General features: G+C 42.8%; 4 protein-coding genes, 1 long non-coding RNA gene and 1 other non-coding gene across 6 annotated transcripts; 1 reads left to right on the top strand and 5 right to left on the bottom strand.

Annotated features, from left to right (window-relative positions):
- Positions 1-15795: 15795 nt before the first annotated feature.
- LOC124659109 (cysteine-rich receptor-like protein kinase 44) lies at positions 15796-20163 on the bottom strand. Its single transcript, XM_047197050.1, has 6 exons — positions 20022-20163; positions 19649-19910; positions 19261-19480; positions 19033-19162; positions 16552-16764; positions 15796-16179 (listed from the first exon to the last, which is right to left on the bottom strand). The coding sequence occupies exons 1-6, from the start codon at positions 20160-20162 to the stop codon at positions 15796-15798; spliced, it is 1350 nt and encodes a 449-aa protein (XP_047053006.1). The 5' UTR covers position 20163.
- Positions 20164-20549: 386 nt separating this feature from the next.
- Positions 20550-20687, bottom strand: LOC124659113. Its single transcript, XR_006989451.1, has 2 exons — positions 20654-20687; positions 20550-20614 (listed from the first exon to the last, which is right to left on the bottom strand). It is a non-coding gene; the product is annotated as an uncharacterized LOC124659113 (long non-coding RNA).
- Positions 20688-29223: 8536 nt separating this feature from the next.
- Positions 29224-35390, bottom strand: LOC124664148. The gene is made up of 17 exons (XM_047201732.1): positions 35247-35390; positions 34843-34905; positions 34599-34700; positions 34426-34544; positions 34235-34328; positions 34078-34155; positions 33930-33989; positions 33745-33849; positions 32941-33054; positions 32651-32692; positions 32397-32504; positions 32132-32321; positions 31404-31688; positions 31195-31316; positions 31048-31090; positions 29772-29863; positions 29224-29283 (listed from the first exon to the last, which is right to left on the bottom strand). The coding sequence occupies exons 1-17, from the start codon at positions 35388-35390 to the stop codon at positions 29224-29226; spliced, it is 1821 nt and encodes a 606-aa protein (XP_047057688.1).
- A 10992-nt stretch (positions 35391-46382) lies between these two features.
- LOC124665337 (protein EXECUTER 2, chloroplastic-like) lies at positions 46383-51268 on the top strand. The gene is made up of 10 exons (XM_047202750.1): positions 46383-46745; positions 46934-46999; positions 47607-47713; positions 47803-47884; positions 47977-48696; positions 49375-49495; positions 49569-49720; positions 49797-49871; positions 50090-50182; positions 50749-51268. The coding sequence occupies exons 1-10, from the start codon at positions 46398-46400 to the stop codon at positions 50848-50850; spliced, it is 1866 nt and encodes a 621-aa protein (XP_047058706.1). The 5' UTR covers positions 46383-46397; the 3' UTR covers positions 50851-51268.
- Positions 51269-51405: 137 nt separating this feature from the next.
- TRNAE-CUC lies at positions 51406-51478 on the bottom strand. The gene has a single exon. It is a non-coding gene; the product is annotated as a tRNA-Glu (tRNA).
- A 1160-nt stretch (positions 51479-52638) lies between these two features.
- LOC124661986 (protein BREAST CANCER SUSCEPTIBILITY 1 homolog) lies at positions 52639-59002 on the bottom strand. The gene is made up of 11 exons (XM_047199877.1): positions 58964-59002; positions 56388-56536; positions 55944-56114; positions 55744-55844; positions 55384-55573; positions 55200-55303; positions 54826-54924; positions 54500-54623; positions 54120-54288; positions 53862-53998; positions 52639-53314 (listed from the first exon to the last, which is right to left on the bottom strand). Exons 2-11 carry the CDS (start codon positions 56505-56507, stop codon positions 52991-52993), a joined length of 1539 nt encoding a protein of 512 aa, XP_047055833.1. The 5' UTR covers positions 56508-56536; positions 58964-59002; the 3' UTR covers positions 52639-52990.
- Positions 59003-71238: the final 12236 nt, after the last annotated feature.

Here is a 71238-nt window from a genome sequence, read left to right as displayed (position 1 = left end):
TTCACCGCTCACCTGCTGGAAGGACCTGCTGCGATGTGGTGGGAGACTTATCAACTCACCCATCCCATAGATGACTTGGACTAGGAAACCTTCAAGGAGGGATTCCGTACTGCCCACATCTCCTCGGGCATTATGAATCTCAAGAGAGATGAATTCCGCAGTCTGAGACAGGGAGGGAGGACTCTGAAGGAATACATGGATGACTTCTGTACCTTGGTGAGGTATGCCCCTGAGGACATTGACACAGATGCTAAGAGGAAGGAGAAGTTCCTCAATGGACTTAAGGGAGAACTGAAGATTCCATTGACTGTAGCTTACGCACTGCTGCTTGTGACGGTAAAGCACACGTCCGTTGGGAACCCCAAGAGGAAGGTATGATGCGTACAGCGGCAAGTTTTTCCCTCCGCAAGAAACCAAGGTTATCGAACCAGTAGGAGTCAAGAAGCACGTTGAAGGTTGATAGCGGCGGAGTGTAGTGCGGCGCAACACCAGGGATTCCGGCGCCAACGTGGAACCTGCACAACACAACCAAGATACTTTGCCCCAACTTAACAGTGAGGTTGTCAATCTCATCGGCTTGCTGTAACAAAGGATTAGATGTATAGAGCGGATGATGATGTTTGCAGAGAACAGTAGAACGAGTATTACGATAGGTTGTATTCGATGTAAAAGAATGGACCGGGGTCCACGAGTTCACTAGTGGTGTCTCTCCCATAAGAAATAGCATGTTGGGTGAACAAATTACGGTTGGGCAATTGACAAATAAAGATAGCATGACAATGCACATACATGTTATGATGAGTAGTGTGAAATTCAATTGGGCATTACGACAAAGTACATAGACCGCTATCCAGCATGCATCTATGCCTAAAAAGTCCACCTTCAGGTTATCATCCGAACCCCCTCCGGTATTAAGTTGCAAACAACAGACAATTGCATTAAGTATGGTGCGTAATATAATCAACAAATACATCCTTAGACATAGCATTGATGTTTTATCCCTAGTGGCAACAACACATCCACAACCTTAGAACTTTATGTCACTGTCCCAGATTTAATGGAGGCATGAACTCGCTATCGAGCATAAATACTCCCTCTTGGAGTTACAAGTAACGACTTGGCCAGAGCCTCTACTAATAACGGAGAGCATGCAAGATCATAAACAACACATAGATGATAGATTGATAATCAACATAACATAGCATTCAATATTCATCGGATCCCAACAAACGCAATATGTAGAATTACAAATAGATGATCTTGATCATGTTAGGCAGCTCACAAGATCCGACAATGATAGCACAATTAGGAGAAGACGACCATCTAGCTACTGCTATGGACCCATAGTCCAGGGGGTGAACTACTCACACATCACTCCGGAGGCGACCATGGCGGTGAAGAGTCCTCCGGGAGATGATTCCCCTCTCCGGCGGGGTGCCGGAGGCGATCTCTGAATCCCCGAGATGGGATTGGCGGCGGCGGCGTCTCTGGAAGGTTTTCCGTATCGTGGCTCTCGGTACTGAAGTTATTATCGACGAAGGCTTAAGTAGGCGGAAGGGTAGGTCAGGGGGCGCCACGAGGGCCCCACACGCCAGGGCCGCGTGGCCCAAGCCCTGGCCGTGCCGCCCTGTTGTGTGGGCACCTCGTCGCCCCACTTCGTTTCCCTTTCGGACTTCTGGAAGCTTCGTGGAAAAATAAGATCCTGGGCGTTGATTTCGTCCAATTCCGAGAATATTTCCTTACTAGGATTTCTGAAACCAAAAACGACGAGAAAACAGCAATCGGCTCTTCGGCATCTCGTTAATAGGTTAGTGCCGGAAAATGCATAAATATGACATAAAGTATGTATAAAACATGTAGGTATCATCAATAAAGTAGCATGGAACGATAAGAAATTATAGATACGTTTGAGACGTATCAAGCATCCCCAAGCTTAGTTCCTACTCGTCCCGAGTAGGTAAACGATAACAAAGATAATTTCTGAAGTGACATGCTATCATAATCTTGATCAATACTATTGTAAGCACATGTAATGAATGCAACGATCCGAAGCAATGGTAAAGAAAATGAGTAAACAACTGAATCATATAGCAAAGACTTTTCATGAATAGTACTTTCAAGACAAGCATCAATAAGTCTTGCATAAGAGTTAACTCATAAAGCAATAAATTCAAAGTAAAGGCATTGAAGCAACACAAAGGAAGATTAAGTTTCAGCGGTTGCTTTCAACTTCAACATGTATATCTCATGGATATTGTCAACATAAAGTAATATAATAAGTGCAATAAGCAAGTATGTGAGAATCAATGCACAGTTAACACAAGTGTTTGCTTCTAAGACAGAAAGAAGCAGGTGAACTGACTCAACATAAAAGTAGAAGAAAGGCCCTTCGACGAGGGAAGCATGGATTGCTATATTTGCTCTAGAGCTTTTATTTTGAAAACATAGAGACAATTTTGTCAACGGTAGTAATAAAGCATATGCATTATGTATAAGATATCCTACAAGTTGCAAGCCTCATGCATAGTATACCAATAGTTCCCGCACCTTGTCCTAATTAGCTTGGATTTAAATGGATTATCATCGCAATACATATGTTTTAACCAAGTATCACAAAGGGGTACCTCTATGCCGCCTGTACAAAGGTCTAAGGAGAAAGCTCGCATTGGATTTCTCGCTTTTGATTATTCTCAACTTAGACATCCATACCAGGACAACATAGACAACAGATAATGGACTCCTCTTAATGCATAAGCATTCAACAACAAATAATATTCTCATAAGAGATTGAGGATTGTTGTCCAAAACTGAAACTTCCACCATGGATCATGGCTTTAGTTAGCGGCCCAATGTTCTTCTTTAACAATATGCATGCTCAAACCATTCAACTCATGATAAATCACCCTTACTTCAGACAAGACGAACATGCATAGAAACTCACATGATATTCAACAAAGGATAGTTGATGGCGTCCCCAGGAACATGGTTATCGCACAACAAGCAACTTAATAAGAAATAAGATACATAAGTACATATTCAATACCACAATAGTTTTTAAGCTATTTGTCCCATGAGCTATATATTGCAAAGACAAAGGATAGAAATTTAAAGGTAGCACTCAAGCAATTTACTTTGGAATGGCAGAGAAATACCATGTAGTAGGTAGGTATGGTGGACACAAATGGCGTAGTTTTTGGCTCAAGGATTTGGATGCACGAGAAGTAATCCCTCTCAATACAAGGCTTAGGCTAGCAAGGTTATTTGAAGCAAACACAAGTATGAACCGGTACAGCAAAACTTACATAAAAACATGTTGCAAGCATTATAAGACTCTACACTGTCTTCCTTGTTGTTCAAACCCTTACTAGAAAATATCTAGACCTTAGAGAGACCAATCATGCAAACCAAATTTTAGCAAGCTCTATGTATTTCTTCACCAATAGGTGCAAAGTATATGATGCAAGAGCTTAAACATGATCCTTATGAGCACAACAATTGCCAAGTATCAAATTGTTCAAGACATTCTACCAATTACAACATGTAGCATTTCCCGTTTCCAACCATATAACGATTAACGAAGCAGTTTCAACCTTCGCCATGAACATTATGAGTAAAGCTAAGGACATATTTGTCCATATGCAACAGCGGAGCGTGTCTCTCTCCCACACAATGAATGTTAGGATCCAACTTTATTCAAACAAAACAAAAACAAAAGCAAACAGACGCTCCAAGTAAAGCACATAAGATGTGATGGAATAAAAATATAGTTTCACTAGAGGAACCTGATAATGTTGTCGATGAAGAAGGGGATGCCTTGGGCATCCCCAAGCTTAGATGCTTGAGTCTTCTTGAAATATGAAGGGATGAACCACCGGGGGCATCCCCAAGCTTAGAGCTTTCAATCTCCTTGATCATATTGTATCATCCTCCTCTCTTGATCCTTGAAAACTTCCTCCACACCAAACTCAAAACAACTCATTAGAGGGTTAGTGCATAATCAAAATTCACATGTTCAGAGGTGACATAATCATTCTTAACACTTCTGGACATTGCACAAAGCTATTGAAAATTAATGGAATAAAGAAATCCATCAAACATAGCAAAACAGGCAATGCGAAATAAAAGGCAGAATTTTTTAGGTGCACCAGACTTGCTCAAATGAAAATGCTCAAATTGAATGAAAGTTGCGTACATATCTGAGGATTACTAACGTAAATTGGCAGCTTTTTCTGAGTTACCTACAGAGACTACTGCTCAAATTTGTGACAGCAAGAAATCTGTTTCTGTGCAGTAATCCAAATCTAGTATGAACCTTACTATCAAAGACTTTACTTGGCACAACAATGCAACAAAATTAAGATAAGGAGAGGTTGCTACAGTAGTAACAACTTCCAAGACTCAAATATAAAACAAAAGTACTGTAGTAAAATCATGGGTTGTCTCCCATAAGCGCTTTTTGATACGTCTCCGACGTATCGATAATTTCTTATGTTCTATGCCACATTATTGATGTTATCTACATGTTTTATGCACACTTTATGTCATATTCGTGCATTTTCTGGAACTAACCTATTAACAAGATGCCGAAGTGCCAGTTCCTGTTTTCTGCTGTTTTTGGTTTCAGAAATCCTAGTAACGAAATATTCTCGGAATCGGGCGAAATCAACGCCCAGGTTCCTATTTTACCCGGAAGCATCCAGAACACCCGAGAGCCACCAGGGAGGGGGCACAGGCCCACCAAACCACATGGCGGCGCGGCCAGGGGGGCCCGCGCCACCCTATGGTGTGGGCACCCCTTAGACCCTCCTGCGCCGCCTCTTCGCCTATATAAAGCCCCTGGATTGAAAACCCTGATACGATTGGCGAAAACCACAGAAACCTTCCAGAGCCGCCGCCATCGCGACGCCAAGATCTGGGGGACAGGAGTCTCTGTTCCGGCACGCCGCCGGAGCGGGGAAGTGCCCCGGAAGGCTCCTCCATCGACACCGCTGCCATCTCCACCGCCATCTTCATCACCGCTGCTGCTCCCATGAGGAGGGAGTAGTTCTCCATCGAGGCTCGGGGCTGTACCGGTAGCTATGTGGTTAATCTCTCTCCTATGTACCTCAATACAATGATCTCATGAGCTGCTTTACATGATTGAGATTCATATGAGTTTTGTATCACTACTATCTATGTGCTACTCTAGCAAAGTTATTAAAGTAGTTCTATTCCTCCTGCACGTGTGTAAAGGTGACAGAGTGTGCACCGTGTTAGTACTTGGTTTATGCTATGATCATGATCTCTTGTAGATTGCGAAGTTAACTATTGCTATGATAATATTGATGTGATCTATTCCTCCTACATATGCATGAATGTGACAGTGTGCATGCTATGTTAGTACTTGGTTTAGTCTTTTGATCTATCTTACACTAAAGGTTACTAAAATATGAGCATTATTGTGGAGCTTGTTAACTCCGGCATTGAGGGTTCGTGTAATCCTACGCAATGTGTTCATCATCCAACAAAAGTGTAGAGTATGCATTTATCTATTCTATTATGTGATCAATATTGAGAGTGTCCACTAGTGAAAGTGAAATCCCTAGGCCTTGTTCCTAAATACTGCTGAGTTACTACTGCTTGTTTACTGTTTTACTGTGTTACTACTGCTGCAATACTACCACCATCAACTACACGCCAGCAAGCTATTTTCTGGCACCGTTGCTACTGCTCATATATATTCATACCACCTGTATTTCACTATCTCTTCGCCGAACTAGTGCACCTATTAGGTGTGTTGGGGACACAAGAGACTTCTTGCTTTGTGGTTGCAGGGGTTGCATGAGAGGGATATCTTTGACCTCTTCCTCCCCGAGTTCGATAAACCTTGGGTGATCCACTTAAGGGAAAACTTGCTGCTGTTCTACAAACCTCCTGCTCTTGGAGGCCCAACACTCGTCTACGAGAAAGGAGGGGAACGTAGACATCAAGCACTTTTCTGGCGCCGTTGCCGGGGAGGAAAGGTAAAAGGTACTCACACTCCGGATCTCGGCTACTAAGCTATTTCCCGGCGCCGTAAGTACTCAAAGCTATTTCCTTTAGATCCCGCAATTGCATCTTTTTGTTTCTTGTTTACACTAGTAAGGCATAATGGAAAACATCTGTGAGCTTTTTATTCTATTTCATGAGTCAAGACATGAATGGTTTAATGCGAAAATTAAAAAACCCATGGAATCTTATTTGCATGCTAGTAGCAATGATATTAGTATGAACGCTTTGAACACCATTGTTGCTAATGATATGGAAAATTCTAAGCTTGGGGAAGCTGGCTTTGATGAGCATGATATTTTTAGTCCCCCAAGCATTGAGGAGAAAATTTTCTTTGATGATACTTTGCCTCCTATTTATGATGATTATAATGATAGTGGTCTTTTGGTGCCACCTACTATGGAGAGTAAATTTTGTTGTGATTATACTATGCCTCCAACACTTGATGAGAATAATAATGATAGCTACTTTGTTGAATTTGCTCCCACTACAACTAATAAAATTGATTATGCCTATGTGGAGAGTAATAATTTTATGCATGAGACTCATGATAAGAATGCTTTATGTGATAGTTATATTGTTGAGTTTGCTCATGATGCTACTGAAAGTTATTATGAGAGAGGAAAATATGGTTGTAGAAATTTTCATGTTACTAAAGTGCCTCTCTATGTGCTGAAATTTTTGAAGCTACACTTGTTTTATCTTCCTATGCTTGTTACTTTGCTCTTCATGAACTTGTTTGTGTACAAGATTCCTTTGCATAGGAAGCATGTTAGACTTAAATGTGTTTTGTATTTGCCTCTTGATGCTCTCTTTTGCTTCAAATACTATTTCTTGCGAGTGCATCATTAAAACTGCTGAGCCCATCTTAATGGCTATAAAGAAAGAACTTCTTGGGAGATAACCCATGTGTTATTTTGCTACAGTACTTTGTTTTATATTTGTGTCTTGAAAGTTGTTTACTACTGTAGAAACCTCTCCTTATCTTAGTTTTGTGTTTTGTTGTGCCAAGTAAAGTCGTTGATAGAAAAGTCAATACTAGATTTGGATTACTGCGCAGAAACTGTTTTCTTGCTGTCACGAATCTGGGCAAAATTCTCTGTAGGTAACTCATAAAATTATGCCAATTTACGTGAGTGATCCTCAGATATGTACGCAACTTTCATTCAATTTGGGCATTTTCATCTGAGCAAGTCTGGTGCCCTTTTAAAATTCGTCTTTACGGACTGTTCTGTTTTGACAGATTCTGCCTTTTATTTCGCATTGCCTCTTTTGCTATGTGGGATGGATTCCTTTGTTCCATTAAACTCCAGTAGCTTTATGCAATGTCCAGAAGTGTTAAGAATGATTGTGTCACCTCTGAACATGTGAATTTTTATTATGCACTACCCCTCTAATGAGTTTCTTTCGAGTTTGGTGTGGAGGAAGTTTTCAAGGGTCAAGAGAGGAGGATGATATACTATGATCAAGAAGAGTGAAAAGTCTAAGCTTGGGGATGCCCCGGTGGTTCACCCCTGCATATATCAAGAAGACTCAAGCGTCTAAGCTTGGGGATGCCCAAGGCATCCCCTTCTTCATCGACAACATTATCGGGTTCCTCCCCGAAACTATATTTTTATTCGGTCACATCTTATGTACTTTACTTGGAGCGTCTGTTTGTTTTTGTTTTTGTTTGTGTTTGAATAAATTGGATTACATCATGCTTGTGTGGGAGAGAGACACGCTCCGCTGGTTCGTATGAACACATGTGTTCTTAGCTCATAATATTCATGGCGAAGTTTCCTCTTCGTTAAATTGTTATATGGTTGGAATTGGAAAATGATACATGTAGTAATTGCTATAAATGTCTTGGGTAATGTGATACTTGGCAATTGTTGTGCTCATGTTTAAGCTCTTGCATCATATGCTTTGCACCCATTAATGAAGAAATACATAGAGCATGCTAAATTTGGTTTGCATATTTGGTTTCTCTAAGGTCTAGATAATTTCTAGTATTGAGTTTGAACAACAAGGAAGACGGTGTAGAGTCTTATAATGTTTTCAATATGTCTTTTATGTGAGTTTTGCTGCACCGGTTCGTCCTTGTGTTTGTTTCAAATAAGCCTTGCTAGCCTAAACCTTGTATCGAGAGGGAATACTTCTCATGCATCCAAAATACTTGAGCCAACCACTACGCCATTTGTGTCCACCATACCTACCTACTACATGGTATTTCTCCGCCATTCCAAAGTAAATTGCTTGAGTGCTACCTTTAAAATTCCATCATTCACCTTTGCAATATATAGCTCATGGGACAAAATAGCCTTAAAAACTATTGTGGTATTGAATATGTACTTATGCACTTTATCTCTTATTAAGTTGCTTGTTGTGCGATAACCATGTTTCTGGGGACGCCATCAACTACTCATTGTTGAATTTCATGTGAGTTGCTATGCATGTCCGTCTTGTCTGAAGTAAGAGAGATCTACCACCTTATGGTTAAGCATGCATATTGTTAGAGAAGAACATTGGGCCGCTAACTAAAGCCATGATCCATGGTGGAAGTTTCAGTATTGGACATATATCCTCAATCTCAAATGAGAAAATTATTAATTGTTGTTACATGCTTATGCATAAAAGAGGAGTCCATTATCTGTTGTCTATGTTGTCCCGGTATGGATGTCTAAGTTGAAGAATAATCAATAGCGAGAAATCCAATGCGAGCTTTCTCCTTAGACCTTTGTACGAAGCGGCATAGAGGTACCCCTTTGTGACACTTGGTCAAAACATGTGCATTGTGATGATCCGGTAGTCCAAGCTAATTAGGACAAGGTGCGGGCACTATTAGTACACTATGCATGAGGCTTGCAACTTGTAAGATATAATTTACATGATACATATGCTTTATTACTACCGTTGACAAAATTGTTTCATGTTTTCAAAATCAAAGCTCTAGCACAAATATAGCAATCGATGCTTTTCCTCTATGAGGACCATTCTTTTACTTTCAATGTTGAGTCAGTTCATCTATTTCTCTCCACCTCAAGAAGCAAACACTTGTGTGAACTGTGCATTGATTCCTACATACTTGCTTATTGCACTTATTATATTACTCTATGTTGACAATATCCATGAGATATACATGTTACAAGTTGAAAGCAACCGCTGAAACTTAATCTTCTTTTGTGTTGCTTCAATGCCTTTACTTTGAATTATTGCTTTATGAGTTAACTCTTATGCAAGACTTATTGATGCTTGTCTTGAAGTACTATTCATGAAAAGTCTTTGCTTTATGATTCACTTGTTTACTCATGTCATATACATTGTTTTGATCGCTGCATTCACTACATATGCTTTACAAATAGTATGATCAAGATTATGATGGCATGTCACTCCGGAAATTATCCGTGTTATCGTTTTACTCGCTCGGGACGAGCGGAACTAAGCTTGGGGATGCCGATACGTCTCCGACGTATCGATAATTTCTTATGTTCTATGCCACATTATTGATGTTATCTACATGTTTTATGCACACTTTATGTCATATTCGTGCATTTTCCGGAACTAACCTATTAACAAGATGCCAAAGTGCCAGTTCTCGTTTTCTACGCTGTTTTTGGTTTCAGAAATCCTAGTAACGAAATATTCTCGGAATCGGACGAAATCAACGCCCGGGTTCCTATTTTACCCGGAAGCATCCGGAACACTCGAGAGCCACCGGGGAGGGGCACGGGCCCACCAAACCACATGGCGGCGCGGCCGGGGGGCCCGCGCCACCCTATGGTGTGGGCACCCCTTCGACCCTCCTGCGCCGCCTCTTCGCCTATATAAAGCCCCTGGATTGAAAACCCTGATACGATTGGCGAAAACCACAGAAACCTTCCAGAGCCGCCGCCATCGCGACGCCAAGATCTGGGGGACAGGAGTCTCTGTTCCGGCACGCCGCCGGAGCGGGGAAGTGCCCCCGGAAGGCTCCTCCATCGACACCGCTGCCATCTCCACCGCCATCTTCATCACCGCTGCTGCTCCCATGAGGAGGGAGTAGTTCTCCATCGAGGCTCGGGGCCGTACCGGTAGCTATGTGGTTAATCTCTCTCCTATGTACCTCAATACAATGATCTCATGAGCTGCTTTACATGATTGAGATTCATATGAGTTTTGTATCACTACTATCTATGTGCTACTCTAGCAAAGTTATTAAAGTAGTTCTATTCCTCCCGCACGTGTGTAAAGGTGACGAGTGTGTGCACCGTGTTAGTACTTGGTTTATGCTATGATCATGATCTCTTGTAGATTGCGAAGTTAACTATTGCTATGATAATATTGATGTGATCTATTCCTCCTACATATGCATGAAGGTGACAAGTGTGCATGCTATGTTAGTACTTGGTTTAGTCTTTTGATCTATCTTACACTAAAGGTTACTAAAATATGAGCATTATTGTGGAGCTTGTTAACTCCGGCATTGAGGGTTCGTGTAATCCTACGCAATGTGTTCATCATCCAACAAAAGTGTAGAGTATGCATTTATCTATTCTATTATGTGATCAATATTGAGAGTGTCCACTAGTGAAAGTGAAATCCCTAGGCCTTGTTCCTAAATACCGTCTGCGTTACTACCGCTTGTTTACTGTTTCTATCGTGTTACTACTCGCTGCAATACTACCACCATCAACTACACGCCAAGCAAGCTATTTTCCGGCACCGTTGCTACTCGCTCATATATATTCATACCACCTGTATTTCACTATCTCTTCGCTCGAACTAGTGCACCTATTAGGTGTGTTGGGGACACAAGAGACTTCTTGCTTTGTGGTTGCAGGGTTGCATGAGAGGGATATCTTTGACCTCTTCCTCCCTGAGTTCGATAAACCTTGGGTGATCCACTTAAGGGAAAACTTGTTGCTGTTCTACAAACCTCTGCTCTTGGAGGCCCAACACTGTCTACAGGAAAGGAGGGGGAACGTAGACATCACTTTTCTTTAACGCCTTTCAGCTAGGCGCAAGAACTGTGAATCAATTATTATCAAGAGATGAAGCATCAACATCATAATTTGTTCTAATGATAGAATCAAAAGGTAACATCATTCTCTTTCTAGGGAAGTGTTCCATACCTTTCTTGAGAGGAAATTGATATTTAATATTACCTTTCTTCATATCAATAATAGCACCAACAGTTCGAAGAAAAGGTCTTCCCAATATAATGGGACAAGATGCATTGCATTCAATATCCAAGACAACAAAATCAATGGGGACAAGGTTATTGTTAACCGTAATGCGAACATTATCAATCATCCCCAAAGGTTTCTTTGCAGAATTATCAGCAAGATTAACATCCAAATAACAATTTTTCAATGGTGGCAAGTCAAGCATATTATAGATTTTCCTAGGCATAACGGAAATAATTGCACCAAGATCACATAAGGCATTACAATCAAAATCATTGACCTTCATCTTAATGATGGGCTCCCAACCATCCTCTAACTTCCTAGGAATAGAAGTTTCAAGTTTTAGTTTCTCTTTTCTAGCTTTTATGAGAGCATTTGTAATATGTTTTGTAAAGGCCAAATTTATAGCACTAGCATTAGGACTTTTAGCAAGTTTTTGTAAGAACTTTATAACTTCAGAGATGTGGCAATCATCAAAATCTAAACCATTATGATGTAAAGCAATGGGATCATTGTTCCCAACATTAGAAAAAAATTCAGCAGTTTTATCACAGGCAGTTTCAGCAGTTTTAGCAGTTTCAGGCAGTTTTGCAGGCTTTGCACTAGAAGTGGAAACATTGCCAACACCAATTATTTTACCATTGATAGTAGGAGGTGCAGCAACATGTGAAGCATTAGCATTACTAGTGGTGGTAATAGTCCAAACTTAGCTACATTATCTTTAGCATCTTCTTCTTTTTCCCACCTAGCACGCAATTCGGCCATCAATCTTATATTCTCATTAATTTGAACTTTGATGGAGTTTGCTGTAGCAAATGACTTAATATCTTCATTTTCATTAGGCATAACTTTCGATTTCAAAAGATCAACATCAGCAGCAAGACTATCAACTTTAGAAGCAAGTATATCAATTTTACCAAGCTTTTCTTCAACAGATTTGTTAAAAGCAGTTTGTGTACTAATAAATTCTTTAAGCATGGCTTCAAGACCAGAGGGTACACTCCTATTATTGTATTAAGAATTCCCATAAGAATTACCATAGCCGTTACCATTATTACAAGGATATGGCCTATAGTTGTCACTAGAATTATTCCGATAAGCATTGTTGTTGAAATTATTATTTTTAATGAAGTTCACATCAACATGTTCTTCTTGAGCAACCAATGAAGCTAACGGAAAATTATTAGGATCAACATTTGTCCTACCATTCACAAGCATAGACATAATAGCATCAATCTTATGACTCAAGGAAGAGGTTTCTTCAACAGAATTTACCTTCTTACCTTGTGGAGCTCTTTCCGTGTGCCATTTAGAGTAATTAATCATCATATTATTGCTTGCACGTAGTTGACGTGTGTCTCTCCGTTCAGCACGCGACCGTTGGGAACCCCAAGAGGAAGGTGTGATGCGTACAACAGTAAGTTTCCCTCAGTAAGAAACCAAGGTTTATCGAACCAGTAGGAGCCAAGAAGCACGTTGAAGGTTGATGGCGGCGGAGTGTAGTGCGGCGCAACACCAGGGATTCCGGCGCCAACGTGGAACCTGCACAACACAACCAGATTACTTTGCCCCAACGTGACAGTGAGGTTGTCAATCTCACCGGCTTGCTGTAACAAAGGATTAGATGTATAGTGTGGATGATGATGTTTGCAGAGAACAGTAGAACGAGTATTGCAGTAGATTGTATTCGATGTAAAAGAATGGACCGGGGTCCACAGTTCACTAGAGGTGTCTCTCCCATAAGATAAATAGCATGTTGGGTGAACAAATTACAGTTGGGCAATTGACAAATAAAGATAGCATGACGTCAAAATTCTCTGTTGAATATTGGCTTGGAAAATAAAGTTGTCTCAGCGTGTACTGTTCCAGAGGTGAAGTTCTTAGGGTCGGAAAAAATGATGTCACGGCGGAGAACTGCTGCGTGTCAGCCAGATCAAAGGATGTGCATAAAGATTAGTAGATTATACTATATATAAAAGCTGACCACATTTGCTTCACCCTCATTCACTTGGTTACTGTTGATGCACATGAACAGTATCACTTGAAAATTGCTACATGAACACTACTTGAAAAAAACTACACCACCTCTTAACTTTTTAAACACAACAAAATACTACTAGCTTCTTCTACGTTATCTTTGGAAATATATAGTAACTCCAAAATACTAGTAGCTTCTTCTACGTTATCTTTGGAAATATATAGTAACTCCACATATACATTTGTCACCTATACTACTGCCATCTTTTATCTAGGAAATATATAGTAACTCCACATATACATTTGTCACCTATACTACTGCCATCTTTTATCTAGAGAAATACTACAACCCTTTTACATTGTATCTTTGGAAAAAATATTAGCTCCACCCTCCACCGTCTCTTTCAGCCGGGAAAAATACTATCCGCGGACAAAAATAATTCGCCCATCCGCTGCCTCTTTTAGCTGAGAAAATAACATGGTATTCCCTCAGAACAATGATTTGCCGCGCTAACAATATTTAAAGACTGTGATGGTAATTTCTCGGAGGAGATCGTCGGTCGAAATAGTTAGCTTTCATAATAATTTGTCGCGTTAACAATATAGCGGTTATTTTCTACAAAGCGGTAACTACCTATAATTTCCCATAATAATTTCTCTGGGCAATCCTTGAACGTCAACAGTAATTTTTGAGGGCGCATATTACAACGACAATAATTTCTCAACGGTACATTAACTACCTACTATTAATTATTTAAGGCCGCATATTTGTCCGCCGTTCATTTTGCAACAACACACAAGGGTAGTAATTTTTACATGAATTTTCAACCTCAATCGTGGTTCTGGACAGTAATTATCCGCAGATATTTCTTTAGTAGTGCATAATTCTTGAACAGTGATTTAAAAAAAAATCCAACATCCGCCCCCTCTTTCACTCGGGGAAAATCATGTTGTTTTCTTCTACGGTAACATCGAAAAAATATACTTACTTCACTATCTACCACATTTTCACCTGGGATGACCTTCTTCTACTGCATCACCCGCTTCGGTCGGAGAAATACTACCATTTCCTTTTGTAGCAACACCGAAAACAAAAGCACTCCACCATTTGCCGCCTATTTCATCGGCACTTCTATGGTACTTCAGCAGCCAAGATATTATTTTATTTCTACAATATTTTAACCAACGATCTAGAAACAAAAGCACCAAACCATTCGCCACCTATTTCACAGGCACTTCCGCGGTAGTTTAGCAACCCAAACATTGTATTATTTCTACAAAATTGTAACCAACGATCTTGATACCAAATGCGTGATCGAGTTTTAAATGTTTCTTCAGCTGTTTTTGAAAAGGAATCCCGCACTCTTAAACCTAAAAAACACCTTTTTAAAAAGAATGCCGCGCCATAGGCAGCACGGGCGCGGCGTGCGCCGCGCCGCAAACTTCCTAGTTACCATTAAGCTCTGAGCTAGGTCCTTTTCTGGAAAAAATCTGGACATGTTAAACACGATAACGGTGGAGATCTTCCCATACCTATTCATAAGCGGGGTAGGATCGTAATTTCAGTGTAGGTTCACCGTCCGTACAACCCTGTACAGGCCCGTATGGCCTGCGTTTTGTTGTACCGCATTTTTATAAATATCTACGGTCACGTGCGTGTACTGTAAAAGGTCGTTGGCGTCATCAATAGCAGAGACGGCCGGCGGCGTAGCGATTCTATCTTCCGGCGGCAGATGCCAGCCGAGGAAGAACCCTACCACCCACCACGCTGGTCGATGCGCCCGCCACTAGGGTTTTAAAGCAAGGCATGCACGACGTGGGGCGATACTTAGGCGGATGAGATTGTTAACCTGTCACCAGACCTTTTTTTTTCTTACGCGATATACACATACCGTATCAATACATAGGGTATACATAGGCTGGATATGAGTTTCGGCGAACCCAACACAGAAAAAAAACCAACTACAACCCTTCAACTTTGTTTAGTTGTTCAAAAATTAGTAGTACTGATCAAAATTCTCTGTATCAATGATTCCACTATCAGATGGAAATAGAACGGTTCATGTACTATCCATCCAAGCACAGTAAAAGTTATCCAAATAGTAAGCAAGCCTGAAGTGCCAATTACTGCCTTTGAATTTTCTTTTTGATTCACCATCATTTTTAGTTATTGCATTTCTTTTTCTCATTGTTGGTCACAGGTACCGAACTAACATCAGAATTGGGCACGGTATCAAAGATTTTTTAGAAGCTCATACTCCACCGAGGGGTCGATTGACATTGAAAAAGAAATCTTTTATCAAATGAGCATTCTATGACAACAAACCGGTTTGGTTGCATCCGTGTAGGGTGACACACGTGATAAGAAAAATAATTGGATGAGCCAAAAAAAAAAATTTGATGTGTAACCGCAAAGAAATGCATACATACTTGATGGTAATATAATGCGACAAGGAAGCAATCTTAATTCTTGATGATAACTGCATCCCCGTTAAGAGGCTTCTTCACGTAAAGATAAATAATTTATTTCAATCCACTAAGATATATTCAATAACAATCTATCCATAACAATACAAGTGTTTTAAAAACATATCTTTCAAAATATAAAAAATAAACCTATAACCCGTTGCAACGCACGGGTTTCCTAGTGAAAAATAACATCCAAGTTCATCGCATCAACCACACCACTCTCTTTATTGAACATGCTTATAGTTATATCCTCAGATGAAAAACCATTCACTTTGGTGCTCCACACAATGAACTCGTCAGCACGCTGCATATCCCATGGTGCCCTGTGCTGTGGGTGCAATGTTACGTCAACACTGCACTTAGATTGTGGTGGCACAATGCCTTTGTTTGGCTGCATGCAGTATGGAAGGGGGCTCATCTTTTGGATGTTGAAGGCAATGTAAGCATCGGTCTGGTTGGTTAGCTTAAGTGAGCATGATATCTGCTTGTTAATCTCAAAAGGAAAATGTAGCTCGAGTGGTTCAACCCCAAGCATATCATCCTCTGAGTAAGGGCTTATCTGCAAGAAACAACGATCTAAATATTACGAACCATGAGTCCATGAATATAGTATAAATATTCCCTGCCTAACCACTTTTTGCCTCAGCCAAAATACTTGCTACCGATTTCTTCCTTCTCAGGTGTTTCAGAAGCTTTACTTCAAACTTGTAAAGCTTTGATCATCAACCTTCTAAAAAATCATACTATTTCATTTTTAAAATACATTCAAGGGAAATATAATTGATAAATAATAATACCACGTGCAGAAGACCATGAGAACAGCATAATGAGGAACATGTGTTTACAAACAAAAACAGAAGAAAGTAGCAGAGGAAACTAGTCTACAGATAATTAATAGGGCTCTTGAGGATACATGGAGATACGAGTTTACCTGCCCAAATGTATATCCACAGTCATCACTGAATTTACCATTAACACCTTCTATTTCTCTGATATCATGTATCATATCCCATATAAAAGGCCGTTTGCACGGGTCAATTTCCTGGCAGAGCAACCCAATTTCCATGCATTTTGCTACTTGTTGGTAAATCAATGGTGTTTCCTTCCCTGTTTTTTTCCATCTGTGCCTCCATTTTCTAAGTACCTGTCGTTCCACATTATGTGACATAGAATAAGCCGAAATGTTAACTAAAATATCAAGGTGAATGCTCATCCAGTTTATCTTCTACACAGCCCATTGGTGCCTCAAAATTCAGATCATGTGGCAAGGGAGGTGATTGTGGCATGTACCACAAAGAAGTTGGAAGAGGAGCTAGATTCATCAGAGCATCTCCAGTCGCGTCCCCCAAACCCTCCCCCAAAGGGATTTGGGGCGCGCCGGACAAAAAAAGTTACCAGCCGTGTCCCCCAAAGCCTCTTTTTGTCCGGCGTGCCCCGATACGGTGTCCGGCGCCCCGAGCCCGTCCCCGCCCCACACAGGACGCTCCGGGCACGCCGGACACAACGAAAAGCGAGGCGAGACGTGGCAGGACCGATGCGTCAGTGGCTCGGAAGCCTAAAACCCCGTCGCCTACCTTTGGTCAAGCGACGTTAATGGCGTCCCAGTTTTTCCAGGCGACGCAGGGACGCGTCTCGTCGTGCATGGCCGTGTGGCCATCCGCGCCGGCGTTATTACGTCCAACGACCTGCTGCCGCTTCGCCTGGCGCCGCAGTACATTAAGAGGCCATGCGGTTCATCCCAATCTCTCGCCGCTCCCAAATCTTCTCCTCGCCGCTCCCAGATCTTCTCCTTGCCGCTCCAACCAATGTCGTCGTCCTCCCGCAAGATCGCTGCGGCGAACGGCTTCAGCCGCGGCACCCTCACTATGGCGCAGGCGTGAGCGCTGTACCGCGCGGGATATACCTTCCCGCCGGACATGCGCCTGCCAAGCAGTGGCGGCTAGAGGATGGCCGTGAACGGCATAGGCGTCCCGCCGCCGCCGTCGCCGCCGTCGCCGGGCATGGACCGCTGGAAGGACGACATCAGGGCCCGGCGGTCTGCACTCGATGCCGAGGAGTGGGCCGATCCGACCTGGGCAGCCAAAGGCAACGACGCCTGGTGGGGCGCCTACTTCCAGGCGCAGTACGGCATGGAGATGCACAGCAGCACCGGCCTCGTCGGCGGGCCGAACAGCTAGAACAGGGATGGGCGTGTCCTCTTCTGGGGCATTCCAGGGTGCACCCTGGAGAACGTCATCGACGGCATCCACAACGGCGCTCCAAGGTTGGAGGCGCCATCCTCACCGCCACCGTCCCCCGCAGCGCGCTGGCAGCCGAGGAGGACGTACTCGTCCTCCTCTAACTCTTCGTCGTCAGGACCGGCCCGATCGACGCCGTCCTCGTCACACCACTCCGCGCCCTACACCGTCCCCAAGCGTGTGGTGAAGGAGGAGCCGGCGACGCCCGTCAATCTGAGGCGCGGCGGCAGCGGCAGCGGCAGCCGGCAGCAGCAAAGGCGCGGCGCCCTCCTCATCCCAAAGTCGGAGGTGAAGGAGGAGCAAGACGACGACGAGGAAGCGGTGAAGGCGGCGCACCTGGCGGAGTACGAGCGGCAGCAGCGGCTCATCGCCAGCAGCGACGACCCCGAGGATTGCCCAGGGCTGCTCGCGGCGTGCTTGGCGTGGCTGAACGACAAGGACGCCTGGAGGGGCGACCTCGTGGCGGCGATAGCCATGTCCATCCGCGACACCGGCAAGCCGCTAGTGGACCTCACCGATGATGGCGAGGCAGGACCAAGCGGCCTGGTGAAGGACGAGCCCGTCGACTAGCCCGACGAGCGCGTCAAGCAGGAGGTCATCACCGACGCCATGTACAACTTCCACCAGTACTACGACGCCTCCGGCCGCCGCAACTACTTCTATATTAGGTTTAGTTTAAATTTAATCGAATTTTGTTTGAATCTATGTAATATATAGCAAGTTTGGACGAATTTAATCGAATCTCGCTGAAGTTTTAAATTTCCGAAATTTTGTTTGGGGGACGCGACTGGGGAGCGACGTCCCCCAAACGCGGCACGAACAAAACACGTCCCCCAAATGCTCGATCCGGCGCCGTTTGGGGGACGGTTTGAGGGACGCGACTGGAGATGCTCTAAGATCAACACAATGTGCATGTACTTGGGTTCGTAATAAAATACTACCATGTCATTAGTCACATTAATCACAATATCTCTCTCATTTTGTGGTTTAGTGGGAGATACGAGTGCAGACAATCACAAGGTTTATTTTTCTTTCAGTATCTTAGCAAAATATGTCTTATAATGCTAAGTATGAAAATTAATTAGTACAGAGAAAATTGTAACAATATGGAAAGGCAAAAATTTAGAATATTTCTAAAGGGGGCCATCTCCAGAGTGAGATAAAAGCACTCTTACATTGTTCTTATTATTATCAGGGATACCCTTCGCTCCAGTCACCAGTTCGGTGATTACAATGCCCAAACTAAACATGTCTGATTTGAATGACATCTTGCCATTCAATAGGTATTCTGGAGCACAATATCCTCTGCATATGAATTTGATAGATTGATTTATTATGGCATAAGAGAAGTTAAGATGTTAAATGCCAGGAAAAACAGTGGGTTCTTTTGGTGTATAGCTTACAGTGATCCACAACGGTCTTCGCTCATGGTTTCTGATTTTTCATCGAGCCTTGATAGACCAAAATCCGTAATTTTTGGCCTCATTTGATTATCTAAAAGTATATTGGCAGGTTTCAAATCCATATGATATATATGCTTTTCCTTGTGCAGATGATGCAACCCTTCGCATATACCCTTGATTATTTGGTAACGTGTATTCCATTCTAGTCCCCTTAATTCATCTGCATCAAAAAGGAGTAGTATTGAAGCACGAAATGTTCCTTTGTTCATGATAGCACTGAAGGATGTATAGCAACATTTGTATTTTTATATGGTGACACAAAGGATATATGTGAAAGAAAAGAAGATAAATAACCACAAGAACTACTTCACATGCAAGAGTTATATACCAGTAATATGATTTTTTAGGCTTCCATTGCTGATATACTCAAAACAGAGCAATCTTTCTCTCATCTCAGCGTAAATATGTTGTCTTGATCCTTCAATTTTTATTGCTGTATGTTCTGTGCTAGCACAGAATCCAAGAAACCGTACCATATTTTGATGATTAATCGTCAACAGGCTATCAACTTCACGATAAAATAGTTTCTCGTCAATGGAATGGTTGTTCCTGATCCTCTTCACAGCAACAACCCCGTTTGGAAGGACGCCCTGTTTAACTTTTCTAGTGAGCATTGATTAACAAAACCTCTTTCTCTCCGAGAGACTAGAAAGTAGATGTGCCCAAACATGCATGTTCCTTATTTTTTAAGTAAATGTTACCTTATAAACTATTGCAAATCCACCGTGACCAACTACTCGATCTTCAGAAAAATTCTTTGTGATATTCTTCAAAAGCGCAAATGGCAGATTCGTCGGTTTCTCTCTTCCATCAAGTATATGCACTAGAATATCAGACTCCATCTGCCTGTTGTCCAATCACATACACTTTCAGCATTGAGCATTGTAGAAAAAAAAATGTTCCTAATAGAGCACAGTTGCAAGGGATAACATACACAATGACCAGACCAGTCTTTTCCCCACAGCATAACAATTTTACAACACAACTGTCTACATTAAAACTTCTGTGCCAACTAAAATTTATGGCAACACTATTTTAAGTATGTTATTGATCTCCTAGAAATTGAAATAAACCTCCCAATTGTGCTTTGTTACCTGGTGGGAGAAAGTGAACGAGACGACGGAGTGGAGAACTGCGACGGTCCGCCATTGTCCACAGCAGCCGGTTCCCCTGGCGATCTTCTAAACGCTCCATTAGCGTGGCCGCTGTCAGGGTACTTGTGGTTCATCCGTTCGTGCGTCTGGGGCTCTCCTCCACTTCCCGAGATCCCGTTCTGATGAAGGATAGAGGTGCCCTGAGGATTTGTCGAAGAAGCGTGGGGTTCTAGACTCACTCCACCGAAGGAACCTTGGGAGGTACCATCCTCATTCTGGAACCAAATAAAAACGAAAAACTGAGTACATCAAAAAACAATATGCATTCCTCTAGCTGTACTAGCAAGTAGCAACATCGCATTCTGCCGCGAAGAGGGGTGCGAATTAATTAACCCACAATCATCTGCAGTTGCCGCGTCTTGCGCATCAACTCGTCCTTGAGGCGGTTGTTCTCTTCCAGCTGAGATCAAATACATGAAACCGGAATCAGCTGCGTTTACATGGAGCAAACCACACGCCTGCCTTCGTAGCTTGTTACGAACTGCTAGCGGTGCAAGTTTTTTGCTTAGCTAGGAAAAGAGGGGCTCGCAATAATAAGAAGCTAAATTCAGCCAAAATCATGTGGACATATCATCTGCTAGTAATGTAAATTTGGAAGCTCATGCGGGAGGGAACAGGACATGGACGGCGTCGCCGGTTTGGCCGGTTCTACCTCGTAGGTGAGCGATTCGGCGCCACGGAAGAGCAAGCGAGAGGGATCGCGGATTGAATTCCAACAGAGGACAGGATGACTAGGGGTAGGGAGGAGGGGGCTGACCTGGTCGCCGATGGCGCCCTCGGCGCGCTCGAGGCGGTTGCCGTAGCCGCCCCTCCCCGCAGCGGCGGCGGAGGGGTCGTCGGAGGAGAGGGAGGCCGCGGCGAGCCTGCCGGCGACGTGGTCCATGCGCGTGGCGGGAGCGGGAGCGTAGGGTTCGGGTCGGAGCGGGGACTGACCGGAGCGGGGGAGGAGACTGACTGGAGTAAGGCAAGTTATGCGCGTGGCCTTGGCGGTCGCCGCCGCCGACGAGGAGGAGGAGGACGAGCCCTTCTTCTTGTCGTCGTCCGAGTCCGAGGACGAGGAGGAGGAGCCCCCGAAGTGCAGCTTGTCGGAGATCTTGTCCATGACTGACTCCATCACCGACTCGTGCTCCTCCTTGCGCTCCGCGGACGAGGAGGAGGAGCCTTCGTCGCCGTGCAGCTTGTCGGAGATCTTGTCCATGACCGACTCCATCACCGACTCGTGCTCCTCCTTGCGCTCCGCCATGACCGCACCCTTGTCCGCCGACGAGGAGGAGGACGAGCCCTTCTTCTTGTCGTCGTCCGAGTCCGAGGACGAGGAGGAGGAGCCCCCGAAGTGCAGCTTGTCGGAGATCTTGTCCATGACTGACTCCATCACCGACTCGTGCTCCTCCTTACGCTCCGCGGACGAGGAGGAGGAGCCCCCGTCGCCGTGCAGCTTGTCGGAGATCATGTCCATGAACGACTCCATCATCGACTCGAACTCCTCCTTGCGCTCCGCCATGACCGCACCCTTGTCCGCCGACGCCAAGAACAAACCCCCAAGCTTTTCTCGTTGCTTTTTTTTTTTCTCCCGGCGTGCTCACGCAAAGATCTCCTCCGGGTGCGCGTAGCCAGGGCAGGTTGCTTTATACGACGCGCGATGCGATGCGATCCCGGCCGTCCGTTCCCCGTCGAGCAGTGAGAGGTGAGGGTGGGTTTGCGGGTACGTGGGAGAGGGCTGGGTTGGCCTTCGGGGTTAAGTTTAAGACGCGGACAGGGAGGCGTCGTCGTCGCGGGCACGTCCCTGGGGCTCACGAGGGTGGAGTTGGCGAGGGGGGTTAAGTTGAAGATGAAAGTGGATTCCACATTTCCACCACCTACCAGGCTAAAATACAAGTGAGTGCGGTTTCAGAAGACCAAACAGAGAAGACCGCATAATTGACAACTTGAGATAAGGACGAAAATGATGGCTTGGCAGTGACAGGTCCAGCCAAGAACTACACCGTTGTTCAGCACTAAAATATGGGGGAAACTTTGAATTCTTAATTACTACATTGTTTTTAACTGCAATTTAGCAAACCATTCCTGCAATCAATCGTGCCACGGCCAGCTCATTTTTTGGTGGGATTCGTATACATCACTCCAGACAAACTCAAATACTGAAAGTTCAGAAAACAATTGCACAGGACAGAGAGCAGGGCAAAGAAACACACCAGCGAATATGGGCGTATCGGGATGACATGGGCTTGTCAGCCTGAACGGGTGATGGCTATATTTAGAGCATCTTCAGTCGCGTCCCCCAAACCGTTCCCCAAACCGCACCGGATTGAGCGCTTGGGGGGACGTGTTTCGTTCGTGTCGCGTTTGGGGATGTCGCTCCCCAGTCGCGTCCCCCAAACCAAATTTCGCAAATTTTAAACTTAAGCGAGATTCATCCAAACTTGCCATATATTACATAGATTCGAACAAAATTTGACTAAATTTAAACTAAACCTAATCTAGAACCACTTGCGGCGGCCGGAGGCGTCGTGAGTACTCGCTCGGAAGTTGTACATCTCCTCGGTGACGACCTCCCCGCTTGACGCGCTCCTCGACGGGCTCGTCGACGGGCTCGTCCTTCACCAAGCCGCTTGGTCCTCGCCTCGCCATCGTCGGTGAGGTCCACCGGCGGCTTGCCGAGTCGCGGATGGACATGGCGATCGCCGCGTCCGAGTCGCCCCTCCGGGCGTCCTTGTCGTTCATGGACGCTAAGAACGCCGCCCGCGGCCCCGGGCGGTCCTCGGGGTCGTCGGCCGCCGCCGCTCGTACTCCGCCATCGGCCGCCGCTGCGACGCTTCCTCCGGCTCCTCCTTCACCTCCGGCCGGGATGAGGAGGGCGCCGCCGCGCCTCCCTTGCTCGTCGTCGGTTGCCGCTGCCGCCGCCGCCTCGTGTTGGATCGGCGTCCACCGGCTCCTCCTTGACCTCCCGTTTGGGGACGGTGTAGGGCGCCGACCGAGTACGACGAGGACGGCGTCGATCGCGCCGGTCCCGAGGAAGAAGAGTGCGAGGAGGAGGAGTACGTCGTCCTCCTCGGCTGCCATTGAGGAGACGGCGGCGGCGACGACGGCATCTCCAGCCTTGGAGCACCGTTGCGGATGCCGCGGATGACGTTGTCGAGGGTGCGCCCCGGAACGCCCCAGAACAGGACGCGGTCGTCCTTGTTCCAGCTGTTGGGGCCGCCGACGAGGTTCTCGGTGCTGTGCATCTCGACGTTGTACTTCGCCTTGAAGTACGTCGTCCACCAGGCGTCGTTGTTGGTGACCGCCCACGTTGGATCCAACCGCTCCGCGGGGTGAGTTGAGCCCGCCGGCCTTGATGGCGTCCCTCCATTGATCCGTGTCCGGCTCGGCGGCGGCGGGATGCCAATGCCGTTCACGGCCATCTTCCGGCCCGCCGCCGCTGGCGGCCGCATGTCCGGCGGGACCGGATACCGGCGTGGTACAGCGCCCACGCCTGCGCCACGGTGAGGCTGCCGCGGCCGAAGCCGTTCGCCGCGGCGATCTTGCGGGAGGACGAGGTCGACATTTTTTGGAGCGGCGAGGAGAAGATCTGGGAGGGGGAGGCGGCGGCGACGATAAGGATTGTGATGAGCGGCGAGAACTGCAGGGCGTCTTAAAACAGCGACGGCAGCGGGTGGTTGCACGCAATAACTCCAGCGCGGACGGCCACGCGGCCATGCACGACGAGACGCGTCCTCGCGTCGCCTGGGAAAACAGGGACGCCATTAACGTCGCTTGACCAAAGGTAGGCGACGGGGTTTTAGCCTTCCGTGCCGCTGACGGGTCGGCCCCGCCACTCCCCGCCTCGCTTTTCGTTGTGTCCGGCGTGCCCGGTGCGTCCCCTGTGGGACGGGGACGGGCTCGGGGCGCCGGACACCGTATGGGGGCGCGCCGGACAAAAATGGGCTTTGGGGGACGCGGCTGGAGATGCTCTTACTCCCCCCAATCTATAATAAATTTAGTTCTGCTTCAGTATAAATAGATAATAAAACTTGAAACTTATATTACGAGCATCCTTGTGTGGGTATTAGTATGCTACAAATCAGATTTTTTTTGTACCCAAATGCTCTCTCTCTCTCTCTCTCTCTCTCTCTTATACCCATATCACATTTGAGAAGCTAAATTTTGAGTATTCTCTTAGAGATGCCCTTAGCGTGCAAAAATCTCGACGTATACTAAAATACTCTGTTTATTGTCGCGGATTTATCAAGATACACGTGTATCTAAACGTATTTTAATGAATAGATATACGTGAATCTAGACAAATCGATAACATCTAATTTGGAACAGAGGGAGTAATGCTTCCTTATATATTAGAATATAATACATAAATAAAAATTGTACATAAAAAATATTAAAATATTCCTATATTAAAGTTTGTATACATCTCATAATATGTAAAGTTGATATTCGAAATAAAATGTCTCCGTATTTGTAGAAAATGTTCGCGTATCTATGTAAAAGGGGATTAAAATTTATTTATGTATTGCAGAAAAAGTGAAAAACGAATTGAGAAATAAAATAATAAAAGGGATAAAAGGAAAAAAATGCAGGCGAGTCGGGGTGCGCGGACGCCTTCCCGGATTGAGCAAGACAAGACGGGAAATACTTTTGTGCATCCACGCAGAACATCACAAATCGGTAAGAAAAACCGCCCGGATTGAGGGAGACAAGACTCAGAACATCGCCAGTTGGTAAGGAAAACCGCGCCCGCTCACAATCTCAAAGACAAGTTTTGTCCGGGCCTTCTCCAAATTGTGTGTGGGGTGCTGAGCTCGTCCGTGGTCCATATCCCTCAGGGTAATTTGGTGGCCGGTCAATCAGGTTGAAAGTTAAAGTTGCAAAATTCAAAACAAAAAAAAATCAAACAAAAAGTTAAAGTTACTCAAAAGTATTGGAATGCTCTCCAGACCAATTGGCTTGAGTGAGACAGAGAATAGTGGTACTATGTGTGTGAGCGTGAAATTCGGGGTGAAGCGTTATTTAGGCTAGGGAGCAAACTCTGCGAGGTAGCCCTATCCAAAGGAGAAATAAATATGTGCAAATTTCGTTAAATAAACTGTGGTGGCTTTAGCAAATCCTACGAGTCTGGTGTACAACGTATTACCAGTTCCACGCATCTGCTGATCTAATAGCCATTAACTCATCAGGATTCAGGTATAAACCATCTGGCATTAGCCAATTATAGAGTTCCATAAGTCCACGGACATGCCGAGTCAAGTCTGAATCACCTTTATCCTCTTCAGGTAGACTTTCTGTGGCCCCAAACCACACACGACCCAAGTGTAGTCTGGTGTAAAGGAAACATGAAGAGCATGGTATTGTGATTGTTCATCACTTGGCACATCATAGAACAACTACGAGAAGTAACTTCATTTCTACTAAGCTGTATTTACAATGATGAAGCGCTCTTTGTTACAACTCCGAGCGCACCAGGTTCTTCGATATTTGAATACAGAAAAATCGTGTGGGGATCTCTACAGGAAATACGACAGCAGACAGTACGGCACACCTATCAGGCTATCACCATGACGCATGTTATGCTCACTCTGAAGAATAGATACAGATGAATATACATTGGCTAGACAGATCTACTTGAAAAAGATGCCTTTTTTTCCTTCCTCTCCTCTTCTCCACAGCCTGCAAAATGCACATTCTCCACATTAGGGTTGAAGGAACAGGGCATAGGGATGACAAAGAATAGAATATTGACAGCAACGTATTCCTTCAAAACCACTAAAATCACACTTTCTTCCAATAGGGTCTTAGCTGGTAGTACTATATAAGATACCACTAACAGGCAGAGTCATCAACAATATGCGCTATGATGCAGGCTCTACGACCTTAACTAGAAAAGGTAGGTAACCATGAATTTCGTAACCAAGCTTAATATCAATCTAGCTACCTTGAATATCAGCATAGCAGTATAGTGGGAAGAATGAAGAACTTTATAGTTAACTTGAAAGAAAAAGGTGCTAACACTATCAGTGTTAGCAAAATGAAGATTAAAAAATAACCAGCTAATGCGGCCCATCAAACATGCTAAAAATCATATAGTGCTCATTTATAAACTTGAGTAAAGTAGGACCATCACTTCATGATGGCCCATTGGATATTGTCATGGAAATATCAGATAATTAAAGGGAGTCATATGTAATGCCTTCGCCAGAGCAAAAGAGATCATACCATACTTCTGAACAATCTTAACACTAGAACAATCGTATCCCGAGGTCTGCAAGATTGGAATAGACAGTAAGATAAGCAGTATATATTTTATGTTCAGCATGACAGTGTATAACCTCATCAGTAATAAATATAAACACGACGGCACCAGTCTGGCAGATAATTCTCAAAGCCAAGGATGCAGTGTTGAATTCAAGTTTAGTTTAAATTTCCAGACATTGTACTTGATAAGGAATTCAATCATGAATCTACACACTTCTGATTGTATTAGACAAGTATTTTTTTTCTTTAAACAAGTGGTATCTAGGATGGTTTACTAAGGACAGCCAGTACTAGTCCATGCTGCTAAAATATATTTTTCCAAGAAAACGCATGAGATTTTGCTTTTCATTTTGCCGCTAAAATATATGAAGGGATTTTTAGTTTAACTTTGCACCAAATCCATAATGAATAAAAAAAACTCAGTTTGGTACTTACGGTGCGTTTTCTGCTGGCTGGAGATTATATTCGTTACCATCAGCAGACACAATCACAAACTCTTTTGCACGATCGTATCCCCGAGGAATATTAATCTGGAAAACGCAGTGTAAACCAAACCATGATTAGAGGACCAAATAAAGTACTCCCTCCTTTCCATAATAAGTGCCAGAGTTTTAGTTCAAATTTGGACCAGATTGAACTTAAGCCCCGACACTTATTATGGATCGGAGTGAGTAGCTAAATGGCAAAAAAAGGCATTGTTAGTAGTTAATTGGTCTACAAACATAATTATGTACAGTTGAATAGCTAAATGGGAAGGTTTTAAAACTCATCAGTCATCACAACTAGGGAACTGATAATACCGTCAAGCGTAACTTGAAGAGCAATCCTATAAGCTAGAACAGGACTCACCACCTAACAGAAAAGATCCAGAAACAGCCAGTTAGCAGCCGATTCTTTAGAGTTGCTTTCTTTTACATAGTAAGAGACTAAGTCTGTACAGATGGTCATATCTTTGGATTTTGGACTGATTAGTCTGAAATAGTGAAGCATCTAGGATTCGAAATCATTTTGCTTGCCAGATTTATTTCAAAGTAATTACTGGTGACACCTACATACCACTGGTTTTCCTTCACCCCATTTTTGAGAAAATGAACGTGCTACTCAGGTACGGAAGGAACTAACAGAACCCATTGCCAATCCTATATTTAGATCCCCTTTCTGAAAAAAAAAATACTGCTAAAGAAAGAGTAGGGACATACAGCAGATGCTTGCTGGAATTTCTCCGTCAGAACAACACCACGCTGCCCGTTACATTTAATGCTGTAACCTTCCCTCTTTATTGCCAAAACAGCTGGTTCCCACATGTCTAAGAATCTCACCTGCTGTTACAAGATTTAACGTTTTAAATAGCTCTCTGGTATCACAAATAAGTAGCAAGAATGCTATTGATGGATAGTTGTAAAGTACAGTAAACATACAGGTAGCTGGACTTGATAAGACACATGCCCAGCTTCAAGAGTTTTCTTGATAAGTTCCTTTGTTTCAGGATCTGCAACAAAGATGGTTGCTCAAGTTATGAAGTGTTCAAATTGTGCAAAGCGCTACTACACTACAACTTATCAGTATTGCAGTCACACAATCACATGTCTTGCACCAAAACAATAGAAGTACCGAGGTTTGGGCTTTGGGGAGTTAAGGATATGTAGAGAGGTCAAATATAGAAATGTTGAACCATACTTAAAAGTTCCTTCAAGTCACACCAGATTTCAAGCTGGTTCAACATGTCTACTGGATTCTTCGTTGCGAAATGTGGTACAGTGTTGCTATACTTAATTTGGTTTCAACATGTCTAATGCATGGTCCACAGTGGAATTTAACATAGTGGGATACATCATATAACCCATCATCAGTGTGATTTTGGAGAAACCATTCTACACACTTGCTATTGTAAAGGCCTTCCGTTTTGTACACTGGCTAATATAATGTTAGTTTGGCATACAAATTTAATGCAGATAAACTGTATGAGCATACTGGCTTGATACACATAAGTTATCTACAGCAGGTGTGTATGTCTATTCCAATTGTGTTTTAATATCACTGATGCTCTGCAACAGTTAACTGGATTTTTATCTTTGAAAGTTCCCTCACAATATATCACTCTTCTGCGAGGCTAGTAACTCCACATTCTATACAAACTATGAGGGTCATAAGTGAAAGCCGGTATAAAGTTTGAAGTTGTAACATGTAATAACACTTGAAGATCAACATGTATGTGGCTTTGGACCTGACATTAACCTATATTGATTTAGCATTTCACGGTTCCTATTTTCAAAACTATTTTGATTTGTAAGCATATTGTTCCTGTTCTGAAGTTAGGAATATGCTGACTTCTGATTCACATGTAAACTGGTGAGTTACCAGCTACAGTATTTTACAAGCACACACTGACTACTATTAGCCCAGCTATAATTTGAACGATAGATACACTTAGAACCAACAAAAAATTAAAACAAGAAGATACATGTAAGAAAAGGCTAAAGTGAAAATGAAAGAGCATGTTACAAATTCAATACTCACCGCAAGTAATTTTTGATTGGTCGTTAGCATAAACCTTGACAACCTCACCCTATAATAGGAAACAGGAAGGTTTCAAAACAAAACCAAACATTTTAACACTGTAAGTAATAGTAGCAACTAGGAAACCATTTCCGAGAGAAATTTAACGATGTAGAAGATCTCATCCATCTAAGATTACACTAACATCGCATCTTGCTGATTTCAATATTTCATCATTTAAAGAAAGAACTTAAGAAAAAACACAGGTTGGATTTTGTCTCAAACTGACTTGACTGTCTGGGCATTCTGAATCTCCACAAATATATACGAAAACAAAGAAGAGTATGTGTATTATTTAATGGAAACTATCTAGTTATCTTGTAACCGATCTGTGATCTAAGAAATCAGAACAGGGAAATGATAATTAATCATTAAAAAAACCTCTGTTCTGACAATTCGAAAGGAATACAAAAATAGATAGCCCCAGGAAGGATTCCCCAGAGTGTTACAAAAATACAGCAGTATAGCATAAAGATCAGCATATGGAAAACTGATTACCTTTCTTTTTCTGTCATCTAGGGGTTGAACTTCAATGACTAGTAAAGTGTCCACATCATCGGCAGTAACTAAATAGTTAGGTTGCCTTGCTCCTATAACAAAAAAAATCCACATCATGATATGAGTAACAAGGGCATAGTTAGGGAATATGCAACTTGTATTCCACAGGGGGCCAATATATAGTACAAGTACAGATGTGCAATATGCAGGAAACCCCCTAACTACTAGGGAAAATACAATATACAAATAGCTCACTAACACCCCCCCTTAAACTCATGGTGGATCCACAACACTGAGTTTGGAGAGTAGAAAACTATGCTGCGCGAGTCTGGGCCTTCGTAAAGAAGTCCGCCAACTGCAACTCTGAAAGCACATACTGAAGCACAATAATCATCAACATCAATATGCTTGGTAAGCTCATGCTTAACAGGATCACGTGCAATACTGATAGCACATGCAAGAGAGTCGTGGGTGTCGTAAGAGAGTCACCAAAATCTGTAAGTAACCACTGTAACCAAGTCACCTCAGCAGTTAGAAGAGCCATAGCTCGCAACTCAGCCTCGGCACTCGAACAGGAAACTGCAGTCTGCTTCTTCGTCTTCAAGGCAATGAGAGAACCACCAAGACAAAACACAATAGGCCCAGATAGGGACCGGCGATCCGAAGGATCACTCGCCCACGTAGCATCGGAGTAGGACTGGAGATGGAATGAGCTGGAACAAGAAAAGAAGAGACAAAGAGAGATCGTTCCACGTAAATAGCGTAGAACACGAAGAAGATGACTATAGTGGACCAAAGTGGGAGCAGAGACAAACTAACTCAGAATATGGACAGGATAAGAAATATATGGGCAAGTAACAGCCAAATAGACGTAACTCCCGACAAGATGTCGATAACAAGTTGGATTAGAGAGAGGATCACCATTAGAGGCACAAAGAGAAATATTGAGCTCCATAGGAGTCTTAATAGCTCATCAGTAATATCAGCACGAACAAGAAGGTCCTGAATATAACGTTCTTGGGATATAAAGAAACCATCAGAGGCCACAATATGCAACTTGTAATATCAGCCTAACCCTAATTTTGCTCTGATACCATGTTAGGGAATATGCAACTTTTATTCCACGGGGCCAAAGGCCACAATATATAGTACAAGTACAGGTGTGCAATATGCAGGAAACCCCCTAACTACCAGGGAAAATACAATATACAAATAGCTCACTAACAGGCATAAACCTTAAACTCATTTATTATGCATCACACAAAAAAAATTGTACCTTCTATGTATCTTACAGAGCCATCTTCTAAATGCCGCACCCACTGAACATGCATAAAGAGTTGCAAAACTAAAAATCTGAACAAAACAGATATAATGTGATAGAAAAGTACTTTTTTTATTCAAAATGTGTATCTATCAAGCGCACCTCAAAATTACAACTTGTTGTTCCATCAATGGACAACCCATTTGCTTGAAGGTCTCGCCCAGGAAAAGCTTCACCAGTAATTCGAAGTTCTTTTATGCTTGGCAATGGATCATCCTCTGCAGCTGCATATCCACAAAATGGCGTCTACTTTGAAATTAAATGAAATAGTAAAAAGATTGCTTGTAGGAACTTAACCCAACAGTAACTACCTTCAGATAAAGAGGAACCAGGCTCCTCAGGAACAGTAGGAAGATAGGGATATGAAGGATTTGCTTCCTCAAGACCAGATGCTAAATTAGATGAGTCTCCAGGACCCCATTGAGCAGAAGTCTCTCGCACATGTTGGGGTTCAGCACCCACAGAACCATCCAATACATCGCTTCTACTAAGGCCCTTGAATGGTGGGTTTTGGCTCTGGGTATCGAAATCAAACTGGACAGCATGAGAATCATATTGAGATGCTTCAGCAGAAACGTCGTTCCTAAAAAGGTTGTTGCGAACATAAATTCATAGTCATATTTAGTACTCTAGTAATGCCTAGATAATTAAATATGATATGGACAAGTACAGACTAACAGACATAGTAGTCCTTCCACAACAACAATTTATTTTTCGAGAAAAGACACAGACTGAATAAGAAGAGGGTTACATGCCTCCTAGGAGGTGGATTACAACAATTTAAGTATACCAAAATAATGAAATGGTGATATGAACAAGAAATAAAAATCTGCAAACATTCATGAACATTTATCCGTCATCCAACAAATTGAATAACCACTTTTATGTCCTTTTTTTTGTTTCTTTGCCCCCTTTGGTTGCCTCCAAATTTACAGCCACAAAAAAAAACATGGTTAACTTAAGCATGCAAAATAACACTGTTAAAGAGCAAAAGGTAACTTAGGAAGGTAAACTGTTAAGCTCCAAAAGGATAGGCACTACATGCTTGAAAGAGAGGTCCTTTCTCTGTAATCATGACCAATATTTCTTGCAGGAACCTCACTTGGAATTACTTGACGGTTTTTGTTTGCTAATACACTCCAATCGCCTCTACCTTGAACAGGGGAAGACATTGGAGATTGTACATGAGGATATGGTGTCTGGGGCACGATATCAAGACTGTTTTTGCTCTGGGAAAGTAAAGAGTTAGAGAAAGTATTTGCCGCAAGAGTAATAAAAAAATTATAGAGTTATAGCAAAGTCACCAATGCTTTTCCAAGACGATCGTTAGGTGACTGTACAGGAAGACTGGTCTTATTTGGCAATTCAGTTTGCCATGGGGTAATCTGGTACTGTGACTCCTGAACTTTCTCCTGCATCATTGATGATTGCATACTTCAAAGTTCTGTAAGAAGAATATCAGCAGCTGCAAGCATGACAAGCTCACTACTGACTATAGAATGTGCGCATTGCAGTTCTGAAAGTTAATGCATATTTACTGTAGCATCGTGTTGCTCACCTCGCTAATCATAAGTTGCTCCTGCAAATGCCTAAACAAAACCTACAGGGTGAGGAACACACATTCAGCAAAAGGTTCAGTCAGATCCCGGCCACTTCAAACTCAGTTCAGAACAAAAATAGAAGCAGCTTGATCGCATGTTGCTTTTCTCCATCAAAAGTTATTTCATGTTCCCTAGTCACACTAATATCATTGCATTTCACCCTTTGGCCTGTCTACTGCAAAAAAATATTTAGGTCCTAGCTACTTAATGATGATACCCTACCAAAACGTCAGGAAACAGGGCATACCTTCAAATTACTAACAATGGACTGAGCATCGAGGACAGGCGGTCGTAGATTTTCATATTCAGACAGAAGAGGCACCAAAGAAGATACGAAAGTTGATCTTTCTTGATGTGCTGCCTATACAGTAACACAAGAAACATCAGTATCATTTCAATTTCTTTAATACTACAGTACTGCATCTAACAATAAACAACCGATAAAGAAAACTTATATTAACAGTTTGTACAGAAGAATTGACTAAGATACACAGAAAAGCTAACATAGCAAAAGAAATGTAAGTCATATCTAACTCCAAGACATGAAATATCTTATGATAAAACCTTCAACTCTCCAAAATGTTAAAATGTCCGTTTCTAAATGGCATGTTCACAAGTCATAACTATATCCAACTAATAAAACTGAGCTGCATTCGTATTTTAAGGTGAAAAGATTCCATCGGTTATAGAAATTACGGTTCCGTGTTGCATTCCCACATCAAATTAAAGATTTTCCTAAGGCACAAGCTGAAGTAAGCATAACAAACATACTCATAAACTTAATGCATGATCTGATCATCTATAAATGATTGTATATGCATTTGGATCTTTACAGAAATATGGCAAAATAATAATGATGAAAAGATGCACAAAAAATTTCAGCTTCATAGAATGCAAATAAACAAATTAAATTTGAAATGGGTATGGGCATCAAAATCATCACAATTTTAAATGAGTTCAACTTGAGCATGCAAAAAATAGAACATCTGTTAAGTGGTAGCCATTCAGAACAAGCAAATAAGCCATGACCATTCCAATAATAGAGAAGTACCTGCAACGCATGTGTTAGACGGACATTTTCCTCAACAATATCTTGTCTATACGATAAAGCCTTTGATGCTGCGTCAACTAAGTCTTGTTGCTGTTGATCAAATGCCTGGAAAAAAAATCATCTTAAAGATAACTGGGTATACTCAATCCAAGGGACTAAAGAATATGTGATAAGCGATATCTTACCGCGCGCATATAAGCAATGCGTTTTTCCAACGTACATTTCTCATTGAGTATTTTTGCTACCTGTGAGCAATAGTTTGCGGTCAGGTACAAGATAGAAAGGGAATGGACAGCAGGAATGAAATGCCTTTTCTTTGTATAAAGTAGTCACCTTCACTGCGTAATTACCAAGATGCTCTCTTAACCGTGCGATCTCTTCTTCGCGCTCTTTGACCTTAACAGCAAGGTCCTGTGTAGGGACGAAATTTTTTCAGGGAAATTAGGTCATATAAGTATTGCATATGGTGTTGCAAGGAAATGAAGCTGACCTGCTTCCAGGACATGTTTGAGTTCATCTGTGAAACAGGCAGTATCCCCTGTCCAGCTAAGTTGATTCTCGTATCATAATCGCCTTTTCTATGCCTGCAGGGAAGGGACTTTTAGTTCATATATCCGGTTCTGCTACCAAAACGCGTTTCCAGGGCAGGTTACTTAGCTGACACCAATTGTGCTTTGTTACCTGGTGGGAGAAAGTGAACGAGATGACGGAGTGGAGAACTGTGACGGTCCGCCATTGTCCACAGCAGCTGGTTCCCCTGATGATCTTCTAAACGCTCCATTAGCCTGGCCGCCGTCAGGGTAGTTTTGGTTCATTCGATCATGCATCTGGGTCTCTCCTCCACTTCCCGAGATCCCGTTCTGATGGAGGATAGAGGTGCCCTGGGGATTTGTCGAAGAAGCGTGGGGTTCTTGACTCACTCCACCGAAGGAACCTTGGGAGGTAGCGTCCTCGCTCTGGAACCAAATAAAAACGAAAAAAATAAACTGAGTACATCAAAAAAAGAGTATGCATTCCTCTAGCTGTACTGTACTGTACTAGCAAGTAGCAACACCGCAGCAACACCCCAGCCACGAAGAGGGATGCGAATTAACCCACAATCATCTGCAGCTGCCGCGTCTTGCGCATCAGTTCGTCCTTGAGGCGGTTGTTCTCTTCCAACTATGATCAAATACAAGAATTTTACCGGAATCAGCTGCGTTTACATGGAGCAAACAGCACGCCTGCCTAGCTTGTTATGAACTGCTAGCGGTGCAACTTGTGCGAGTTCTTTTTTTGTTTGCTTAACTGACAAAGAGGAGCTCACAATAAGAAGCTAAATTCAGACAAAATCATGTGGACATATCATCTGCTAGTAGTAAATTTGGAAGCTCATGTGGCCATTTCTACCTCGTAGGTGAGGAGCGATTCAGCCCCACGAAAGAGCAACCGAGAGGGGTCGCGGCAGCGAATGAATTCCAACAGACGACAGGACGACTAGGGGTAGGGAGGAGGGGGCTGACCTGGTCGCGGATGGTGCCCTCGGCGCGCTCGACGGCGCGTATGACGTCGAGGAGGTTCCCGTCGCCGGCCCTCCCCGCAGCGGCGGCGGAGGGGTCGTCGGAGGAGAGGGAGGCCGCGGCGAGCCTGCCGGCGACGTGGTCCATGCGCCGAGGGCGAGCGTAGGGTTCGGGGCGGCGACTGACCGGAGCGGGGGAGGAGACTGACTGGAGTAAGCGGAAGTCTCTGCCTGCCCACCTGGCCGCCCGCGGAGAGCAGCAACTGGAATTGGAATTTTGGGAAGCGAATCGTGGAATTGGTCACGGGAGTGGGGGATGGAAATGAAGGCGACGGGTAGGTGGCGCGGCGCGGGCCGCCACCGCCACGGCGTGGCGCACGGAATTATGAATCCAATCGAATGCAATCCTATTCGATTTGAATCGCACTTACTAGCGCCAGGTTGTTTTTTTTCATTTGGACAGTGCTAGAAATCCAGGGATCTGATTTGCCAGCCCCCGATCCCCGTGATGACACGTGTTCTTTTTATGGTCGGGGTAGCAACAAAATTACATTTTTGTTTCAGTTTAGTATAAAACTAGTTCACCTACAAAATAAAAGAAAGATGTTGAGCTTGTCGGACAGACCACTAGAGACTTGCCAGAGACCTCACCAGAAAGCACGTAGCGAAAAATTATGCTATTGTAGCGAAAGATGGATATCGCCGAAGACATCGCCAGATAACTCACCGGAGACTTGCTGGAAACCCCTTAGCAAAAATAGTTTACTATTGTAGCAAAACCGCAGAAAAATTATAGCAAAAAATATGTTATTGTAGCAAACCCGACCTTATCAAAGATATCGGCAAAGAACTCACCGGAGACATTGTACCACAATTTATGTACTAAAAAAGCAAAACAACAAAACAATTGTAGCATCCACAATGTCGTCATGCGTCTACCGTGAGTTCAACAGATAGCGCTTTGGCGACGAGGAGCACGAGATGCCAGGAACCGCACCGTTAGATGGGACAGCACCAGCGCCCCAAAAACAAGGTCGGCGGACGGGAACCACACCGGCGATGGGAGCCGCGCTAGCTGATAGGAGCCACACTAGTGGCCGGGGCCAGGATGCTCGCGCGGCGAAGGAGGATGGTGTGCGGTCCGTCGGCGGGGATGGCTCGTGGTCCAACGGCAGGGATAGCCCACTGGTCGGCGACGCAGATGAAGGGGTGCGGCCATCGTAGCGGGCAGAGACGGCAACGCGGGGGTTGGAGACATGCGTCCGTCGCGGGGGACGGAGACGGCGCCGCGCTCCGGCAAGGTCCGCTCTGCCATGACGTACCATTTGGGGCGATTTCGACAAAATTAACCTTTTTGTGAAAGTATTGTACAAAATGACCATCCGGTGAAAATATTTTACTCCGCTAACTCTTTTGTCTAGCGCCTATGTTAGCGGCGCCACACTTTACTGTGTGGCGCCTATGCGATGCGTGCCACACATGTTATATGTGTGGCGTATGTGTGTGCGTGGTATACAGCTGTCAACGTGGAAGACACGTGTGAAGCCTATGACATATGTGCTAAACTACTCTACTTCCTCCGTCCATAAATAAGTGTACACGCGGGTTTTCTTAAGACAAATTATGAAGTGGGGTAAAAAATACATTGAAAACATGCATCTCTTCTCTTTAATTTTTTGACCTCCAATAAGCTAAGTGCATGTAGAAAACAAGAAAAATATGTGGTTAATATTATTGGGTTTGATTTCTGTGCAATGAGAGAGATGCAATTAAAGTGCATTGGGAATATAGGAGTACACTCTTTTGTGGATAAAGTTTATGGCTAGATGTCCACTTATTTAAGGATGGAGGGAGTATGTATATAGTGTTTGTCTAGAGTTGATGTAACATTATGATACCTGAAATAGATGAAGCCTTTGTTGCCAAATCCTAGGTCTTGAGTTCAAATGTCCATGTCACTTGATTTTATTTTTATTTTTAAAATTATGCTAGACTTTGTAGTATGTTTCAAAATATGAAACCCAGCCTCATATTGTTTTTTTTTTACTTTTTATTATTATTTTTCCTTGATCATGACTGTTCTTAGATGCTTGCCGAATATATTTTTTGATCAGGTGTACCTTCCTCTGATTTGTACCATGTAGCTCTCAATGTTCTTTCAATCCACACATCTACAGTTTGTCAGATGAAGGATATTGCATCTACTATGTTCTGGGCAGCTGAGAGGTTGTTTGTTATGATTTAGTGTTGGTATTTCTTTGTTTTGATGCTCAGTTTCAGAGCGTGTTGGCAAGTGGTTCTATGACCAGTACTTAAGTAATCCTAGATGTTATCTTGTCTCTTCTGGACAGGCAGAATTATAAGTTTAGATGTTATCTTGTCTCTCGAAAAGAAAAGTAAATAAGCTTCAAGACAAATATCTACTTGCTGGTACCTTCATAAGTTTACTCCATAAAACTTATTTAGGCAAATTTAGACATATTTTGATATGCCATATCCGTATGTACTTGCCCTTCTTTTACTTGCCAACAACAGGCATAGTCATGATTTTTGTTTTGCACTAAACTTATAATGCATTCATCCATGTTAGATTCAATATACACACAAGAAATTAAGAACTCTATAGCATAGGAAATGTGACATCTTTTTTTTTTTGCACTCACTCTTAGAAGTTCAGACGGGACATAGATATAAGTGCAACTGTGCAATATCAATCTTTATGCTTGTTTGATTGAACTAAAATGAGTTATATATGGGTTCTTCTGAGTGACTATGTATGATTTTTAGATGCCTCCACATGTGGTCTGTGCTACCTTAGTGACTAAAAATGTAGCTTCTCGCAAGAGAATGTGGGGCACTCAAGCTACACTAGCAAATATTTTTACTTCAAACGAAAGAACACCTAGCTATTGATCCCTGTTCTTGGCTAGCTATATATGACGACCTAACCATTGCAACTATGTAATACTTTGTAGATCATTTGTTAAGGAACCTCTTACTTAGTAGCTAGTATATTTAAGTTAAAACTATTTTCATTTTGTTAATTGAAGAATGCACAAAGTAAAAGGTATTTCTTTAATTGCAACCAAGGCATGTGAAGTACCCAATTAATAGGTATAATATATTCCTGGTTAATCTTAGTGGAAAAAAAATTAGTGCTAGGAGGAACTAGACACTAAATGATATAGTAGAAGCGGGACCTTGGCGTGAGAATTCCACAAATTCGCTCCTGACAGGATTCGAACTCTGGTCGTTGGGGTGCGCCACTGCGACCCCAACCACTGGGCTATGCCCACGTCCTCCTGGTTAATCTTAGTGATGATGTGTTCCTCAGGAACAATGATAGAAAGTTTTTAAAACAATCCATATTTTGAAACATACTACAATGTGGCGCCTATGATTTGGTGGGGTGGAGATTTGAACTCAAGACCTAAGATTTGGCAACAAAGGCTTTAACCAGTTGAGCTACCATTATGTCACGTCAACTCTAGACAAACAATATATATAAAGAGTAGTGTGGCGCCTATGGCATAGGCGTCACACATGCCTTCCATGTTGACAGTTGTAGATCACGTACGTGAACGCCACGCAGGCAACATGTGTGGTGCACATCGCATAGACATCACACAGTGAGTGTGGCGCACATCGCATAGGTGCTACACAAAAGGGTTAGCGGAGTGAAATAGTTTCGCCGGAAGGTTATTTTATGCAATATTTTCACAAAAAAAATTAATTTTGTTGAAATCTCCGCGATTTGGGAACTCTCTTGGATGAGAATGGCAAGGTAAGGGATAAGGTTGATGGGTCCACATGCAGGTAAGGGAGTGTGTGAGTTGGGATCATAAGGACATCGTACAGTGTCCAGCGCCATCCAACCACGCCCGGCCCAGAGGTGCGAGCGACGCAGCCTCCGGGGAATTTGAATCATTTTCCTTTTCATTTTGAGCTTAGATTGGTTTATTAGCTCACTTTTTTCATAAGGTTATACTCCCTCCACACAAGTGTCATAGTTTTTTGAGTTGTTTACTTCTATTGTTTTTGAGGGATCGGAGAGGGTTATTTCGAATCCCGGAAAATCCCCGCTTATCTGTTTACTTCTTCGGGTTTGAACGAAATAATCCCGAGATATCCCCTCTCATTCCCGCCCATCCCCACATTTTTAGCCTAAACTAAAAACTCTCCATCATACTAGTGTATTTTTTAGGAAGAGTATTTAAGATGATTGGGTGAACACCAAATCCCCTCACATCCCCTCACCCATTGGGGAAAAAATACGAGAGAAGTAAACAAGACGTTAAAATGGAGGTAGTACTACATATATTTATCCATTATCGTTTCATCAAAAACCTTTTCTCATATCAAGTCTAACATTATCGAAGCGATCATGAAATTATACTTTCCCGTTGCAGGCATTTGGTATTGTAGATGTTAGGTTTTTTTGTCCACAGGTAGAAAAAGGGCCTTTAATCCCGGTTCGCAACTATGCGGGACTAAAGCCCCCCCCCCTTAGTCGCGGTTGCTTACGAACCGCGACTAAAGGCCCGTCCACGTCCTATATACTCTACCAAAGCTGATATATGGAGAAATTTAGAATATGGGAGTATATTGTTGAGCCATGATGCTCGAATATGTTGTTGAAGTTTAGTTTAAATTTTGTAGTTATTATTATCAATGTTATATTTGGCTGATTACGTTCCGGGTGTTACATGTTCATGTTATGGGTGTGATCTCACTATACCTCAACAAAAAGGTTATCACAATACTATCCATCTCTCGAGCAGATTGTCTTTCCAACCAAAATAGAATTGGCTCATCCAAACCCAACCGAATATAAAACGTGGCTAGTCTGGCGTTGGAAACCCAACCGAAAATATTTTGAATCAAAGAGACCTTGACATCTTACTAACTTGATGGCAGGCATTCGACCATTTATTTTGAAAAACAAGAAGACGAATACTATGTCCAAACTAGTCAAAATAGTTGTGAAAATCGCTTTAGTCCAAATTTTCGAATTTTTTTCCTGTGATGAATTCACCGTGCTGTCCAAGCCTATCAAACCAACAAGAAACGAAATGTTTGGATAGCCCACGACCAAACTACCACGAGTGAGAATAGCTCACGTCGACTTTGTGCAAAATGGCATCGCTCCTTTATCTGATCGGTATGACTGACTAACTCAAGCGAGCTTTGGATTGAAGGTTACTCATCTTCTCGTCTCAATTGCCAATGACCATATGAGTCTTTTTATGAGCTGGAAATAAAGGTTTCTAGAGCATAATGTTGCATGGCTTTCATGGAAACGTGAAACCTACGCCATACCAATTAGTCATGCAGCGTCCCTACGAGGGCCTCGTGGGCTTGGGCCAACATCATAAAAAATCTCACCAAAAGGCATCACTATTCAGTGGCTTCCGTTAGTCCAAGAATGGAGGAAGAGGAAGCAACGCTGAGGCGGGACGCAACGTTGCCGGATTACGGCTGCGTCGGCGGGTCTGATTTCAAGCTTAAAAATCTATGAACTTCATGTGAAATGATTAAATGAATCATGTAGACCGGTTGTTACAATATTCTTCCTAGCGTCAAGTACTACATTTATCACATTTATTATGAAAAAGCTTTTGTTTTGCAAGGAGTATTATAACTTTTTAATAAAAATATCATTGCACTTGCTATTTAGGCTCAAATTGAGGTTGTTGAACTATATCACTAGTAGAAAACTAACCTTCGATCCAGGCCTTTTGTCCCGGTCCAGTCTGGAGCCGGAAAAATAGGCCGGCCACGTCGCCTCGAAATCACCGAGAAGTTACGGGCCTTTTGTTGCGGTTCTTTAAGGTCTATTGTCCCGGTTGGAGACTTCAACCGAGACAAAAGGGTCTGAGACCTTTTGCGACATGCTGGCAGCCCTTTTGTCTCGGCTGGAGACACGAGCGAGGACATAAAGTCCAACCGTTCGTTCCCGCGCGGAAACCGATCCGTCTCGCCATTGATAGCACACATGAAACAGAGATCGACTTGGAAAGATGCATCGCCCGCTGGCGCCACATTGATCCTGTTGGCTGGGCTTTTCACCTCCCTCTCCTATATACACGCCTTCTTCTTCCTTAGATCTCCATAGCCACCAAAACTGCACCATTAGCCATATCTCTCTCCCAAAAAAGAGCCCGGCCGGCGCCGGCCTATCCCTCCCGCGCCCCGGCCGATCCTCTCTCATGGAGTCTCTCATGGATCCAAAAATGGTGAAGCTCGCGCGCTCCCTCGACTTCCCTCGATCTGAAGTCTACTACGATGTCATCGAAAAGATGAATTTCAAGGTCACGTACACCCTCCGTGCGAAGAGGGTGGAGAGGTGGATCCACGCCGTCAAGAGGGATTTCCTCGACGCCACGGAAATCAAGGTCGTGGGCTTGGAATGCGAGTTAACCGACCCTCGCGAGGGTAGAGCTAAACAACGCGCCGCCGTCCTTCAACTCTCCGTCGCGCAAGAGACTTTGGTCTTCCAAATTGTTCATACCGATGAAGTGCCACAACTTCTCATCGATTTCCTTGCGGACAAGAACATCAGATTCTGTGGCGCGGCAATCCACAATGATGTGAATATGTTGCGTACCTACGGAATTATTGGTATTCCGTCCGCGATCAACCTCCAACAGATCTTCCGGAACCCCGTCCCAAATAAGAAGACTTCGAGTTCGTATGATTTGGCAAATCATTATATTGGGATGGGTCTCGAGCAGAAGAAGAAGGTTAATAAGAAGAACAAGCCACCGAAGACCGCCAAGGAATTAGCAGAAGAAGAGACACTGATTTTTGGATGGGGCGATTTTCCCTTGAGCCATAACCAACTGTAGTTTGCCGCTCTCGACGCTCGCCTCGGCTTCAAGCTGGGTAGGAGGCATTTTCGAGCACTTAGCTACAATAGCCGGTTGGATCGCCTCAGACTTAATATTTATGAGTAGATGCATGGTGGTGTGGTGTGCGGTGTCGTGTGTGCCTTTCTATGTATGAGCATATGAATCGTCGCGATCAATATATTAAATCTTTCTATTATATTATTATTTAAATTCCTCACATTTTTCTAATAATAATGGACATATTGTTTGTCCAAATATGATTTACAGATTCAAAGATATTAACTATGCCATATTATATGAATAATGGATATATTATTTAATAATAGTAATAAAAAATGAATAAAAAATAAATTAGTTCATATTTAAATTCCTCACATTTTTGTAATAATAATGGACATATTATTTGTCCAAATGCGATTTACAGATTCAAAGATATTAAATGTGCCATATTATATGAATGATGAATATATTATTTAATAATAGTAATGAAAATGAATAAAAAATAAATTAGTGCATCTTTAAATTTCTCACATTTTTCTAATAATACTGGATATATTATTTGTCCAAATATGATTTACAGATTCAAAGATATTAACTATGCCATATTATATGAATAATGGATATATTATTTAATAATAGTAATAAAAAATAAATTAGTTCATATTTAAATTCCTCACATTTTCCTAATAACAATGGACATATTATTTCTCTAAATACGATTTACAGATTCAAAGATACTAACTATGCCATATTATATGAATAATGGATATATTATTTAATAAAATAGTTTTATTACTTATTTTACTTTAATTAGAATTTAATATTATTATCTCATCTATTATTGTTTACTGAAATAATTGTTTTTGTTTTGTTTTCAAAAAATACAGATAAGTGACACAATAATATAAGAGTTAATAAGATTTATATGGTAGTATTGACAACAAGGTACAATCAGCTTTGCGGGAACACAGCAGGAAAGAACAGAAAAGTTAAGCGTGCTGAGGGCGGAGTAGTGTGAGGATGGGTGACTAACCAGGAAGTGTGACCATGACTTAAATTTGACTAAAGATTAAGTGTAATTAGTGTTAAAATGGTCCAAGTAAGAGACTAATGAGTCAAACAATTTGAAAAAATAAATGTGATAAAATAAATTAGATTTGAAAAGAAAACAAAATAAATTGAAAAACAGTAAACCCTACCCTAGAAAAAAATTGATTTTTTTTCGAAAAATAATCTATGGCGCAAACCCGTGGTGGACTTTATGTCCCGGCTGGTAAGCCGCCCAGGACAAAAGGTTACCCCTTTTGTCCCGCCTCCCTTGCCCCGTGCGCAAACCCGGGACAAAAGCCCCTAACGGCTCGCGACAAAAAGTCCATTCTCCACTAGTGTATGTTTGGCTAGGATTATAATTTATTATTTAACAATATCCACAAAATAAGCAAAAGCATGTCAAACAAACACTACAATAGGCAAAAACATGAGTAAACCGTAATATGCCAAACACACCCTTAAACTTGCACAAATTTGCAGCCCAACCAGTAAGCAAATCCTAACGGCTGCCACCCGCCTTCCCATCTTAGACCTCTCCTTGGCACTGATGATGCTAGTGAACTGTTGGGCAAAGCCCATGTGGTTGCGGCGATGGGCCCCCTCCTTGGCGGTTTCGGTGGGAATTCGATGAGCGGTGGAGGAAGGTGCTTTCTATGCCATTGTATATGTTTTGTCCAACCTACTGCTAGCACCGCCCTCTCCCTTTGGCATCGCCAACATCAGTGGGCCGCTCTTCTATTGGAGGCAGTTAGCTTGGCTTTGGATGATCTCATGAAGGTGATGTGGCGATGCGACTCATGTGCTTTCATCACTCATCAATGACATTCCCACGGGTCTATCCATATCGAAGTGGGGTCACCCTCTACGCTTCCATGATCGAGCATGACTCATCTTATGAGAAGACTACCAATCTTGCCTAATCTATGATCTAGGCTAGGTTAGGGCATGTTCTGTGCACGTTTTGCAGCTATCTCTAGAAGATATCTTGAATGTTCTGAGAAGAGTGGTAGCACAACTCTCGAAAGATCAAAGGTCAAGATGGTGGCAAGTACACCACTTCACGTGTTGGGTGAAAACTCGTGATCTGACCTAAACTAGTTGGACCAAACAACAACACACTTATATCGTCACCTTGGTGAAGATGCTGTCTTTGTCACATTTTGTTCTAGCCGTGGTTGATTAGACCAACACCATAGATGAAAATTTATGTTTCACGACCGGACTTGACAACGTCGACTTAGGTCTGTTCTTCGTTCTTAAAGTGTTGCATCGAAAGAATGGCGACTTAGCTGTAGTTTTTTTTTTCATTTTTTGGAGGCCAGGCGAAGAGGCTTGATTTGCTTTCACTGAAAACAAAAATACACGCAATTATCACATACAATATCTTTTTGATGGCTGCCAATGAGCAACTGGTAAAAAAAACTAGAAGTCCATGCTTGTAGTTTGCAAGTCTGTTTTCCAGTTTTTGAGAATTTAAATGAGTTTTGAACCATCGGTTGCGTTAGCTGTACTATTCTTCGACAGAAATGTGTCTCTGATATATACTTCTATGGTGTTTTACCTAGATCGCATCTTGACGGTCTTGCTAAGTCTCAGTCCATTGATGTTTTTCTGAAGTCTCGGATGGTTTTTAAAAGTACAACTTCAGTTGAAGATATTGATTTTCCAAACAAAAAATGTTTGAGACATTGACTTAAACACAAATTTGAACTAAACTTAACTACACTTTATTTTCTAGATGCACTTAACTAGAGTACCACTCAACCTTAAGTACCAGATTAGTTCATCACACAATTCGCTCGGCTCGCTCTCGCCCCCCGCGCGGGCGAGAGGGAGCAAACCCTAGTGCCACCGCCCGCCCTCCCTTCTCCTCCCCCTCCCCTCCGCCGCCGCCGGCGCGTGCCACCGGGCGTTGCTCGTGCGGTGCCGGCGGCGGCGGCCGGCCATTTCCCGCGCGCGTGGCAAGGAGGCGCGGCGCTCGACGCCCGCGGCGGTGTCCCTAGGCTAGGTGCTGGTCCGGCGCGGCCGGGTGGCTCTCGAGGCGGAGGTGCTGCTCCTTGGCGGCGGGGCAGCAAGGTGGCATGGCGGCAGATGGCCGGTCGCAGGTGGGCGGCTGGCCGCGCCCTCCCGGCCCAGATCTGGGCCCTTTGGGCCCCATCTGGGTTGGGATGGGCTGCCTCAGGCCCGGGTGCTGCTCCCTGGAGGTGAACGTGGGGCGGCGGCGGGGATGGGTGGTGGCGGCGTTGCTCGCCGGCCAGCTGCAGCGTGGTGCCGGAAACTTTACGGGCCAGGCGGGCCTGGCCGGGCCGGTAGGGGCTCGGTGTGTTTCGCGCGGCACGTCCGGTCTGCTACCGCGATGGCGGTGGATGATGTTCCCTCCCGCGTGGCGGCGGTGCTGCTTCCCCTAACCCTGTTGTGCCCCTCCTTTCCTCGAGGCCTCGTGTCTGGGACCACAATGCGACGGCGAGGATGGCTTCTTGATCGTGGTGGCGCATGCTGGTTGGTGGCAGTTGGGTGGAGCACTTCGAGTTGTCTGGGGTGATGGTGGTTTGGGGATTGGGAGAAATCCCTGTCGGCTTGTTCGACGCCGACGCGGCGACGCCTGCGGGTGTCGTCTTTCCTTCCGAAGGGCGTCGGGGGTACCCCTACCCTATCCCTCTCCACATACGGGGGAAATCCTAGGACGAGTCGGGCGACGGCGGCGTCATCGTCGCCTCCTTGTTGAAGGTGTTGCTTCGTATGCGATGACTCGATGTGCTAGGAAGCGGTGGGACTTCTCGGAGGGCGCGACAATTGCGGGCTATCTTCGTTTTCGTCAATCTATCGGTGTCGGCATTAGTTTCTTTCATATTTTCTCCCTTCTTTCTTTTGGGCTTGATGTGCTGTTTGCCCCGGCGTGTTTGCTATCTTGTATCGGTTGGTTGCTATATTAATATAGTTGGGCGAAAGCCTATTTCGAAGAAGAACCTTAAGTACCACACTTTTGTCTTGCACTAACTACACTTGTTACCCTCAAAAAAAAAAAAAAAAAAACTAACTACACTTGTTTCTTTCTCACCTTTTTCACCAGCAAGCAAAGCTAGCTACCTGTGTCCCGCAGCGGCCGGCCGACTACCTCAGCCTCAGGGGAGGAGGAGGCTCACCGGCCCCTCCCGATCGCCACTTCCCAATCAAACCACACGACCTTATCTATCCCCTCTCTCTCCTCTCCTTCTCTCTCTACCCCGTGCGTGCCGCCCACCACACCAATCCCCATGCCCGCCGCCTGCGCCACGCCGGCGGCGGCGCGGCCGCCCCTCCCGGTCTCCCGCCGCCTCCCGCCGCCCTCCGCCGCGCACGTGCTCTCCCGCCGCGCCCTCTCCTCCTCCACCACTGCCTGCCGCTGCACCACCGCCTCCGCGGCCCCCTCCACCTGGGACTGGACCCGCTGGAGCCGCCACTTCGCCGAGGTCGACCAGGCCGAGAGCTACGCCTCCGTCCTCAGCTTCCAGCTCGAGGAGGCCGTCGACACCGAGGACTTCGCAGAGGCCGCCACCCTCAAGCGCGCCATCCTCGAGGCCTCCGCCGACGACGCCGTAGCACACGTCATGGCAGAGCTCAAGGTTGCCCACCGAATCCCCCTCTACCTCTCCCTCCCCCTCCTGCTTACCTCGATTCCGCGATCGCACTCGCCGATTTCGGGTTCAGATGTACTATATCGCCTCAGATTTTCATCAGTTCTACTACTACTACCTAGGTTTATTCTAGCCCTATTTTATTTTGTTTCCCTCACTCGTTTCGATCCTCGTAGAGCGCTATAGAGGAACAGCGCTACCAGGACGCGTCCAGGCTGACGAAGCTCGCCGGAACCAGCTTGGTAAGTCAGACTATTGCATCTCCATACTTTTTTAGTCCATGAATTAGAGGAATCATGTGTACGACAAGTCATACTGAAAAACAACTAATACACATGGCAAATCACCATCTCCCCCGAGTAGCAAGGTATTGGTCCTAATAACAGTCATGGCTAATGATAGTACCCTTGCTTCTCAATTCTTACGTACAAAAAGGAACCAGGGATGGCTGTTCCAGAATTAGCCAAATATTGGTTTTCGACAATACATAAAGGGGTTGTTGGTCAAAGCCCATTCTGATTCCATCCAACTAAAAGTGCTGTGGTCGCCTGGCAGGGACAGATTCTAATATACATGGTAGGACCTGTCATGTACTAATGTCGAAAAAAAACCCTAATATACATGGCAAATCACCATCACCAAGTAGCAACTTGTTGGTCCTAATAAATCATGGCTAAGATGATTTTCTTGCCCGACGATTATTATATGCAAACGGAACCAAGTTGATTCCAAAATTAGCCAAAAACTTCATTATATTCAATAGTCTGTTAAGGGCCCTTTTGATTCCATTGGACACCATGTGCAGTGGCTGCCCTGGTCGGCACCGGTTCTAACAATTTCTTTTTTCAGGTAGGTTGGTGGGTGGGATATGCTAAGGACACTGATGACTCGATTGGGAGAATTGTGCGGATAAGCCCTGGTGTTGGGAGATATGTCGCTAAGAGTTACAGCCCAAGGTCCGCTTATTGCAATTTGCAACTTATGTTACAATCCAGCAAGTCTCCCGATAATCTTCAACTGTTATTCAATACTTAATATGTTGCAGGCAATTGGTCACTGCATCTTCTGGGTCTCCATTATTTGAGATATTCCTTGTCAGAGACCAAGACGAGACGTATACAATGAAGGTGCGCTGATATATTACGATCTTTAGGCAGTTAAGAGAAACAACCTCTGTTATGTCCAGATGTGATATTTGTATTTACAAAAAATTAGACAGGTAGTACACTTGCGACCAACAAAAGGAACTTCAAGTACATCGTCCATATCATCAACAGCTACAGAAGACCCAGTTAAGGTGGAGAGTGGAAGTTCACTGGAAAGTAGTGCTTTACCTGAAGGTATTACAGAGGAAGCAAATACAGATACTACGCTAAAAGGAACTGAAGACGTCGAGGAGAAAGTACAAGATGTTGGAAGAACCAAGGAAAGTGGCGTTGAAGGGTTGAAAAGTGTTCTGAATTTTTTTAAGTCTCGGATCCCCGAGTTCAAAGTTCAAGTAATAAATGTAGATGTGCCTGAAGAAACTGAATTAGTCGCAGATTCATCAGAAGAATTAGTGCAAGATGATGTGAAGAGCACATCAGAGAGTTCATTGGAAGAGCCTAGCACTGAGGAATTTCAGGAGGAAGATGCTTCTGATGAAGATTCAGACTCGAATGATGACAAGAGTCCAGAAGTGAAGCTTTTCATTAGTGGAGTAGTTCACAATAAAGATGATGCTGGAGCAAAATCCTATGTTCGAGTTCCTGCTGAAATTAATAACTTGGAAAGGGACTCCTTTGAACTGTACATTCCTGGAAAAGGTTCTGATCGGGATCTGGCTGAAACAAAGGCTGCAAAACAGAAAGTCGCGGATATGGCTGCTAAATTAGCATCAGAGCTCATGCCCTCTGATGTTGCAAAGGCGTTATGGGGTACCACCAAGAGTTCTTCAAAGGTAAGAATGGCACTAATTTAGCTGTACATGGCAGGTACTTATAGAGTGAACTTGAGATATGCTTGAAAAGTTTGTTCAGTTTCATGAAATCACATAATATTAATATTTTTTAAAGCATTAATGGTACATCTGTCATTTGCTATTTGTTTTGTACTTTGTATTTACTACATCTGCTTATTTAGGAACTAGGAAAAAGTCGCTGATACAATGGACTGCTATGTCAGTATGTTGTATACCTCCTTGCTTTCAGTCAAAGCGAATTGTGCCCTTTCCCTGGTGGAAAAAGGTCAGGTGGGAAGATATTTAGCTTGGGGGCTCCAAGGACTTGTACTAGCCTAGCGCTGCCAAACTGGTGGTCTCTGGATTTTGACATTTTTTTTGCAAAATAAATAAAATATGGAGTTCTAGTTAATTCTGTCTGCATCGTTTAGGGCTTAACATATTTTTCTCCTTGGATAGCTTCAGAATGCGTCATTACTGTACTGTCAGAGGTTATTTGCTTCAGAATGGGTCATTACTCAGGAAACTGTTCAGTTTCATCCATTCTATCCCAAATTTGACTTGTTTGGCCCATGTTCATGTGTGCTGTGGTAGTAGCTGTCTATTGCCCACCAGTTCTGTAAACCATATTCCTGCTCAACTAGTCATGTCAATTGAGAAATGATGTACTCACTGCAGATAAATAAAGAAGTTCAGGAGCTTTTAAAGCTTACGTTGAGCAAGGCCAGAGTCAAGCTGACTGAAAATACCATTTTTAATCGGATCACTACGGACTCAAATGGCTCAGATCCATTTAATGGTAAAGTTTGCTCAGTTAAGTTGCTGTCCTGCTGCTTCTTAGACTGACAGGTGGATTCCTTGTCTACATTTAGGTCTCTATGTAGGAGCATTTAGTCCATATGGACCTGAAGTTGTGCAGCTCCGTCGAAAGTTCGGTCACTGGAATAGTACTGATGAAGTGGGGTTTTTCGAGTATGTTGAAGCAGTTAAGTTGACTGGTGATCTTAGTGTCCCTGCTGGACAGGTTAGCAACCATTCATTTGGTTTATACTTTTGTAAACAGTCTTGCGTTGTTATTTAACTCATCAAATGTGTTACAGATAACGTTCCGTGCTAAGGTTGGGAAGGGCAGCCGCCTTGAGAATCGTGGTGCATATCCAGAAGAGTTTGGTGTGGTAATCCTAGTTATGCAATTAATGTGTCTATTTTGGATGTTTGTCTATATGACATGTATTCTGTGATGATTCAGCTTGGATTCTGTCAAGTGAAACTCATTTGCTTTAGGTTTAATTTTCAGATCCGTCCAAGCACATTAGCATAGTGCTCCTGAGCATAGATGTATATATGTTGCATGCAATATATTTTTATTCTAAATCCATTTGTAAAATTTCAGACTGCCAGTTATAAAGGCCAGGGGAGAATAGCACAACCTGGATTCAAAAACCCGCGATGGGTGGACGGTGAGCTATTGGTGCTTAATGGGAAGGTAAAATAAATACCTGACACTTTCGTTTTGTATGTGCAGCACCACGCTGAAATAATTGTACTATTTAGAAGCTGTCAAAATACTGATGTTTTAATGAGTTATATCACCAGCAAACAAGCTTGTTTGCTGAGTGAAGAGCATTTTTTCCGAAGTAAGATTCATGTCATGAACAGTATTTGATTATTTTGGGCTTAGCTTTGGATCCGTTGAATTTTCTATTCAACTGGAGGAAAATGAACAAGTCATAAGAACACTATACCTTTTGAAAAGATAAGATTAGTCCATCTGTGATTGCAAAACATAGTTTTTCTTGCTGATGGAACAAAATGTGCTAGCCTTGAATGGTTAGAACTGACTAACTCCAAGTACCCAGAATTGTATCTGGTATTCTGGTGTTACCGTCAAGTCCAATTTGTAGTCATATGAAGGAGGGTACAGCTCCCTGTCAATGCGTTTTACTTTGTTTTCTTGAACCACTAGTGCAGCTCTTGTCCAACTTAGTTCACAACAATGATTTTGTTATGGAATAACATTGCCCTTGACATTTTGTTTGGCTTCCTTTGCAGAGTGCGATCCCACATCTCGGTGGCGCAGAGCTCGGTTTCCTGTACAGCGTGCCCGAGCAGAGCTTCTTGGTTCTGTTTGACCGCCTTACACTTCCAGAGTGATGAGATTGTGTCGAAATGAACCGATTCTCACATGCAGATTGCGTGAACACAAGTCGGAGAGGCTCGTCCGATTTCGGGCGATCAAATAGGGTACATGCGGCTTTCTCAGTCATCATAAGCGCTCCCTGGGACAGTTGGATCCTCGTCCTACCTGACAGGAACCAATCGGTTAGACATTCTTGAGTTTATAGAGAAAGCTGACATGTTCGTTCCTGGGAATGTGGTGTATTGAGCTGTCATATGATATACACAGCCTTAGGCTCCAAATGATGTGGTATAGATACAACCTGGCATGACCTTTTCATGGGTTTCTTTGTTTGTTCATTTGAATGATAGGTTGGAAACCAGTTTTGGTATTGTCCTGATGCTACAACAAATAAAGTTTATATTCATCGAATAATAAATCTGTGATCAACAATGGCTCAAGGGTTGTCCAAATGTTGATCTTGTGCTGTGCAGAAGACCATCGAGTTACTTGATCTAAAGAAGATCATGCATTTCTCTTGACAAAAAGAAGATAGTGCATAGGCTGCGACGTTAAAAAATGGCAAAAAATTCCGTCGCCGGGACTTGAACCCGGGTCTCTCGGGTGAGAGCCGAGTATCCTAACCACCTAGACTACGACGGAGTTGTTATACATCTTGGTAGGAATTTTAACTAGCCACATAAATACGAAAAAAACTGGTCAGTGCAGTGATAAAATAGGAAAATTTTGGCTATACAAACAGGATTATCATTGGTCAGCTCACATTTATACTATGGATGGATCATACTCCAGTACTAGCTAATTACGCAAATGTCAATGTTCTATTTTCTGATCAATAACCATGTTAAGGTCCCCTGTCTCTGTTAATTAGTGGATTCGACCTATGCACATGTCAAATGTCCTGTTGCCTTATCAGATCTCAACTCGGTTTCTCTTTCCTTTTCTTTGATGACAAGGATCTGAATTCAGCGCCTTCTCTCAGGTACTAGACTAGCATCCTTAATTCAGACTAACAAAAACCTTATCAGAAAGTGTATGTCTAGCTACTCCTAAATAGCATCTAGATATATCTAAAATTTAACAAATCTTAGCCAACTTTCGTGGAATGGAGGGAGTACTATATTTGGTCCTGATTTACCCTGCTAAACCAAACCTAACCTAGCCTAGCTAGTAGTTTTCTTGTAGGTGTAAACTTGGAAGTAATCGTGCTTCATCCTTTGTATCAATGTGCCCACTTTTTTGCTTGTCAATTTAGGTATCTGAATTCTAGTCCGATGTTCTAAAGATACCAAGTCAGTGTCCTCCCTGCACCGTGTCTGTAAGCATACTTGTACTGTCTTTCGTCCCGAATAACTACCACTTTATCATGGTAAATTTAGGTGTGTGCTATATGTGATGTGAGTAATAAATTGTGGCAAGCCACCACTATGACAACTAACGAAGCACTCGCTGCAAACCTAAACTTAGGTATGGCAAACTTAGGGCCTCTTTGTTTCTAGGAATTCTATAGAAATTTTGGAGGATTCCATTCCCTTTTTTTTCCTTCAGAGTTTTTTTTTAGGTTTGTAAGATTGAATCTCTATGGTCTATGTATGCAATTCAAAATAAAAAAATTCATCGAGTCAAGCCTCTTTTAAATTTTATTTGTTTTTATGCTAACTATGTATGCATCTAAATCCTTTAGGAGAAATTCCAACATATAACCAAATAACTTTTATTATAGATGATTTTTTAAAATTTATTTCCGGTTCAATGTAGCACGATATTCACTAATGAGCAACGCGATTTAAATGAGCAAAGATAAACATAACACATTTCACATTCCACATTCTTTTGTCTACCTGTTACGATGTCAAACATAAGATGTTGCCGAACAGAGTTACTTACTGAGACTGCACAAATTGCACATCTAGATCGCTACACGATGGTTGTCCAACGGCAAGTGCCTGGGCTGATCAGCGACCAATCCATCACCAAAACAACAAGAATACATCGAAGCCATCACCCCCGCAAAAGCTGACTATTGGAGTGAGTACCCTCTGACGTTCACAATCTCTGAACTGTAACCATCCCCTCTGCCCAGGACCTATGCAGGCTAACCCCAAAAATCCCTACTAACAGGGCCAAAAACTAGTTCTGCCTAAAGCGCAGATTTCAAGTAGATATCCGTTCCAGGATCCGCACATCATAAGCCGCGATAGCGCCATACAGACTCCACTCGCTGATCACCTGCGCTCCTGAGTCCTGGTACTTGACGGCCTCCTCCATCTCCTTGCCAAGATCAAGGCAATAAGTGCAAGCATAGACGAAGTATACCTTGGCTGGATTTTTGTCCGAATTCTCCTGTAATGAACATGGGCTCATTTCATCTAGTACCTGCCCTCCGGCGGCTACTATGAGATCTTTTATGTTTCCGGTGTCTTCTGACTTCATGTAGGCGCTGAGTAAGAAATGAAGTCCTGAGAACAGTTTTGGTGCCTGCAAGCACCATTTTCTCATCATGCAGGTGTAATGATACACTTCTCAGGAGATGAGTAGCAGCTATAATTGGGAAGACATATAGCAGTAGAAATGCATTCGAGATATTACTTTTATTAGATAATTGAAGTGCACTCATAATAATGATTTTTGAAGATAAATGAAGTCGGCACAAAATAAACACAAACACATTATGATTTGTCGTACTCTAGTACACAACATTTGGGATGTCACTCCGAAATAGAATTTGTAAATTATTTTGCTGGATGTCGATGCAACCAAAATATGTAAATCTGTTTAGCACCCAACTTATAAAAAAGGTTGTTGGTAATATATCGTGCATAAACACCTTTTTTTTTTTGCTAGAGATCCACTTTAAGCCTTCGACATTAAAAAAAGCCTCTCTATAAACACTTCAATACATTTTGCCCAAAAAATGATAAACCAATTCCCCGAACTTATGCATATGGCAAACTGCAATCTGTTTTCACTTTTCAGTAATATATTCGTCTCTATACTGATGACAGAAACAGAGATCTACACATACCATTTCAGTTGCTTCAGCTCTTCCTTTCTTTGGTCCATCAATCGATGTCACCTCGTAAGAAATTTCTGGACCTGGAATTGGCTCTGCCAAGCAAGTTTTTGGACGTGGAATCGCCTCCACTAAGCAATCCACAATCCCTGACACAGGAACATGACCCAAACTGCTTCAGTGAAGGGATAAATAATATTCTATGCGGAGCTACAATAAGTGTGATTAGACCAGCATCTTATTACAGATGTAAGATAGATTAACACTAACATCCAGCTGTAACAACCCATTTCCCAGAGAGTGTTGCCATCAGGACCTCATATGATTCATTTAGAGATTTACTACCAGCACCTCTACCCACAATAACATGAGTCACATTTTTGTCCCATTCCTCAACCAAGGTTGAATTGGTCAAGGAAGCAAATTCCTTGAGGGAATCCTGCGACAAACATAAACCATTTTGTCACAACATGGTATAGAACAGAAATTATTTCGAAAACTAGCAAATCATCTATAATTTAAATTTAACCATAAAGTAGGATTGCTCCCAGAAACATTATTTTTCCATGAACATGTTTGCCAGTGATGTTCAGATATATCAAAATGCTCCAAGAAGCAGGTATGGTTTGCTAGTATATCATCTATGCTACCTTCTCCGATGCACTTAAAACTGAACCGAGTAGGACCCATTGATTCACAGGGGTTCTAGAGTGCTTCATTTGTTTTTCTTCTCTCTGGTAATCGGCAGAAATTCCTTCTATGTCCGAATATTGACTGTAATGATGAAAAACAATGCAAATTATAGAAGAAAATTAAAGAATAACGGTAATAGGCAGAAAATATTTCTTTGTCTGGACATTGACTGTAATGGAGAAATACAATGCAAATTTAGAAGAATATATTAATGAACATTTGTTTCATATCTGATCAGTATCCTCTGCACCATCTCCGAAGAAAGCTAATAAAGACAGCATACCCCCGAGGCAAGGAAGAAGAACTTGAAGTGTTCAGCTGATCTACTTGTTGATCTTCCCTTCTATAAATGACATGCATTACTTGTTTATCTAAATATTGACTAGAACAACAAAATAAAACGAATCAATGATAAGATGAAAGATTGATGGTTAATCAAACAAACAGGCCCATCTCCAATATGGGTAAAGAAAGATAACCTACCCGAGCAAAGAAGAATATAATATAACAAGTGGATTTATTTGTTTATCATCCATATGGCGATTGATGAAAATTTGTTCTTTCGCTAGACAGTGACTTGAATGACTAAATATACAACACTTAATTATAAATGAAGAATTATTCAATTAAGATGGAGACTGAACAAAAATCACATACTTCTGAAGGATGGGCGAAGAAATGTTACTTTCCATTATTGGTGAGCTCTCATCACCTGGTAATGGATCGGATTCATGCTTGGGGCACAAAACATTGAGATTTTTCTTCAACATGAAATATAGACATGTCAAAATATCACGATTTATATAAATGGACCAATGACAAAGTATACTCAGAAGCTTACAACATCCCAACGGCATTTTGGTACCATCATCCTTGCACATGGAACATGATAAGTTTGACCGCACGGTTCGTTATAACAACCAAGAGCTGCTCCTGGGAGGTTGCATCTGCTGCATTTCAATCTTGAAGCACGACTGATTTCCTTCTCCATGTTAACAATAATATCACCATTGAGATATACTCTTGGGGCCCTTCACAAGTATAAGTAGTGAAGGCAAAATATTAAATATTATATCAAACAAAAAGTATACTGTGAGATTAATAATATCATGCGAAGAATGAGAATGATTGATGAACACTGTGTGATGATTCTAAATAGATAAAATTTAAATAGTTAAATATTTCCCATAAAGAAACTTACCAGTACATGCACTTTTTATGGACATAAATGGTATTGGTTGGGTTGCCCTCATTGGTAGACACAATCCTTCCATTCTGATATTGTACCATCGGACCATGAAACTAAATAAGGAAAAGTGAATATTTTGGGGCCAGTAAGAAATAAGAAGACTTCAAAGGATACTTTTACTTGAGATGTGCATATGGTGTGCAGCACATTACCTCCTCACTAGTTCTAAATGAATGGCAGAAAACACATTCATCTTCAAATAAGTTGATTGGTGTTGGCGGTCTCAATCCAGTAGTACCTTCATTGACTTCGAACTTGCCATCTTTCCCCAAACCTTTGCGTATTTTAGTGTTACTTGCATTAACACCTGGTGACGCATTTTTCTATAACAAAAAAGCTATTCGCTCAGAATGTTGAATGCAAAATTTCACTCTATGTAATTTATCAATGAATGGACTGTCAATTCTATTAAATGGTAGCTATCTCCAGCCCTTATATATGTGTAATAGCATAAAAATGCACCAGCCACTAGCGTGAAAGCTATGTTATACTTTTCTGTGCATAAGTAATGCTAGAATCTGCCAGGATTTGGGCAAAAAACTATGTTGAAAAAAGAACATATTTGTTTCAAAAAATTAAAAGAATGAACAAAGTACCCCAGCAAGACTTGGTTTGGTCCGACAACTGCTTTGACTAGCCATTGCCTCGTTCTGCATCTGTCTTTGTTGCAGAACCTCAAGATTGCCATCATCAGTTTCTATTTTCATGTTGACCATTGTGCTGGTACGAGTAGCTGATTTGGTACCTACAAGCATGGAAGTGGTGACTAAGATGAAGCTGGAAGAAACTACTGAACAGGGCTTGTTTGATCATAATTGTAAGTAACTATCCAAAGGAACTGAATAATGACCAAACTAAACTTAGGTCACTAGTAGACGGGTCATTTTGTTTGTACAAGTGTTATTTATTTTGTTTCTTCGTTCCTTTTTTTAGTCGTACGGCCACATCGTGGCATTGCTCTTAATAAAAAGATGCACAAGCTTACACATATTCTAGGAACAACAAAGAAAGAAAGAAGATGACTCGAGCTCTGAGACGGGTTACATGTCATCAAGGCCATTCGAAAAAACACTTTGGCATATATAACGAGCACTAGTACTAATTGGAGACGGGTGTCCGAATCGCACTCGGATTCGGATGTACGATTCTACAAATCTATTGGGACATGTCAAACAACACTCTGGATTTAGGGTGTTTGATGCGGCAGAAAATTCCAGCCCTAGCTAGCTAATAACACGTGCATTCCTTACTAGAAAAATCCAGCCGTGTCATTACAATGCAGCCTGGATTTATACACAGGTCAGTAGGAAACTAGCAATCATGCTTTACCATTCTCAGCGAATAAGTTACCTGCCTTGGAATTCGTTGAGGAATAGAAACAACAGGTAAACTGTGACGAGGGCGGCAAGTTTGGCACCTCAGAGCAAGTACAATAAGTCCTAGTCAGCTGGCTACAAGGATTAAAATAACATATTTGTGTCTAGTTGGAGAAGAGAGAAGAGGAGAGAGAATGTGAGTGGATTCTTATGTAAGAGCTAGCTCTAGCACGTGCTCCTAGGCAAATGTGTGAATGAAAGGTGGGTCATCCATCGAGAAAGTAGTACTACGGAGGTAGTACATGCTTATAGCCAACTGTTGTACTTGTTGGCTACATATTGGCTATAGATGACATGACATCTTGCTTATAGCCAACAACCAGCTATACTATTGGAATTGCTCTCAAACCGATCTTCGGCGAGTAAATATTATATAATAAAGGCTGTCTATAATAATAAGTTGGGTAAAACGAAGATGTTGAAAAGAACTTGGTTCAAACGAGGAGCACTCAAGGCAATACTCAGGATCATGCCGCCGAGGCTGAGAGACTGAGAGCATCTCCACTTGTCCCCCCGAACAGGCCCCCGGCGAGCGTTTTTTCCATCCGGACGGCGAAATTCAGCCCAGTCGCGTCCCCGGTTCCTCGTTTTCGTCCGGATTTGGGCCTAAATTCATCCGGCGATCCCACGCCATCCCCGGCCCCCCGGGGAGCGCTCGGGGACTCCGGACGAAACGAAAGCGCGCGTGGCCCCAACTTGTCGGCGACAATGGCCTCCGATCTACGGCAATACCCTCGTCTTCCCGATCTACGGCAATACCCTCGTCGAACGAAAGCTTTGAAATCTCAAGTGGTGCAACATAGATAGATTATATATATTTCGAATATAATTCGAATAAACATAAAAATTACATATAAAAACTTTAAAACGAACTTAAACTACTTCTTCTTCCTACGTGGCCCCGCCTCATCGTCGTCGCGGCGACGCTTCCGGCTCGTCACCTCCTCGTCGGAGGAAGTTGAGTCCTCCTCCTCGTCAGTGTCCTCAGCCTCTTCGTCGTCCTCCTCCTTCTCCTCGGCCTCTTCCTCCTCCTTTTCCTCGGCCTCTTCCTCGGCCTGCTCCTCGGCCTGCTCCTCGGCCTCTTCGTCCTCCTCCTCGTCGTCATCCCATTCGTCCTCGCTGGCCGGCGGGGGGGAATCGTCGCTGCTGGACGATGCAGCTGGATCCCACCAATGGCGCCATCCAGGCGGCTTCCCCTCGCTGTCGGTGTCCGATGGCCAAGAGAGATCGCTCATGGTTGACGGAGGATGGTGACGAGAGAACAGATGAATGGCGTCGGCCGTCGGAAACCGTATATGTAGGTCTCCCGACGAAGAGAGCGGCGGTTGCTCTTCCGCGGAGTTCGTGCTCCATTACGGCGGTTCTCGCATCGAGGCCACTTCGACCGTTCCCGACGAGTCGTTTCGGCTCTCCAGACCACTTCGCGACGGTTCAATGCGTCGAGGGAACTCCGACGATTGCCCTTCCCGGTGACTGCGCCGTCGCTACGCACGCGGTGGGTGCGCGTCCATGGGCTCGCGGCTGGAAAAATGGGCCTCCCCAGGCCAAAAACTACATCCATCCGGCGCTAAATAACGCCGGATTTCGGCCTGGGGAGCCCCAACGGCTGGGATGCTCTGAGAGCTCGGGTAGTCGGATGCATCCGGAAGTGCAGTTTGAGGGAGAACACAGCTTTGAGCGGAGGAAGGAATACGAGCCCAATCCGATAATGTACTTTGCCATCGCAACGGACGCGAGAAACGCGAGAGCCGGCCGGAAGCAAGAAACTAGATCGAGGCGGGGAGGAGAGAGCAAACCTCGGAAATCTGCCGCGAGTGGCCGCCAGCCGGCCGCGGCGGGACCGAACCCCGTTGGTGGCCTCCCTCCGCCGCAGCTCATCAGGTCTCCGTCGGTCTGCACGTACGCCCCGCGGCTACGACGACGACGGTCTCATCGGGATGCTGCGACGATCGAGGGGAAAGGCAGTAAATGGTGAACTGGAGGCGGGTACGGCGAGGAGGAAGAGAGAGCGGCGCGCGGGGAGCGAGGCGACGGATGATTTGACACCTGACAGAGGAGGGGGGTGAGAGGGGCAGACGCGCGGCGTGGCGGATGTGTTTTGCTCGCGCAAAGTAAAAAAGGCTTTGCAATCTTTGCTTGCGAGAGGATGACTCTCGCCTCGGTACGTCTCCTACGGGCACTATTTTTCTTCTCACTAAATTCACTTCCTTCGCCCCAGAAAAATGTCTTAACTCTATCAAAATTTAGATTTATCTAGACACTATTTAGCAGGTAAATACATCTAAATTTTAACGAAGTTAAGACATTTTTGGTGGAACAAAGAAAGTACCAGAACTTAGTGAGTGAGGATAATTCTCAAAAACTCTAAAGCTCTAATTATTGCTAAAAGGATGTTTGGTACTAAAGTATAACCAAGTTTAATCTGATAATTATCCCCCACTAATTCGCACAAAAACTTTAGTGCCAAACAAGGTCTTAGTGGAGATATTTCGACTATTAGGTGAAACCACTACCTTCGTCTAATCTCCACAAAATAATATCCCCAATTCACTAGGTAGGGATAGAGTATTGGACTTGAGAAAAATACACTAAGATTTAGTGAAAAGTGGGAGAAAGTGAAAATTAAACTCGCTCAATACTCTAGTACCAAACATATTTTTAGAAAAGAATGGGGATTTGGAGTTTGGTGGGGATTATTCTCACTAATCCCCATAAAAACTGTAGTGCCAAACAAACCCTACGAGGGTGTCTCTAGCGGCCCACATCTGTGTGTCCATTTCGGTCTGTGTGGACAAAAAATGGGAAAACTCTAGCCTAGGTGTTCGACGCAAAGTGACCGACACGTTGGCTTCCTGATGTCAAGATGGTCTTGATCTTTTCTGTATTGACTTCAATGCCGCGATGCAAAACAATGAAGCCAAGAAGTTTTCCGGCTGGAACCCTGAAGACGCACTTCGTTGGATTCAACATCATCTTGTATTTCCAGATATTTGTGAAGGTTTCCTCCCCGTCACTTATAAGGTCGTTTCCTTTCCGGCTCATTACCACAATGTCGTCAATGCACGCGTGTACTTTCCAGCCAATTTGGTCGTGGAGGCATCACTACATTGTGTGCTGATAAGTGGCACTTGCGGTTTTCAAACCAAAGGGCATGGTGATATAGCAATATGTGCCGTAGTGCGTGATGAACGAAGTCTCCAATTGGTCGGACTTTCGTATCCTAATCTGGTGGTACCTAGAATATGCATAAACAAAACGGATAAGTTCTAACCCAGCCGTCGAGTCAATGATTTGGTCAATACAAGGCAAAATTGAACGGATCCTTCGGACAATGCTTGTTCAAGTCGGTGTAATCCACGCACATTCTTAATATCTGATACGTCTCAAACGTATCTATAATTTCTTATGTTCCATGCTACTTTTATGATGATACTCACATGTTTTATACACATTATATGTCATTATTATGCATTTTCCGGCACTAACCTATTAACGAGATGCCGAAGAGCCAGTTGTTGTTTTCTGCTGTTTTTGGTTTCAAAAATCCTAGAAAGGAAATATTCTCGGAATTGGACGAAATCAACGCCCAGGGTCTTATTTTTCCACGAAGCTTCCAGAAGACCGAAAGGATAACAAAGTGGGGCCACGAGGTGGCGACACACTAGGGCGGCGCGGCCCAGGCCCTGGCCGCGCGGCCCTAGCGTGTGGGCCCCTCGTGACGCCCCCGACTCTACCCTTCCGCCTACTTAAAGCCTTCGTCGCGAATACCCCAGTACCGAGAGCCACTATACGGAAAATCTTCCAGAGACACCGCCGTCGCCAATCCCATTTTGGGGGATTCAGGAGATCGCCTCCGGCACCCTGCCGGAGAGGGGAATCATCTCCCGGAGGGCTCTTCATCGCCATGATCGCCTCCGGATCGATGTGTGAGTAGTTCACCCCTGGACTATGGGTCCATAGCGGTAGCTAGATGGTTGTCTTCTCCTCATTGTGCTATCATGTTAGATCTTGTGAGCTGCCTATCATGATCAAGATCATCTATCTGTAATGCTACATGTTATGTTTGTTGGGATCCGATGAATATTGAATACTATGTCAAGTTGATTATCAATCTATCATATATGTTGTTTATGTTCTTGCATGCTCTCCGTTGCTAGTAGAGGCTCTGGCCAAGTTGATACTTGTGACTCCAAGAGGGAGTATTTATGCTCGATAGTGGGTTCATGCCTCCATTGAATCTGGGACAGTGACAGAAAGTTCTAAGGTTGTGGATGTGCTATTGCCACTAGGGATAAAACATTGATGCTTTGTCTAAGGATATTTGTGTTGATTACATTACGCACCATACTTAATGCAATTATCTGTTGTTGCAACTTAATACTGAAAGGGGTTCGGATGATAATCTGAAGGTGGACTTTTTAGGCATAGATGCATGCTGGATAGCGGTCTATGTACTTTGTCGTAATGCCCTGATTAAATTTCATAGTACTCATCATGATATATGTATGTGCATTGTTATGCCTTCTTTATTTGTCAATTGCCCAACTGTAATTCGTTCACCCAACATGCTATTTATCTTATGGGAGAGACACCACTAGTGAACTGTGGACCCCGGTCCATTCTTTACATTTGAAATACAATCTACTGCAATTATTCTTTACTGTTCTTCGCAAACAAACATTATCTTCCACACTATACAATTAATCCTTTGTTTACAGCAAGCCGGTGAGATTGACAACCTCACTGTTACGTTGGGGCAAAGTACTTTGATTGTGTTGTGCAGGTTTCACGTTGGCGTCGGAATCCCTGGTGTTGCGCTGCACTACACTCCGCCACCAACAACCTTCACGTGTTCCTTGACTCCTGCTGGTTCGATAACCTTGGTTTCTTAGTGAGGGAAAACTTGCTGCTGTGCGCATCACACCTTCCTCTTGGGGTTCCCAACGGACGTGTGTCTTACACGCCATCAAGCATATTTTCTGGCGCCGTTGCCGGGGAGATCAAGACACGCTGCAAGGGGAGTCTCCCACATCCAATCTCTTTACTTTGTTTTTGTCTTGCTTTACTTTATTTTATTTACTGCTTTGTTTGCTCCTATATCAAAAATACAAAAAATTAGTTGTTAGCTTTACTTTATTTACTATCTTGTTTGCATTCTCTATATTGAAAACACAAAAAAAATTAGTTACTTGCATTTACTTTATTTAGTTTGTTTTATTTACTACTGCTAAAATGGGTACTGTTGAGAATACTAAGTTGTGTGATTTCACTAGCACAAATAATAATGATTTCCTATGCACACCTATTGCTCCACCTGCTACTACAGCAGAATTTGATGAAATTAAACCCGCTTTACTAAATCTTGTTATGAGAGAGCAATTTGTTGGTGTTAGTTCCGATGATGTCTGCTGCCCATCTTAATAATTTTGTTGAACTTTGTGAAATGCAAAAGTATAAGGATGTAGATGATGACATTATAAAATTAAAATTGTTTCCTTTCTCCTTAAGAGGAAGAGCTAAAGATTGGTTGCTATCTTTTCCTAAGAATAATATTGATTCATGGACTAAATGTAAGGATGCTTTTATTGGTAGATATTATCCTCCCGCTAAAATTATATCTTTGATAAGTAGCATAATGAATTTTAAGCAATTAGATAATGAACATGTTGCTCAAGCATAGGAGAGAATGAAATCTTTGGTGAAGAATTGCCCTACCCATGGACTAACTACTTGGATGATCATCCAAACCTTCTATGCAGGATTGAATTTTTCTTCGCGGAACCTATTGGATTCAGCTGCTGGAGGTACCTTTATGTCCATTACTTTGGGGGCGGTAACAAAACTTCTTGATAATATGATGACCAATTACTCTGAATGGCACACGGAAAGAGCTCCACAAGGTAAGAAGGTAAATTCTGTTGAAGAAACCTCCTCCTTGAGTGATAAGATTGATGCTATTATGTCTATGCTTGTGAATGGTAGATCTAATGTTGATCCTAATAATGTTCCTTTAGCTTCATTGGTTGCCCAAGAAGAACATGTTGATGTGAATTTCATTAAAAATAATAATTTCAACAACAATGCTTATAGGAATAATTCTGGTAACAACTATAGGCCATATCCTTCGCTAATGGTAATGGTTATGGTAATTCTTATGGGAATTCTTACAACAATAATAGGAGTGTACCCCCTGGTCTTGAAGCCATTCTTAAAGAATTTATTAGTACACAAACTCGCTTTTAACAAATCGGTTGAGGAAAAGCTTGATAAAATTGATATTCTTGCTTCTAAGGTTGATAGACTTGCCTCTGATGTTGATCTTTTAAAATTGAAAGTTATGCCTAATAAGGATAATGATAATAAAATTGTTACTACAGCAAATGCCATCCAAGTTCGAATTAATGAGAATATTAGATTGATGGCTGAATTGCATGCTAGGTGGGAAAGAGAAGAAAACAAAAAACTAGCTAAAGAGAATAATGTAGCTAAAATTTGGACTATTACCACCACTAGTAATGATAATGCTTCACATGTTGCGTGCAAAACTGCCTGAAACTGCTGAAATTGCTAAAACTGCTAAAACTGATAAAACAACTGAAATTTTTCAAAATATTGGGGACAATGATCTCATTGCTGTAGATCATAATGGTTTATATTTTGATGATTGTCACATCTCTGAAGTTATAAAGTTCTTACAAAAACTTGTTAAAAGTCCCAATGCTAGTGCTATAAATTTGGCCTTTACAAAACATATTATAAATGCTCTCATTAAAGCTAGAGAAGAGAAACTAAAACTTGAAACCTCTATTCCTACGAAGTTAGAAGATGGTTGGGAGCCCATCATTAAGATGAGGGTCAATGATTTTGATTGTAATGCTTTATGTGATCTTGGTGCAAGTATTTCTTTTATGCCTAAGAAAATCTATGATGTGCTTGACTTGCCACCATTGAAACATTGTTATTTGGATGTTAATCTTGCTGATAATGCTATAAATAAACCTTTGGGGAGGATTGAAAATGTTCGTATTATGGTTAACAATAACCTTGTCCCCGTTGATTTTGTTGTCTTGGATATTGAATGCAATGCATCTTGTCCCATTATATTGGGAAGACCTTTTCTTCAAACTGTTGGTGCCACCATTGATATGAAGGAAGGTAATATTAAATATCAATTTCCTCTCAAGAAAGGTATGGAACACTTCCCTAGAAATAGAATGAAGTTACCTTATGATTCTATTATTAGAACAAATTACGATGTTGATGCTTCGTCTCTTGATAATACTTGATTCACACTTTCTGCGCCTAGCTGAAAGGCGTTAAAGAAAAGCGCTTATGGGAGACAACCCATTATTTTACTACAGCACTCTTATTTTATATTTGAGTCTTGGAAGTTGTTACTACTGTAGCAACCTCTCCTTATCTTTATTTTATTGCATTGTTGTGCCAAGTAAAGTCTTTGATAGTAAAGTCAATACTAGATTTGGATTACTGCGTAGAAACAGATTTCTTGCTGTCACGAATTTGAGTAGGATTCTCTGTAGGTAACTCAGAAAAATCTGCCAATTTACGTGCGTGATCCTCAAATATGTACGCAACTTTCATTCAATTTGAACATTTTCATCTGAGCAAGTCCAGTGCCTCTAAAAAATTCGTCTTTACGGACTGTTCTGTTTTGACAGATTCTGCCTTTTATTTCGCATTGCCTGTTTTGCTATGTTTGATGGATTTCTTTGTTCCATTGACTTCCAGTAGCTTTGGGCAATGTCCGAAGTGTTAAGAATGATTATGTCACCTCTGAATATATGAATTTTCAATTATGCACTGACCCTCTAATGAGTTTGTTTTGAGTTTGGTGTGGAGGAAGTTTTCAAGGGTCAAGAGAGGAGGATGATATAATATGATGAAGAAGAGTGAAAAGTCTAAGCTTGGGGATGCCCCCGTGGTTCATCCCTGCATATTTTAAGAAGACCCAAGCGTCTAAGCTTGGGGATGCCCAAGGCATCCCCTTCTTCATCGACAACTTATCAGGTCACCTCTAGTGAAACTATATTTTTATTCTGTCACATCTTATGTGCTTTACTTGAAGCGTCTGTTTGTTTTTGTTTGAATAAATTCGGATCCTAGCATTCCTTGTTTGGGAGAGAGACACGCTCCGCTGTTTCGTATGAACACATATGTTCTTAGCTTTATTCTTAATGTTCATTGCGAAGGTTGAACTACTTCGTTCATTGTTATATGGTTGGAAACGGAAAATGCTGCATGTGGTAATTTGTATAATGTCTTGAATAATTTGATACTTGGCAATTGTTGTGCTCATATAGATCATGTTTAAGCTCTTGCATCATGTACTTTGCACCTATTAATGAAGAACTACATAGAGCTTGTTAAAATTTGGTTTGCATGATTGGTCTCTAGAGTCTAGATATTTTCTGGTTAAGTTGTTTGAACAACAAGGAGAAGATGTAAAGTCTTATAATGCTTACAATATGTTCATATGTGAGTCTTGCTGCACCGTTTTATACTTGAGTTTGCTTCAAACAACCTTGCTGGCCTAGCCTTGTATTGAGAGGAATTCTTCTCGTGCATCCAAATCCTTGAGCCAAAAACTATGCCATTTGTGTCCACCATACCTACCTACCACATGGTATTTCTCTGCCATTCCAAAGTACATTACTTGAGTGCTACCTTTAAAATTCTATTCCTTTGTCTTTGCAATATATAGCTCATGGGAAAAATAGCCTTAAAAACTATTGTGGTGAAGAATATGTACTTATGTATATTATTTCTTAATAAGTTGCTTGTTGAGCGGTAACCATGTTTCTGGGGACGCCATCAACTTCTACCTTTGTTGAATATCATGTGAGTTGCTATGCATGTTCGTCTTGTCTGAAGTAAGGGCGATTTTCATGATCAAATGGTTTGAGTATGCATATTGTTAGAGAAGAACATTGGGCCGCTAACTAAAGCCATGATCCATGGTGGAAGTTTCAGTTTGGACAATTAATCCTCAATCTCTTATGAGAATTTTATCCGTTGTTGAATGCTTATGCATTAAAGAGGAGTCCATTATATGTTGTCTATGTTGTCCCGGTATGGATGTCTAAGTTGAGAATAATCAAAAGCGAGAAATCCAATGCGAACTTTCTCCTTAGACCTTTGTACGAGCGGCATAGAGGTACCCCTTTGTGACACTTGGTTGAAACATATGCTATGCAATGATAATCCATGTTAATCCAAGCTAATTAGGACAAGGTGCGAGAACTATTGGTATACTATGCATGAGGCTTGCAACTTATAGGATATCTTATACATAACACATATGATTTATTACTACCATTGACAAAATTGTTTCTATGTTTTCAAAATGAAAAGCTCTAGCACAAAAATAGTAATCCATGCTTCCCTCTGCGAAGGGCCTATCTTCTACTTTATTGTTGAGTCAGTTTACCTATTCTTTCTATCTCAGAAGCAAACACTTGTGTAAACTGTGTGCATTAATTCTTACATATTTACCTATTGCACTTGTTATATTACTTTGTGTTGACAATTATCCATGAGATATATATGTTGAAGTTGAAAGCAACTGCTGAAACTTATATCTTCCTTTGTGTTGCTTCAATACCTTTACTTTGAATCTATTGCTTTATGAGTAACTCTTATGCAAGTCTTATTGATGCTTGTCTTGAAAGTATTATTCATGAAAAGTCTTTGCTATATGATTCATTTGTTTACTCATTATCTTCACCATTGCTTCGAATCGCTGCATTCATCTCATATGCTTTATAATAGTATTGATCAAGATTATGATAGCATGTCACTTCAGAAATTATCTTTGTTATCGTTTACCTACTCGAGGGCGAGTAGGAAGTAAGCTTGGGGATGCTTGATACGTCTCAAACGTATCTATAATTTCTTATGTTCCATGCTACTTTTATGATGATACTCACATGTTTTATACACATTATATGTCATTATTATGCATTTTCCGGCACTAACCTATTGACGAGATGCCGAAGAGCCGATTCGTTGTTTTCTGCTGTTTTTGGTTTCAGAAATCCTACAAAGGAAATATTCTCGGAATTGGACGAAATCAACGCCCAGGGTCTTATTTTTCCACGAAGCTTCCAGAAGACCGAAAGGATAATGAAGTGGGGCCACGAGGTGGCGACACACTAGGGCGGCGCGGCCCAGGCCCTGGCCGCACGGCCCTAGCGTGTGGGCCCCTCGTGACGCCCCCGACTCTACCCTTCCGCCTACTTAAAGCCTTCGTCGCGAATATCCCAGTACCGAGAGCCACGATACGGAAAACCTTCCAGAGACGCCGCCACCGCCAATCCCATCTCGGGGGATTCAGGAGATCGCCTCCGGCACCCTGCCGGAGAGGGGAATCATCTCCCGGAGGGCTCTTCATCGCCATGATCGCCTCCGGATCGATGTGTGAGTAGTTCACCCCTGGACTATGGGTCCATAGCAGTAGCTAGATGGTTGTCTTCTCCTCATTGTGCTATCATGTTAGATCTTGTGAGCTGCCTATCATGATCAAGATCATCTATCTGTAATGCTACATGTTATGTTTGTTGGGATCCGATGAATATTGAATACTATGTCAAGTTGATTATCAATCTATCATATATGTTGTTTATGTTCTTGCATGCTCTCCGTTGCTAGTAGAGGCTCGGCCAAGTTGATACTTGTGACTCCAAGAGGGAGTATTTATGCTCGATAGTGGGTTCATGCCTCCATTGAATGCGGGACAAGTGATGTAAAGTTCTAAGGTTGTGGATGTGCTATTGCCACTAGGGATAAAACATCGATGCTTTGTCTAAGGATATTTGTGTTGATTACATTACGCACCATACTTAATGCAATTGTCTGTTGTTGCAACTTAATACTGGAAGGGGTTCGGATGATAACCCGAAGGTGGACTTTTTAGGCATAGATGCATGCTTGGATAGCGGTCTATGTACTTTGTCGTAATGCCTCGATTAAATCTCATAGTACTCATCATGATATATGTATGTGCATTGTTATGCCTTCTTTATTTGTCAATTGCCCAACTATAATTCGTTCACCCAACATGCTATTTATCTTATGGGAGAGACACCACTAGTGAACTGTGGACCCCGGTCCATTCTTTACATCCGAAATACAATCTACTGCAATTGTTCTTTCTTGTTCTTCGCAAACAAACATTATCTTCCACACTATACAATTAATCCTTTGTTTACGAGCAAGCCGGTGAGATTGACAACCTCAGCTGTTACGTTGGGGCAAAGTACTTTGATTGTGTTGTGCAGGTTCCACGTTGGCGCCGGAATCCCTGGTGTTGCGCCGCACTACACTCCGCCACCAACAACCTTCACGTGTTCCTTGACTCCTACTGGTTCGATAACCTTGGTTTCTTACTGAGGGAAAACTTGCTGCTGTGCGCATCACACCTTCCTCTTGGGGTTCCCAACGGACGTGTGTCTTACACGCCATCAATATCTTAGTATTCTTTTTGGGTACAAGCACTTGATTAGCTACCTAGTCGGTATGGATCACTTCTTTTATAAAACCTGCTTCTAAAAGTTCAGCAAGTTCCCTTTCTATGGTGCGATGCTTCTCATCTCAAAAGCGTCTTAGAGGTTGTTTCACTGCTTGGCTCCTGGGTTGATGTTGAGTGTGCTCGGCGAGTTCTCTAGGTACCCCGGTCATGTCAGAGGGCTTCCATGCGAAGATATCGTTGTTTTTCCGAAGGAACTCAGCGAACGTGCTTTCCTATTTAGGATCAAGGTGAGATCCAATGAAAACGGTCTTGGAGGCATCTCCATCGACTAGGTCCACTGTCTTTGTGGCATCTACAACTTTGAAGGCGGGGACGGAGGCGGAAACCTGCTCCTTAGTCGGGGCATCTCAGTCGGATCGAGCGTGGTACAAAAGCTGTTGGGGGAATAAGAGAGGAAGAACAAATAGGAAATCCACAAAGAACTCCAAGATCTAGATCTAGTATGTTCCCCTCACTTAGAGAGGATATTGATTGGTGGAAATATAGATATAGATCTCCTCTCAGTTTTCCTCAAAAAGAATCAAGAAGATAGGAGTAATGGTGAGCAAGGGCAATGTTGGTTCCCCACGGGCACCAGAGGTGCGATTGGTAGCTCGCAACCCTTTTTGGGTAGGCGCTTGGGGGCATGATGGTAGAGATGGGCCAAAAACAAACTTCTGCATTTCTTTTGGTTGCCCACGAGGCATTTTTCTCAAGATCAACAATGATGGGGAGCAAAGGGGAAGAAGCAACCAGCCAAAGGAGAAAGAAGGGGTCCTAATATACCCCTCCCAACAAAATATGTCCGTTGGGGACCTCCGAGGCTAGATTATCCGCCCTAGGGCCAGATTAGCCACCCCCAGTGATTTTTTCGGAGCTCCCAGGCCACCCAGACGCACATTTTACGTGGCTCTCTGGTGTTGCTGGATATTTGGACCAGATTTTTTGTCCCAAGGTCGGATAATCTCCCCCTCCCCGGATATTTGGCTGGGAGGGCCAGATTTTTGGCTTCTAGGCCAGATAACTCGCTCCCAAGGCCGGATATCCGCTCCCCGAAAAAACTGGCACAATCAGCAAACGAGAATGCTCATAATGTAAGCATCTAGACTCTGATTTTTTATGAGCTTGGGCTCATTTTGAAGCTACCAACAAGCTCTACAAGTTCATACAGAGAACCATCATAGTTCAGCAAGGGAGGATATAATAAAATGATAATTTTTTTGACCTATCTATAAAAGACAAACCAGTAAAACCTCCTACCTTTTCGATGCAACAAGTTTTCCATGCAAAATCCGTTTTCGAGGAAGTAGAGCTTGTCATGAGAATAAACACAAACTCTAAAGCATCACATAGATACGAACCAACTAACAACCTAGAAAGATGATGAAATGATGCAAAGGTTTGAGCTTTCTCCGAATGGTACGATCGAGTAACTCACTCGAGAGCCCTCTTGATAGTACGACCAACTATACTATAAATCGATCTCCCAACTACACCACGAGACCGGTAGGAAAAAAACTCTATCAAGAGCAAACCTCATCCTTGCACATTTCACTTGGGCTAGATTTGCAACCTCTTCCACACATATGAGCTAATAGACAATCACAAAGAAGTTGCGGTTCCATGTTTAAGCAGTTAAGTTAATATGCATCTATCCAACCTACATTTTCATAGTAACGATCCTCAAAGTGACGGTACAAACAAACATTGGAAAATCAACCATATGAATACATTATTATTGCTCGATCAGTCCAAAAACCTATGAAACAAAGGAATTAAAAAGAAACAGATCGTCCTTCAAAACACAACTTGCTAAAAAATGAAATATACAACTACACGCGCTCAATCAAACATCTCCTGGATAAATCTATAGAACTCACGTTTCTCAACATAACAATACAAAAGAAGATTGGAAATTAACAATTATTATCATCACTAGTTGGCGAGTTTGATCTAGAGATTGGAGATTAATGTTTGTGTTTGTTGCAATATATTTTTACGGGATGTATTTTGGTTGTAATCTAGTGATTTTTTCACTTCATATCTGTAGGGTTCCATGGAAAAGTTTAGCCACTCCATTTGTAATTGTTTGCTAATGGAGTATTCTTCACTCTTCATTTTATTTTTATTCTGATATCCTGGATACCACAATCTTTAATTATCTGATTTAAGAACATAGTTCTTACCTGCTGGTGGTATGCTGTGTTTCTTTTTTCCTATAGAGCAAAGTGATTTGTCCCTCGTCTCAGTTTATTGTTTCTTGGACCCCATATGAATCTTAACGGCTTAGGATGTTCTGAACAATGTAACACTATGGACAATAACCATATCATATAAGTTTGTTTGATGATTGGTTTTTTAGTGCCCTATTAGGAGTCATATAACATATGTTTGCTGATCGATTTGGTAGTGACCTGTTAGCCCATATAACATTATAGTCTTAAATCTTGTTTGAAATAACAGGTTTATTTTTTCATTTGCAGGTGAAGAACCTAAAACTGAGAGATATATACGTGATGAAGAAGATGCCATTGGTGCTCCAAC

The sequence above is a fragment of the Lolium rigidum genome, chromosome 6, assembly GCF_022539505.1.
Source record: "Lolium rigidum isolate FL_2022 chromosome 6, APGP_CSIRO_Lrig_0.1, whole genome shotgun sequence".
Classification (NCBI taxonomy): domain Eukaryota; kingdom Viridiplantae; phylum Streptophyta; class Magnoliopsida; order Poales; family Poaceae; genus Lolium; species Lolium rigidum.
The sequence above is the reverse complement of the archived record's forward strand: the minus strand, read 5'-3'. Positions and strand labels throughout refer to the sequence as shown.

What these genes read in the sequence shown, in the direction of transcription:
- LOC124661986 (XM_047199877.1), bottom strand. Translation starts at nt 56,507, where the DNA reads ATGGTCAACATGAAAATAGAAACTGATGATGGCAATCTTGAGGTTCTG. An exon ending in CCAAACCAAGTCTTGCTGGG is followed by an intron (nt 56,115 to 56,387) that starts GTACTTTGTTCA and finishes TTTTTGTTATAG; the next exon opens with AAAAATGCGTCACCAGGTGT. An exon ending in CATAAAAAGTGCATGTACTG is followed by an intron (nt 55,574 to 55,743) that starts GTAAGTTTCTTT and finishes ATACTTGTGAAG; the next exon opens with GGCCCCAAGAGTATATCTCA.
- LOC124664148 (XM_047201732.1), bottom strand. Translation starts at nt 35,390, where the DNA reads ATGGACCACGTCGCCGGCAGGCTCGCCGCGGCCTCCCTCTCCTCCGAC. An exon ending in CTATCCTCCATCAGAACGGG is followed by an intron (nt 34,545 to 34,598) that starts ATCTCGGGAAGT and finishes AACCAAAACTAC; the next exon opens with CCTGACGGCGGCCAGGCTAA. An exon ending in CGTTCACTTTCTCCCACCAG is followed by an intron (nt 34,329 to 34,425) that starts GTAACAAAGCAC and finishes CCTTCCCTGCAG; the next exon opens with GCATAGAAAAGGCGATTATG.
- LOC124659109 (XM_047197050.1), bottom strand. Translation starts at nt 20,162, where the DNA reads ATGGAGTCTGATATTCTAGTGCATATACTTGATGGAAGAGAGAAACCG. An exon ending in GATTTGCAATAGTTTATAAG is followed by an intron (nt 19,911 to 20,021) that starts GTAACATTTACT and finishes AAAGTTAAACAG; the next exon opens with GGCGTCCTTCCAAACGGGGT. An exon ending in CTGATAATAATAAGAACAAT is followed by an intron (nt 16,765 to 19,032) that starts GTAAGAGTGCTT and finishes GTGGAACGACAG; the next exon opens with GTACTTAGAAAATGGAGGCA.
- LOC124665337 (XM_047202750.1), top strand. Translation starts at nt 46,398, where the DNA reads ATGCCCGCCGCCTGCGCCACGCCGGCGGCGGCGCGGCCGCCCCTCCCG. An exon ending in ACGTCATGGCAGAGCTCAAG is followed by an intron (nt 46,746 to 46,933) that starts GTTGCCCACCGA and finishes CGATCCTCGTAG; the next exon opens with AGCGCTATAGAGGAACAGCG. An exon ending in TTAGTGTCCCTGCTGGACAG is followed by an intron (nt 49,721 to 49,796) that starts GTTAGCAACCAT and finishes AATGTGTTACAG; the next exon opens with ATAACGTTCCGTGCTAAGGT.